This window comes from Pinus tabuliformis, chromosome 1_2 (assembly GCF_031772625.1).
Source record: "Pinus tabuliformis cultivar Carrire ecotype Pingquan chromosome 1_2, CPIR1, whole genome shotgun sequence".
Lineage (NCBI taxonomy): Eukaryota > Viridiplantae > Streptophyta > Pinopsida > Pinales > Pinaceae > Pinus > Pinus tabuliformis.
Window position 1 is genome coordinate 886,211,836 of NC_142298.1, and position 72,089 is coordinate 886,283,924.

A 72,089-nucleotide genomic window follows, 5' to 3' on the forward strand; every position below is an offset into this window, starting at 1 on the left:
AGGTAGATTGTAGAGAGTAGTCATGAGCATAGTTCCTTGTCTTGTGTCAAGCTCAATAAAAAATGAATCAAGGATTTCAGAGCATAGTTCCTTGTCTTGTGTCAAGCTCGTTAAAAAAAGAAACAAGGAGTCATGAGCATAGTTCCTTGTCTTGTGTCAAGCTCAATAAAAAATGAATCAAGGACTTCAGAGCATAGTTCCTTGTCTTGTGTCAAGCTCGTTAAAAAAAAGAAACAAGGAGTCACGAGCATAGTTCCTTGTCTTGTGTCAAGCTCATTAAAAAATGAATCAAGGATTTTAGAGCATAGTTCCTTGTCTTGTGTCAAGCTCGTTAAAAAATGAATCAAGGTTTTTAGAGTAAAGTTTTTGTTACGTAGATTGTAGAGAGTAGTTATGAGCATAGTTCCTTATCTTGTGTCAAGCTCGTTTAAAAAATGAAACAAGGGTTTTGAGGATAGTTCTTTTCCTATGTCAACCTCACTAAAAAATGAAACATCTCCCACAAGTCTTTCCAAGATCTTGAAAGTAAAGCTTCATTCCATCCACCTCATTGAACGCAATGAAGCTTGGGGGGCATGTACCTAGAGGGTGCAACACTTTGCGTCATTATGCTGGGGGCATGTGAACTTATAACAAGCATAGTTTTTCGTTTCAAGCTTGCGTAAACATGAAACCGAATCCGAGCATAGTTCTTTTCCTGTGTCAAGCTCGTTAAAAAATGAAACAAATCCTCCTCTACTTGAATCGAGAGTTTGATTAAATCTCGTAAATATTAAGTTGTATATTTAGGTTAGTTATTTCAGTGTTTTGCATAGTTTTCTTACAGTTTTAGGTCGAGTCTTTCAAACGATCTCGTTCATGAACCTTCATTCCATCCAGCTTGTGCTTAGTTGAGTGAAATGAAGCTAAGGGGGCATGCGCTCTAGCAGTTACGCTTAGGGGGCATCAAGCACAGTTTTATCTCTGTTTCAAGCTTGTGTAAAAATGAAACTACTTTGAAGCATAGTTTTTGTTTGTTTCAAGCTTTTGTAAAAATGAAACCTATCTCGAGTCAATTTCAGTTATTTTCAAGACTCGTTAAACTCATGAAAATACCGAGATTATTTTGCCATCTTTCATTCTCGTAAAACAAATGAAAATGCTGAGTTCTTTCCGTCTTTTCCTGCTCGTAAATTAAATTGAAAGTCGGCCATATGAGTACATTTTTATCATTTTTTCGAACTCGTTAAAACTTACGAAAAAGTGAAACCTCAGAGTCATCTTTTAAGCCCTTTTCTGACTCCTAAAATATGAAAAGATTTCCGAGCGTTTCTTTTACACTCGTTAAAACGGAATTAAAAGACGGTCCCCTTATAGCCCTTTTCTGACCGTAAAAACAGGAAAAGGTTGCCGGGTTTTTGTCGTTTCAAACTCGATACTGGAAATAAAACGATGTGTCCTTGATCGCTTTTTACTTTTCAGGTCAGTGGCACTAATTATGAAAGTACTCCTTGGTTGCAAGATCAAGCGGTTCCCCCAGGTATTATTTTATACTTTTTCGGGCTTGGGAGACACAAATTTACGAAAAAGTTCACCTTGGAGTCTTCTTAAGTTTTTCAGACTCTCTAAAATTGAAAAACACCGAGTTTCTCCTATACTGGGCTCGTTAAACATTTCACAGTAAAGGACCTAATCAATTACAAACAGGAACGAACCACCCCTTCCTAGGGTTCGAATCAAAACTAGGTTGGACTCATCCGAAGGATGAGCTTATAATCAAGCATATGTTATCCTCCTCAAGCTTGTTAAAAATAAAGAGGTACTTGCCAGAAATGGTGGGGGAAAAGAGAGAAGAATGAACCTGTTTGTTACCTTTTGTCTCAAAAGAAACTTTATTACCACTCTTGAACATGACACTTTTTCATTCACCTGGGTTGGGAAATCCTTACCTCACAGTTGATCAAACCACTTTGAAAGTCTTTAACCGGGTTCCGGGGATTAACTTTGAATTATTCATAACCAAGCCATCTGTCGTGTCGTTATGTGTTCAAGAGGTCTGCGAGTAAAACTTTCATCTGCAAAATACTTGTTATCCGTTTGACCATCCCTGAGTCAGTCCTTACAGCAACATTTCTTCAACTTGAACAATGATTTCGTGTTGCGGGCTTGCCTGCAACGGGTCGCTTTCTATCGACATCAGATCATTATCTAGAGAGATGACTTAGAAATCGTTAGTATCTTGAAGTCTGCATGCATCAATGGCAGGTTTCTCGCCTTTGACGTCAGTTTACATCATTGACTTTCGATCGAAGGATTCTGTGAAATGTTCGACATCAACTCATTCATTCACATCTCATGGATTGTACTGGGTACTTTGAGAACCATTGACATTACTGGTGGTCTCTCTCACGCTTGTTAACAGTTTACATCATTGACTGGTAATCAAGTGGTTTCTACCATGTTCGACATCAACTCATTTATTCGCATGGCTAGAATCGTACCAATTCGAGAACTAGAAATGAAGACCCTGGATCTAGTTTCCACCATCCAGGTTGCGAGGAGTTTTGTATCCATTATCTAAGTAGACTAATCATAAACAGATGGCTGCGTCCATACTGTGTCTACAAAAGTCTATGATTGTGATGTACTGCAAAATCATTCCTGTATCAGAGTAGTTAGTCTGTTAGTTAAAGTTTTGATCTGAGTATGGGAATGCCTACCTCAGTGATGATATAATCTTATACATGTATTTTGTGTTGAAAATTGCAGGTTTTGACCAGGCTCTCCACGGGATAATCCTTGAAATGATAAAGCACTTCACCCTTCCTAGATATTACAAACCCTAATCTATTCCAGGCTTCGCACTTTAGGGGGCAATCTGTTACACTAAAAAATGTCACCATGACTATTTACAGTTAGTATGGCTCAATCAACAGTCATGCTACCCTCTTAGGCAAGTCTTATGCCTCTGCTCTCCATGTCAAACTCCAAAAAAGAGAGAAAGTCTTTATAAATGTATTTATCTCTGGGGACGCAGGTTCTCTCAACCTTACCTGCAGGGACGCTCCCAATGTTCACAAAAGCTGCGTCCAAAGACGCTCTGTATGTAAAGGGACAGGTGCGTCCCCCTGTAAAGGTTAGAATGCGCAAGTTTCATCTTTAAAAAGTTACTTGTGGCCATTTCTAGAGCATTCTAGAAGGTTGTTCGACGTGTATTGGGCGCCTCCAGATGGTTCATGCACTCCTATCAAAGAGGAACTTATCCCATCAATAAGGGAGCTATCCCACCCAAAGAGGGGATTATCCCATTGATGGTGGACTTGATTAACCTCCTCTTGAGCACTATAAATACAGGCATTGGGCCAGAAGGAGGAGAGGTTGGAAGCTATACATTTCTAAGGGTAAATGTTGCAGGAATTAGGACTCCCATTTAGAAGCTTGTGAGGAGAGATTGCCATCTTTGCTTGTTCTATTTGGAAGTGGATGATTTCGTGTTGCGGGCTTGCCTGCAACGGGTCGCTTTCTATCGACATCAGATCATTATCTAGAGAGATGACTTAGAAATCGTCAGTACCTTGAAGTCTGCATGCATCAATGGCAGGTTTCTCGCCTTTGACGTCAGTTTACATCATTGACTTTCGATCGAAGGATTCCGTGAAATGTTCGACATCAACTCATTCATTCACATCTCATGGATTGTACTGGGTACTTTGAGAACCATTGACATTACTGGTGGTCTCTCTCACGCTTGTTAACAGTTTACATCATTGACTGGTAATCAAGTGGTTTCTACCATGTTCGACATCAACTCATTTATTCGCATGGCTAGAATCGTACCAATTCGAGAAGTAGAAATGAAGACCCTGGATCTAGTTTCCACCATCCAGGCTGCGAGGAGTTTTGTATCCATTATCTAAGTAGACTAATCATAAACAGATGGCTGCGTCCATACTGTGTCTACAAAAGTCTATGATCGTGATGTACTGCAAAATCATTCCTGTATCAGAGTAGTTAGTCTGTTAGTTAAAGTTTTGATCTGAGTATGGGAATGCCTACCTCAGTGATGATATAATCTTATACATGTATTTTGCAGATGAAAGTTTTACTCGCAGACCTCTTGAACACATAACGACACGACATATGGCTTGGTTATGAATAATTCAAAGTTAATCCCCGGAACCCGGTTAAAGACTTTCAAAGTGGTTTGATCAACTGTGAGGTAAGGATTTCCCAACCCAGGTGAATGAAAAAGTGTCGTGTTCAAGAGTGGTAATAAAGTTTCTTTTGAGACAAAAGGTAACAAACAGGTTCATTCTTCTCTCTTTTCCCCCACCATTTCTGGCAAGTACCTCTTTATTTTTAACAAGCTTGAGGAGGATAACATATGCTTGGTTATAAGCTCATCCTTCGGATGAGTCCAACCTAGTTTTGATTCGAACCCTAGGAAGGGGTGGTTCGTTCCTGTTTGTAATTGATCAGGTCCTTTACTGTGAAATGTTTAATGAGCCCAGTATAGGAGAAACTCGGTGTTTTTCAATTTTAGAGAGTCTAAAAAACTTAAGAAGACTCCAAGGTGAACTTTTTCGTAAATTTGTGTCTCCCAAGCCCGAAAAAGTATAAAATAATACCTGGGGGAACCGCTTGATCTTGCAACCAAGGAGTACTTTCATAATTAGTGCCACTGACCTGAAAAGTAAAAAGTGATCAAGGACACGTCGTTTTATTTCCAGTATCGAGTTTGAAACGACAAAAACCCGGCAACCTTTTCCTGTTTTTACGGTCAGAAAAGGGCTATAAGGGGACCGTCTTTTAATTACGTTTTAACGAGTGTAAAAGAAATGCTCGGCAATCTTTTCATATTTTAGGAGTCAGAAAAGGGCTTAAAAGATGACTCTGAGGTTTCACTTTTTCGTAAGTTTTAACGAGTTCGAAAAAATGATAAAAATGTACTCATATGGCCAACTTTCAATTTAATTTACGAGCAGGAAAAGACGGAAAGAACTCAGCATTTTCATTTGTTTTACGAGAATGAAAGATGGCAATATAATCTCGGTATTTTCATGAGTTTAACGAGTCTTGAAAATAAATGAAATTGACTCGAGATAGGTTTCATTTTTACAAAAGCTTGAAACAAACAAAAACTATGCTTCAAAGTAGTTTCATTTTTACACAAGCTTGAAACAGAGATAAAACTATGCTTGATGCCCCCTAAGCGTAACTGCTAGAGCGCATGCCCCCTCAGCTTCATTTCACTCAACTAAGCACAAGCTGGATGGAATGAAGGTTCATGAACGAGATCGTTTGAAAGACTCGACCTAAAACTGTAAGAAAACTATGCAAAACACTGAAATAACTAACCTAAATATACAACTTAATATTTACGAGATTTAATCAAACTCTCGATTCAAGTAGAGGAGGATTTGTTTCATTTTTTAATGAGCTTGACACAGGAAAAGAACTATGCTCGGATTCGGTTTCATGTTTACGCAAGCTTGAAACGAAAAACTATGCTTGTTATAAGTTCACATGCCCCCAGCATAATGACGCAAAGTGTTGCACCCTCTAGGTACACTTAGTCTCAATTCATGATCCCAAGGAGGGAGAAATGAGATCAAGGACTGCTTGGTAGCCTTTTTCTGGATCTTTTCTGTTACCAAACTGTGAAATCAACCTGAAGCATGAACAACTATCTTAATCATCAAAAACAACCTAAGTAATAAAGCAAGATTTTAACCTAAATAACAGAAATTATTCTATGAATGCAAGAAAAACAAATAAGTACACAAAGAAGGTACTGGGCACTTGGGTTGGGCCCAACCCCAAGAGCTACAGCCTCCTAAGAAAGGTCAGAGCTACTTCAAAGCTGGATTCATCTTCATTGATAAAAAAATAATAGTTACATCACAAAAACTGTCTACAAGAAGAATGTCGAAAATGTGCTGATACAGGGCTCCACTAAAGTGTGAAAATAGACTAACAAATGACTAAAATATAACTAAAATATAACTAACAGAACTGAGGCCCTAAGCCTTCTTATTTATACAAATGGGGACCTCCAACAGTCCTCCTAAAATCAAGGAACTCGGCTTCCTGGAACTGAAGATAACAACAGTCATACTTGACTTGCTTGGCTGCCCCTTGGCTTTGTGCTCCGTGTTTTTGATGGAGAATTCAAGGTAAGGGCTCATAAATGAAGGAGACACCCTCCTACAAATCCTCTTCCTTGTTCTTCCATGAATTTGGCTGCCAAGTGCTCATTAAACCTTCGATTTTGTCTCAAAATTGACCAAAAATCTGCATAAAGCACACATTAGACTTTTTGGCATAATGACTAACCCAATTCACTTTATTAGCATAAATATGATCAAAAACATGCAATAAACTAATGAGAATGGTGGATTAAGTCGAATTGAGAGGTAAGATGAGCCCATATAATTACCCATTTCTAGGGCTCATCATCACACCCCTACTGAAGGTGTTGCTCATCCTCTGAGCAACTAATCTATCTCTTCATCTTTGATGGCCTTGGTGGCCTCCCTATCATCCCAAGCTTCTGATGTGGTCTACTCATGTGTGCCTTAAAATTATGCCTTCCTTTCCACGTCCTTCCACTGTTCCTCCTATTATGCTTGTTTGAATTCTTGTGCTTTTCCTGGCCTTGTTCTTCTCAAGTTCTTTAGTTTGCTCCTCCTCATCACTGCTGGATGGGCTAATGTCCTCAGTCAGAGTTCTGATGTTATTATCCCTGGACATATTTCTGAAGATTTCCCAAGCTATGGGGATAGTATAGGTGTGTAAAGCATCTTCCACCGACAGTTTGATGAGCCCATGGTGGGCCAATTGATCTTGGACCCTTGTAAGACTGAAGGAGGAAATATGGGATGCTCAGTTTTCTAGCTGGAGGTAAGCCCATCCCATACGTCAATTCATGTAACAACCTAAAATGATAACCATAAATGATGCTAAACCTCCCTTCACATGTGATATACTTCATTATTTGGTAACTGAATTCACCCCAGAGAGGAGGCAAGCTTGTCCTTCTAACCCCGTTTTTATCTTCTACAAGATGTTCCTCAGGCAGAAAAAATGTGTTCTTAGCCACTTGTCCCAATGATTTCTCCTCTTTGCTCCAAGGGAGCCCCAATGGGAGATCAGTAATTCTACTGATGGAATCAGGTGTAATTTCTAGGGTAAAACCCCTAAAACTAACTGTGGCATGTGTCTTCGAATGTGGTCTTAGGGCATCAAAAACTCTTTAGTCACCTCCTCATCATAACCCAGAATTCTGTAGAAGAAGGATATCTAATTTTCCCTGTTGAAGAGGTCCACCACCTCAGGGTGCTCATAGAATTTGCTAGAGTTTAAAGGTTCTTTTTTCATGAATCCTCCTGGCATGGTGTTGAGTGCTCTTTTTGCGTTTTAACTAGAAAAGAAAATGCTCAGGTGGAAAAAATAGCCAATCACTGAAACAGAGGGTAGCTGAATTCGATTTTTTCACTAAAACCCAGAAGGAATTTCCCATGTGCCTCTTTACAACATCAAATCGCAATAATTCCCCTATTTTAAACTGCTGTCACCCTAAATTTGACTTTCTGTTTTTGAAAAGAATTTTTTTTTTTACACAGGACAAGGGATAAGGACACAGGTTCTTTTCTCAACAGGAAAATTCATTTTTTCACACACACAGGCTGACCTCTACTACTACATGTATCTTTATTATAGGAGAATTTGAAAAAGGATGAGGAGATTTTGGATGCAGAGGAGAAAAAAAAATTGTGTAGACTCGGGGAAATATGCAGGCAGACTTTCACTTTTTCAATGTGCAGGCAGAATTTCACTCTCTTTTCTCAATCTAATGCCATGTTTAATTCACCACCTTACATTAAAAAAATCATGTGCAAAGAATTTTTGCCGAGCCTACCTCGTTTTGAGCTTGAACTTAGATGAAAATCTAGGGTTTTCTTTCTATAGAGCTGTTCTCTGTCTTTCCTGTAGAAATCTTCCTGTAGATGGTGTTCCTGCTCCTATAGAACTGTTACGGCTTCCTATAGAATGCCAATAAGCAGGAGGGTTTTGAAAATGGTAGAGAATGACCGGTTTGCTGCTATGGAGGTGGTATAGAGCTTGTTGCAGCTGTGATGGCGATGATAAAATGGAAACAACGGTGGTGAGAGTATTTCAAATATGAGTTCTTACGGTTGTTTATGGAGACTTCCGTTGATGGAGGGTGAGCTGGCCAAGTGCACGTTGGCCCCATGCAGACCGTTGGTCCCCACTACAGTGTTATTATGAACTATATGTTCTCCACCTGTTAATCACTTGACATCAGTTGCACTGGAGTTCAAAACATTTGCCACTACTTGTTTTTTAAATTTCTCGTGAGTTGACTATACACGTGTGTTGTGCGATCTCCGGATAAGTGCAATCAACCTAGTTGAGGGTGTTCAGTTAACTGGCCACCTTTCTGGCTTAATCCAACCATTTCATTCATTTATGAAATTTTGAATCATACAGATGCAAATAGAGGAACTGGTTTAGAAACTTGCCTGTAAGTCGGCGTTCTGCTTGGCTCTTTTGCTGTTGCATGCTCATTTCAATGGTTGCATGTCTGTATCCCTTCTGCTATATGCTTTTTTCTATCTGATACATGGCTATTTTTCTTGTGCAAGTATCCTCTGGCTGGATCTAAGCTACATGAGTCTATTTGAACTTTCAGATTTGCACCCTCATGCTGTTGATGCCAGATTTTTACAGGACAACAATTTGTTTTGCCCATAGCTCCCAAACGATAGACGAGATTGACCTGAAATTTTTTGAGCATGTTTCCATTGTCATTATGGATCTCCCATAGCAAAAATGTGGTCAATGGATGCATAGATTTTGAAAAAACTAAAAATGGCTAAAGGTGATAGAGGTCAATTTCTTGGAAACCGTGCACTGGAATTGGCTGAAATTGCTTGGGCAGGTTACTATCACCCATATGCATCTCCCCATGAAACAGGCTTCTAAATGGATGGACGGATATCAAGAAAATCAAAAAATGGCTGAAGGTGATGGAGGCTGATTTCTTGAAAATAATGCATTGGAATTTGCTGAAATCACTTGGGCATGGTTCCATCATCCATATACAACTCCCCATGAAATAGTTTTTTAAATGGATTCACGGTTTTCAAGTTAGGGAAAAAAGAAATTTCTTCTCTATGTGTTTTTGTATCAGAGCATTCTGCAGTTTTTGCACAATAAGAAAAAAATGATCTTGGGCTATAATATAGACTTGGAATTGATGGGAGAGAGGTTTAAAGATTTCAGGGGGATTTATAAACCCTTTATGGAGCTTTCCTGTTCCCCAAACTGCTTTTGAAGTCCATTTCTAGCTTTCTGTAATTTCTAGAAGATCCTCCTGTAGAAAACAGGGTTTTTAGAAAAGAAGCAAGGTGAGGTGGAAAGGATTTCAAGAATGATGGAGAAGGGTGAGGGAAGGTAGGATAGGTACTGTTATTGGTTTCAGAGCTTTCTTGGCACCTGTTGTTGCTTCCTGAATTTCTCATATAGACTTGCAATATAACTGGAAGTTCATTTTTCGTTTTTCTTTTTCTTTTTTCTTCTTTTTTGAAAACAACTAGGGCGCCTCAAGGAGGTTTTCACCCTAATTGCCTGCCCTGGGTGCCTCCAAGGGAGGTTTTCACCCAAGGATCTTATTCTCTTTTCTTTTCTCTTCTTTCCAACCCATTGACTACCTCATGGAGGTTTTCAATCAATTAGCCAATCTGAGGTGCCTCCGACTAGGTTTTCACCCTAGATTTTTATTTTTTCTATTATTTTTCATTTTTTTCTTTTTCTCTATTTTTCTTTTTTTTCTACCCTACCCTACTTGAAAAACAAAATAATTTTCAAGTATAAGAAAACTTCCAATGAAGCCATGTGCACATCAAGATGAGAGACAAAATGATGTGGAGGCTTGGAATGCATGCTTTGACAAGTATCCGGATTTCAGAGACCAAATGGTTTGTCTTTGAAGGGATCAAGCATAATTGAAGAAGAGAGTACTGCTGCAACTTAGTGACTGTTTGGAACCATATCTCAATATAGTTGTGATGTCCTTGGTCCTTTTGCTGATCTGTATCATTCTTCATGTCTTCTTCTATCATGACCTTCACATCTTCCTCTTTTTGCTGATTTTTCTCTTGAATACATGGAGGACTTGATGGTAACCATCTGGGAGCTCTCTCGATCTCTGACTCTGTTGTCTTCTCTTTATCAAGTGCAGCCCATGGTTCTTTGATCTTCTCTTTTGCATCTTGTTTTGCTGGATGTGGTCCTTCAATGATATCAATATAATATCTTTCTTGCAATACTCTTCCTGAGCTATGGTGAATATCATTGAGCTCAAGAGGAGTTGTTTGGACATGTTATGCCTCAATATTGTAATTGGGTTGAGCTACTCCAATGTGTGGGTTTTGAAATGGTGGTACAGGTATTTTAGTGGGGGTGTATATTTGAGATGGATGTGGATGGGGTTGTGGTTGGGCAGGTGGTTTCCCACTATATACTTGCCGAGTTTGTCTATTATTTGGGTTCAGGTTCGGTTGAGTAGGCATTTGGGGCTGCCTCGGTGGAGCAGGAGGCCATCGTTGCGGTTGGGCTGGTGGTGGAGGAAAAGGAGCGGGAGGAGTGTTGTATTGGCGCCTCCACCTCTGATGAGGTGCATTCCACTGAGGTTGTGGTAGAGCATAGGGTTTAAATGGATGTTTATTTAGTTGAGCATGATATTAAGGAGGATATGACCTAGGAGGGGGTGTGGACCAGGAAGGATGAGCAGGGGGACCCCAAGAAGGCATGGAAGTGGCTTGATAGGGGTTGTAATAGGTTTGGGATGTCCCTTGCATTCCCTGCTAGTAAGGTCTGGGTCCATGTGATCTCCTTTGGTTCATGAAATAGAGTTGTTCAATGGCTCTTTTGGCCCTCTGATATGCAGCTTTAATTCTGGGCAAGGAAGGGCACTGATTCATAGAATGGTCTTCTCCACAGACAAAACACACTTCTATGAAGTGTAATGGAAATTCGTTCCTATGATGCTTTGTAGTGCACCTAGGACAAAACATGGCCAAAGCCCTCTCTACATCCTCTCAATATCTTTTGATATGCATGGCAAGAATCTACATCATCTCACTCTTGAAATTTTCCCACATGTTTCCAATTTCACCTTCAATGGATGAGTTGGAAGAAAAGGTACTGCTCCCAACATTTCTGTTTTTAGCCATTTTCTCCAGAGGAATGTTTTCTTCTTCTTCTCCCCTATAGGTTTTTCAAATATTTCGTATTGTCCACCTAAGGGTTCTTCTTAATCATAGCCATTGAAGAAGAGAGAAGGTTCACTGTGTGAAGCAGTGGGGGTGTTGTGCAAACATTCTTTTTGAATTATCTCTACTCATATGAGGCATGAAAGAAAATATTTTTGGTTGATTTTTGTTTTTTTTTTGCTTGTACCTGCAAAACTGAAATTGATTGGACAACAAATTGCAAGTAACTAAAATCTATCTTGCTAAAATGAAAATGCAGAATTGAAATGAAAGCAGGAAAGGACTAATCTATTTTGTTGAAATGAAATTGTAGAATTGAAATGAAAGCAAGAAATAGCTAATCTACATTTGCTGAAATGAAATTGCAGAATTGAAATGAAAGCAGGAAATGTCTAATCTATGCTTGCTGAAATGAAAGAAGGAAGTAGCTAATCTACGCTTGCTAAAATGAAATTGCAGAATTGAAATGAACGCAAGAAATGTATAATCTACGCTTGCTGAAATGAAAATTACAGAATTTGAAATGAAATAAACTACTTAGTAGAATGTTGGAGAAAAAAATAGAAGAAAGCAGTAATCGCAAAGTACTTTGATGCTTCCCCAGTAACGGCGCCAAAAAGATGGTGAGCTCCAGTATTGCAGCAATGATGCTACAACTCATAGGACTCCCTACTTTACTTTTATCAACCCGGTAGTTCGTAACAAACTTAGAAGCGACGGTGCTATATGCATAAGTACTAGCTCTTACTGCAGGCTGTCACTTGATTAGCTGGCACAAGTTCGCAAGGAGCTTAAGCCAACTTCTATGAGTTCTTAGAAGAATATTTTAACTATGATCGATGAAAGCTAACTCAAAAGAGGCTAGTCTACTTGCAGAAATAAGATTAAAGCTGAAAGGAAATGCAAACCCTAGCAAACCCTAGTTTTATTGACTAACCCTACTTGTGTAAGAAAAGAGATGCAAAACTACTGAAATGGATGCCATGGACTATTGTAGAGGTAAAATACATGTGTTTAAGCTACTTCTGAAGGGAAATGTGGAAAAATCATCCTTTTGTATTTTTGAGCAATTTTATGCAGAATTATTATGCATGTGTTTTAACTATTTTTTACTGTGAAGAGGTTTATTGGTGACAAGAATGGAGTGGGTGTTTGCAGGGGGTTAGGAAGGTGTGGAGAGGACCTAAGGGGTCCATAACACCCTTCAGGAGATTTCCATTGCGCTCAAATCTCAAAAAATCGCTCGAGTTATCTTCTACAGGAGGCTATAGGGGATCTATAGGAAATTCTACAGGAACAGGCCGAAAGTGCTTTTTAGAGGATTGATGGTGGAAAAACGGTGGGGAAGTGGAATTTAAGGATGGATAAGGATGTTAAGAGGTGTAGGACCTGGTAAATGAAGCTTAGAAGTGATGAAGATGGTTGGATTTGTTCAAGGATGAAGAAATAAATGTTGCACAAAAATGTAGAAATTAGGGCAAGTTGGGAAAGTGTGGCGAATGAGGGGAAGAAATCTTGAGTGAGGGATTGGAGTAGGTTGTATGATAGAGGAAGGGTAGGTAGGAATTTATTACAGGTGCTCTACACACTTCTTTCCAAAACTGATCCAAACAAAGACTAAAAAAAAGAATCTACCCTAAAAACCAGAAATATGATGAACAAAAGTTTATACACAAAAAAACATGTAAGAGAGCTATGGAAACTAAGAAAGAATAGATCTAAACATGAAAACACAATTGATATCAAATTTTCCAACTCAAAATCTAACACTAGCAATTGCATTGGAAGACAAAAATAGTGTTTTTGTGGTAGCAAGTGTACCTTAGTCTCAATTCATGATCCCAAGGAGGTAGAAATGAGATCAGTTACTGCTTGGTAGCCTTTTTCTGGATCTTTTCTATTACCAAACCATCAAATCAACCTGAAGCATGAACAACTATCTTAATCATCAAAAACAACCTAAGTAATAAAGCAAGATTTTAACCTAAATAACATAAATTATTCTATGAATGCAAGAAGAACACATAAAAGTACACAAAGGAGGTACTGGGCACTTGGGTTTGGCCCAACCCCAAGAGCTACAGTGTCCTAAGAAACATCAAAACTAGTTGAAACCTGGATTCATATTCATTGATCAAAAAATAATAGTTACTTCACAAAAACTGTCTACAAGAAGAAGCTCGAAAATGTGTTGAAATAGGGCTACACTAAAGTGCGAAAATAGACTAACAAATGACTAAAATATAACTAACAAAATTGAGGCCCTAAGCCTTCTTATTTATACAAATGTGGACCTCCAACAGTCCTCCTAAAATCAAGGAACTCAACTTCTTGGAACTGAAGATAACAGCAGTCCTACTTGACTTGCTTGGTTGCCCCTTGGCTTTGTGCTCCGATTTTTTGATGGAGAATTGGAGGTAAGGGCTCATAAATGAAGGAGACACCATACGAAAAATCATCTCCCTTGTTCTTCCATGAATTTGGCTGCCAAGTGCTCATTAAACCTTTGATTTTGTCTCAAAATTGACCAAAAATCTACATAAAGCACACATTAGACTTTTTGGCATAATGACTAACCCAGTTCACTCTATTAGCATAAATATGATAAAAAACATGCAATAAACTAATGAGAATGGTGGATTAAGTCGAATTATGAGGTAAGATGATCCCATATAATTACCCATTTCTGGGGCTCATCACCAACACACTATGTTTTTGGAGTAGATGTGCCAGAATTGAGTTTTGGAGGGCTAGAGTAAGTATTTTTCAGTTTTGGAGGACTCTATGGTGTACTAGATAGACAAAGATTTCCAATGAGCTATCATGAGATAAATTTTGAGCACCGGAACCCCTCCAAAACTCACTTGCAAGCTGCATGCTGTGTTTTCTCCAAGCACGCTCCGTTTTCAGAGATATTTGCGACATTTTTGCTTAGAACTCTTGTTCCTTAGTTCTATCAGCTAGTTTTGAGTTTTCATGTTGTAATTACTTGTTTTTGATGTAATTGTGATGTAGTGCGAGGTAGATAAACTTGTTATAGTAATTTTCATGTAATTTTAGGCCTCATTTATGAGGAGAAGTTTAGTCAAAGTTTAAAATTGGGATTTGTTTTAACCTCCCTAGACATTAGGGTTTTGTTGAGCACTTCATGTAATAAGTTCCTAAGTTGAAGGATTCGACCTTGAGAGAGAGGAAATTGTTTTTTGGTCTATATGTATCTAGTTTTCAATCAGGCACAGGGTTGGACATTAGTGAGTAGAATTCTTGGAGCTTGTACTTCATCACTTTTGCAGAAAATCCAAGGATAGTTGCAGTTATTACTCAGGAATTCTTGTGTTGTGTGTTTGTGATAATGTTTTCTCTCTGTTATAGTTTTATATGAATGATATATTCATATTCTTTCCATGTCTAAGCTTTTCAATGATTTTCCTAAGAGGTTTTAAACAAAATTCTTAGTTTTAAGCTTTGTTTTGTTAGGAACTTCATGTTCATGTCACTTATCTTCTGGTAAATGAATTCATGCTTGTCAGACTCATTCTGAATCTTTCTTTTCCACCCTACACTACATTGACAAACCCCAAAGTATCACAAAGGCATACCTAGTGTGCTCCTTTATATCTCTTGCAGTAGAAACCTTTGATCCTTTGACCTAGTTCCCTGATTTTCACCCCTAATCTAGTAGAACCCTAGAATTTCCAAAACCCTAGAGCTGAACATATCTAGCCTAATATATTTTTCCCACTCCAATCATCATTGGTTGTGAGATCATAATGATATCCCTCTCTTGTTTTGCAGGGATAGCTATTAAGCCCTAAGTGGTTTGAGGTTACCTCCTTCGATCTCCTTTCTCAGACTTGGGATATTGTGGAGGACAACATTTTGGTGCCATTGTCAGGGAATGCAAGATCATATTTTCCCTGGGAAAGAATGACAAGGATCAGATCTGATTTCTCATGGTGAACAGTGATCAAACACAGAAAGTTTGTGAATCTTTCACCTAACAACTCCAATGTCGAAGGATCCAACGGTTTAGAATTTTCATGGCAACTCCATTGTTCGAAAACTAGTAGCTTGAAAAACTTCCTAGTGACTTAACTATTTTCAAGATGGATTCAACTGTTCAAAGGCATGCTACTATGAATCATGTTCATATTCCTAGTTTTTTGAATCGAATTCCTTGCATATACTAGCAAACTAATCTGCCCAATTTATAGATGGAAATGAGGATGAGGCTATTCTGCATCTAATAAAGTTTCATTGGTATATAGATAAGCTTGGAATTAGTCTTTATGAGGATTTTTTGATGAAAATGTTTATGGCTACCTGTTGTAGTTGCTGCAACATCCCTTCCAAAAACCCGAGAGCCTTGAAATTTTTAGAGCCCCTTCACCAGGACAAGCCACCATCCCCGCCTAGTTCTACTCAAAGAGTTCAGTAGTCTCAAGGAGCCTAAGGAGGAATTTAAGTTTTCCACTAAGTAAAAGCAAGTTTCCAATTCCTACCTTAGTAGGTCAGTCGCAGAGTTGGAATGCGACTGAAACTGATCCTTGTGACCATTGTGACTACTGCAACTATTACGACTCACAGGTTGTATAGGTCGCAGAGGTCACAAAATCGCATCTTCCATCCTCATGAACTCTCGCGACCTTGCAAACTTCTAAGTTGTAGAAGTTGCAAAGGTCGCAAGATCTTGACCCTCCCCGTTAAGAATAAACGTGACTATGTGACTATGCGACCTGCCAGGTTTCATGGGTCACAAAGTGATGTAATTGTCCTGTGTGACCTCACACATGCAAACAAATATATATATATGAAGCTTCCCAAGTCACATTTGTAAACCTTCCCTAGGTCGTATGAAGATAGAGGAGCCCTCTGGCTTGAGTTCACACGCGCATCCAGATCCGAGTGATTTCGATCTAGAGTGCATATCCCTTTCTTCTTTTGAGGATGAGATGTCTCCCCCTACTGCTAAATCTACTCGAGGGGCCTTGGGAAGTAGGTCATGAGATGCTGATCTAGAAGAGGAGCCACCTATCTTTGGGGACACTACTTGCAATATAAGCAAAACCAGCAGGCCCTCCTAGTACACCATCTACAAGGAGTTTGCTAATAAAGATATTCTAGAGAACCAGGAGGACTTCCAGGTGTACATAAACATCAAGAGATCGAAGTTACACAAGGTGGAAGCACATCCTGTTGTTTTCTCGTGCTCACAAACCATTGAGTGGATCTTGCAATGCAGAGACACTGAATCTTGGTTGATCGGAGGCCACAATGGGATACCCATAGCCGCTATCTCCCTGCCAAACATCAGTGCTTACTATAGACTCCTCAAGAGATAGGAGGTCTTCAATACCAAGTGGCTCACTCGGTTCGCGACCCCCACAAAAGATATCCTCAGGGAATGGTGGCAAGACCCCGTAAATTTCCGAGTTAAAACAGATCAAGCTTACAAAATAGAGGGATTGTGGAAAGTGTATCAATTGATTGTTGCAAAGATGTGCTAGTTGTATGGCAAGCCAAACTATGACATTTTCTATGGCACCTGGGTTCCCCTCATGTACACCGTTGCCACCCGAGGGACTATTTTTAATTGGGCAAGCATCCTATGCTCATCATTGAAAACAAACATAATGGCTGCCAAGAACCCACAACCAGAACAACCTCCAAAATTCTATATGTTTTCATACCTCCTCTATGTTGTTTTCTCAAGATGCTACATCGAAAACTAGAGATGCAACTGGGACTCATCAGCATCCAACCTTGTGCATAGCCATTATAAATTTTTGTGGGACACAGGTTATAGAGTTATGCTAGATATCATCTCTGAAACTTTCATCAACCCATTGTACCAATTACTTTTTGGTGAGGAACCATCATGCATGTCTAAGAGAGCCATGAAGACACTCATCAAGGTAGCACATTATTTCCCCATTGAAGAGGGGACATTCATTAGGCTGTTCGGTACCCATAAGCCTTTCCATGCCCTACCTAGGTTTTCCACAGATAGGATGCTCCTGCGAAAGGTCTATTACCATATCATGGTAGGGTCTTCAAAGATATTGAACAAATGCAAGAAGAAACCCTAGCCTACCTCCGCCCTCACTATCAGGGCATATGTGGTAGAAAATTTCAAATAGGTAGAGGTGGAGGTCGATGCGCTGAAAGGAAGCTTTTTCATAATGCTCAACCACTAAACTTATCATCCGGAGAAGATAGTAGCTGCCCATTGCAAGAAGGAAAAATTCAGCTGGTCATATTCTTACACCCAAAATGACATTGAAGATAGGGTGAGGAACTGGTATAATGCTACATGAAAATTCAGCCCAAGTGAAGAATAGGATGTAGAAGATAAACCCCAAGACAATTCCTAGGAAGATATAAGCCTTAAAGAAAGATCTTCTACAATAAACAAAGGCAGCTCGGAGCACCAACCGATAGTGGGGAGGCTGAGCAGCGAAAAGGGAAGGAGGTTGAGGACCTCATGAGTGACAACAAGGAGGAGGATATAACATTGGAAAAAAGAAATGCTTGCTTGGCAAGGAAAAAGCGAGAGTTCAAGATGCAAAGACAGTTGGAGGAAAAACAACCTCCAGATTCTAGCAACTAGAACCAAAACAAGAAAATGAGAAGGCATAATGATCAAGAGAAGGAGAAATAGTTGCAAAAAAAACAACGAAAACAAGAAGAGGCGGAGAGGAAAAAGCAAGGGGAAGAAGAGAGTAAAAGGTAGGAAGAGGAGGAGCAGAAAAACTGTGAAGAAGAAGAATTCGAGAAGAGAAGGAAAGAAGAAAACAGGAGGTTGGAACAAGAGATGAAGAACACAGAAGATGAACTAGAGTGGCAACGGGCATTAGTAGAAGAAGAGAGAAGGCAATGGGAAGAAGAGCTTAGGAGGGATAAGGAAAAGGAAGCCGGGGAAAGAAAACAAGGAGAGACCAACAAAACAACTGACTTTGGCACGGGCCAAAATGAGCTTCCTCCATTAGACATACTCCATACTACTCCCCTCACTAGAAGATATCTCCCACTCCAAGAGTTGGGCATCTCAGAGGATGAAGATGAGGAGGTCCTCGATCTCACTCGACTCACTTTCGATGAGATAAACCTCAAGATCGTATAGGAAAGGAATAAGTTTTGCAGCAGGAATACAATCGAGCCTCTATCACTGACCACATCCAAAGATATTGTGCCTAAAATTACAACAAACTCTTAAATGATTTCCTTGGTCAGGACGACTTTCGTGGTCACCACCGAATAGGATTTACACATTCGAACAGAGGGCCACCATGTTAGAATAGGAAAAGAAGAAGATGGAGGAAGAGAATGATGCACTCCGCTTAGTACACTCTGTTATCACTCAGATTTTCCTTAGAATTTATTTGAAAGAAGGAAAGGATCCAAGGTAACTACAACCAATATTTTAAGTACAGATCCTAGCCAATCTATAGTTAGAGAGGGCTCTCTCTTTATGATTTATCGTTGTTTTAATATTATGTTAGGCTAGTTATTAAAGCTCAAGGGATTTGCTGTGATTTTTTTGGTGGAATTAAAAGAAACAGATGGGAAAAGCAGATATCTAGGCCATTGGGCTATGGAGTTAAGTAGGAAAGGTTTATCAGGATTTGATTAATCACTGAGGTAAGAGTTCACAAGGCAAGATAGCACAGCAAGGACAAATTTAAAGGTTTCAATGGATGGAGGACTTAACTAGGGCCAAGGGAAATGAAAAATCCTTAGCAGGGATCAAGCTTAAGAAGGGAAGATTGGAAAATAGCAAGGGAAATTAAGAATCCTATACCAAGGGCCAATAAAAATAATGAATTATAGAAATAAGGGAGAAATTAACAATTCCCAAACTTAAGCAATTTAGTGGAAAACATTAAATGACCAAAAAGTTAAAACAGAGAGCACTTAGCCTAGTTTTGATAATATTCTTCCTTGTTTGCTTTTAAGAATTGTAAGAAACACGTATGATATTTAATAACATGAAAGAAAACAATATTCAAACTCAGAGAAATGATACTTATTTGTTTCCCATGATGCACATGAATCGAGTGAAATGTCCTCAGCTTTATTTAATCTAGTAAACTAGTCTAGCCTTGATTACAGTAGCTCCTTTAGCATCAAAACAAAGTCTACAGAAATGCTTTTTAATCCACCCTAATTACTTCGTTTTGTGAATTATTTATACAAAAAATATTACAAAATATCTCATAACTATATGAGATTTATTATAGGAAACAAAAGTTATCTTCCACAAGAAGATAGAGATAGATGGAAAATAGATTGTTTGTTGTCCCTCTATTTGTGAATGTGTTGGATGCTGGAACTCGAATTTGTCTCATGCAGTTGTCTTGGTAATTCTGTGTTGGAATTCACTCTTATCTTCACCTACTAATACTCTTTACCTGTGCTGATACTCTTTACCTGTATTTACCAAAATTTACCGTAGTAAACATTTTTACTCCATGGATTTATTATAGTAACTTTATAGTATATCGGTCATACTGGTCCACCATTCATCATTCAGTATTTTCATTCCAATCATTTTCATGTACACTTCATCACCTTTTGTGTACTTAACAAAATTGGGCCTATTGGTGAATAGGCATTTCACTTCATGTTCTATGTAAAATACGCTTTCCAAGCCATCATAAAGCACCTTTCTTGTAGGTAGTGCTTTTACTGCTGAAGAGCTGGCTTGGATCTTGGCCTATGTGTTTATTCTCTTGATTTAGTCATCATGTGTCATCAAATTGTCATTTATAACCAATGGGCTTGGAAGACCTTTCTCTCTCAAGATGCCATACTTTAACATGAATTCATCTGTATCTGCTTGAATACTTTGACACCTTTTCTCCAAGTTAAGCATCAAGTTCCTTTTAGTAAGAACTTTCTTAATTTCAATGATGGTGGTTGTTCTATCTTCAATCTCTAATGCATCGAGTTGGTACCTGTTCATGTTGTTTAAGAAATCAATTAACTGATTTGCCTCTTCATGCTTATCTCCTAATTCTTCTTTGGTCTTTTGTATAGCTTCCACAACTATCTTGACTAGTTCAATATGTTAAAAAATTATCTGGATAGAAGGCTAAATATCATTGATGGAATTAATGATATTGGCCCACAATATATTTCTCATATCTCCCAGTGGTTTTTCTAGTGCTAAGTCCTTGTCCAGAATTCTAATTCTCTCCTCCATTCTTTTGTTTTTCATTTCTTCTTCTTTGTTCTCAATTTGTGCTAGTTCATAATTTGTTTCCATGCTTGATATTTGTTCTTTGAGCCTTTTTAATTATGTAGCCTGGATAATATGTTCCATAGCTTTGATCACTTCATCTGTCCTTTCAGCTATAGACTCTACACTGGTTGATGTACCTGTAGTTGGAATAGTCTCTGCTATTGGCAATGCTGTCACTGGTGGAAGTCCTAGTACCAAAGAAGCTTTCAGAGTGGAGGGTACTGCTGTAGAAAAGGTGGCTATGACAACCTGAGGAGCAGTGGCCAGCTCACTCTTCTTAGACTGTATTTCTTTCTCTAATTCCTTTTCAGTTTCTTTTAATTGATTATTTAACTTAAGGACTACGTCCATAAGTTCTTCTTCGTTCTGTTTCTCTATGACTTCTGCAGTTTGAGGATGATGGAGAAGAGGGATCTTAAGATTCTTTTTCAATGCAGCTATATCATCACTTTTCTTCTTAATTAGTTGTTCAACTTCTTTGACATCTTTGGGATCATGTCCCAATTCTATCACCAGATCTTCTAAATTTTTGATTCTGATGTCTTTGGCCTGAGAGGAGGCATTTTCTAGTTGCAGCTATGCTGTGGTGTTGTGCAATGAATTTTGTAACTGATGTGCTGTAATGGCTTTATTAGTCAGTGTGGAGTAAACCATTTCACCAGTCTACTTGTGCAGTTCTATTTGGTCAATCGGATGGATATCCTTGGCTAAAACTTCAAAATTAGTTTTCAAATAGTCAACCATTGACCTCAGCTGTTGTATAGTTGGTTTTAGGAAGCTCATATGTATTTTTCCTTCTTTTATGTCAAAAGCTGACATAAGCCTGGTTTGATTAGTTGTAGCCATTTTGAGGTAATGAGCGTAGGTTTGAGCTTTTAATTTCTCATTCCTTGCCTTGATTTCTTTGTATTTCCTTTTAATGTCTAATCTCTGTTCACGGAAAGCTCTGAAAGAAGACACTTATGTGCTTTGTTGTCTTTCCAATGCTTGTATATGGGAGGTGGATGGTGTACCACCTAATGGGATAGTCTGCATACTATATGTCTTTTCTGCCACTGCATTGCTTGTGGTCTCCTCAGTATATTCTTCCTCTTCATATTGGTTCAACCTTTGCCTTTTAGCAAAAATTTGATCAATAGGCCTACTAAAAGGAGTGGCCTCTTCTCTATCTCTTTTGAGGTTTCTTTCCTCATTGAGAGGGGTCTGCAACACAGGAGGGTTGCTCATGATTTTCTGAGGTTGAGCTAGCTCTTCTGAGATTTCGGGCTGGTCAGATTGTTCTTGTTGTCTTGAATGCTCCTATTGTCTTGATGGCTCATCTTGTTCTGAGGACTTTGGCTGCTTTGAATATTCTACATGTTCTAATGTATCTTGATGTTCTGATGGTTGTGTATTATGTTCCTGGGACTGCCTTTGCGGTGAAGTCTTTCTTGGCACATGTACAAAGGAATCTTCCTCGAACCTTCTTTCTAGATCTCCCCATACACTGTTAACTTCAACTTGTGTGCTATCCTGCTCTATTAAAGTTCCTTCCACCCACTCAGATTGGTTGGCATATTGTTCAATCTCTGGGATCCTATGGTGGATATATGGTGATAGCTTATGTTTCTGCCTTCTGTCACAAATGAAGCTATGAGGTTCATAGGCCTAGATGAAACTCTTTTTTAGTCTCAGATTCTGGAGCAATTCATCTTCCACCTCTCTTGCTTTCCTATTGTTGCAAATGAATGGGCCTAGTTGATCCTTTATCCTCAACTGGGATTTCTTCTCGGTCTTAACAAAGTGAATATCATCAGAATTTATCATTTTCCTGTAGTAATCTAGAGAAAATAATTACACGGGGAGATATCTAGGTAACTTATAAGGAGACAGCTCACACCCATAGATTCTGATTTTGGTATGGTTTTGGTATAAATACCAATCCCCAACTTTGTATTGTTTAGACAACTAGAGAACCCTCTTAATGTCTGCACTAATTCTGGGAGGGGGACTTCCTATCAACATTGTAGTCATTGGATGTGCAAACTGGTCAATAAAATATGTATATGAGTAGGGAGAAGAATGAGACCTATGGAAATTAGAAGTCCAAAAAATGACAGATCTAGGATTCCCTTTAGTATCAAGTTTTTGTACAGAGAAGGGAAACCTATTAGTCTAGTAGTAAAGAATAAGTGATACAGGACTAATGAGTATTTTAAGACTCTTTCATTCTCTAGTCTCATAAACTGATCATGCAATTTATCAGCAATGAACTTGGCATAATCAAATTTGACTGCAGTATGTTGACTAGGGGTAAAAATAGACATGTAGGCAAAGGTCATTTCATCAACATACTCACTGGTGGAGAAATCTAAAATGCATGCTATCATTTTGACAATATCTTTGCCCAAATTAGGAAAGATGATGGACATGTAAGGAGGGGGGTCTTTTGGCATATGCCCTTCTTTAATGAAACTCTGGCAAATTTGGGAACTTTTGGAATTGGACAGCTTTGAGGATCTTTCAAGTAAATTAGAAATGGAAAGGGGAACGAGGTATTTGTAACTGTAACATCTCATTTATGGACTCGCCTATAATGGTGAATAGGATTTTTTGGTTTGGAGACATCACAAATCTCATAATAGGGTCATAGTTGGCATGGCAGTAACGAATAATATTTGGTAAGACGTTGACACTGGGGAATCGATACTTGGGTAAGTTTGATTCCTAGAGACCTATCTTATCTACATGGTTTAAGTAATTATCTCTATATTGGCAATGCAATTTCAAAGGAGTTTCATCAAAGGTGAGGTCCTTTATTTGAAAGTCTCTGTCAGCTAGGGGAAGATGGTCTAAATCTCTGTGGGGTGTAGTAACTGGCCTGACATCCAGAGCAACTGGAGCGTCCATCCTTGGTTCTTGTGGATTCAAGGAAGAGGATAGGGAATTCCAGGGAATTTTTGAAGAATTGGGTCATTTCAGGAAGTCTCTACACTATCGAACAACTTGCTATCACTAAATTACCTGATTTTTACAGCAATTTAGTCCAGGTTGAATATGAAAATAGGGTTTCTCAGTAGAATAGGTAAATACCTAGTTATGATTGCATAAATGACCCTGGTGCACTGTTTGCAAGGAGTTCACAGGTCTATAATGGCAATATGGAGTTCAACATCTTCTAAATGTTGACGGTTGGAAGCAGGGTGGTGGCTCGAAAGTACTCTGAGTGTGCATGGAAAACAGAAGGTTCTTTTCTTGGTAAAACAATATAATGAGTATTTTTGTTTTTATTTTACAAAGTTAATGTTTTGGCGGGTATAATGAAAATAATAGTTGGCACCAGTTAATGGATGGGACACTTTTTCATTTAGCGAAGGTGGTAAGCAGGGGCGGTAAGTAGAATCTATCACATCACTTATGAGGGTGTAGTGGTATTGGGAGAGGTTAACCTGATGTCATTCATTGGATGACATGTAGCAGTAGGGCGAATAGCGAAACCACTCGTATCGGGCAGGTGAAGTTCAGCATTAGATGCTGCCCGATATGAGCATCAACCATTATATCTGAAGCTGTCAGATCATACAGTGGTCAGGGAAGGGACTTGATCGATATTTAATGGAGGGGCCCGATGGGCTAGTAACTGCACATTGGGGAGATTAATGACGTCAGGGGAGATGTGATTGGAGGAAGTTTATTAATTAATCACAGGTTGATTAATTAATTCCTTTTTAATGAAGCATAGGGTTATAGTTCTTGATTGATTGTGGATATATTAATTAATCTATCGATTAATCAATATATCCAATTATTTCATTATTTAAGGCTTATATTTCAAACCAGGGCAGGATATTAGAATAAGGGATTTTAATAATATATAGGGGACAGGGTGTATTTTGCAGGAGCTAACTATAATAAATTATGTTAATATGAAATTGACATGGAAATGAGAATACACTAAGTAAAATGTTTCGAAATATATTACATTTCCACATTTAAACATTTATAACTTAGGCTTAGGTGCATTTTGTGGGTTTTTGTGGGAAAAATGGGGTTTTATATAAGGTTAATTACCTTCCCTAGGAAAATAATGATTTCACCTTAAGAAAAGGGATTTTTTAGATGAAATGGATGAATTATGGAGGGGGTGAATGGTTAAGAAGGGAATTTTAGTACTTATGACCTATAAGTTATTGGGCCGAGGGTCCGGTCCCTCCAGAAGTCAAAGAAATGCTCTGAGCCCCTTTAACTTAAGATTTTAGGTACTTTAAGACTTTCCTTGGAAATTAGTTAAGTGAAAAATGTAATGAATGAGGGAGGTTAATCAATTGACTTTGTGTACTTTTATAAATTCTCAATTGTCATCCATACTTATAAATTTGATGATGAAGGTGAATAATATGATCACATCTAATCAATCATCACAATTCTGCAACCATTCAACTACTTACCCACCTACTCATCCTACCATTTTTACTTCTCTTTATTAGGGTGCACTTAAACTGGCAAACCCTTATCAACACCTTTTCTTTTCTTTTACAATGGTATTCTAACTAAGTCTAACCTTATTACATCCAAGGGCTTAGATTAAACAGTTGGGCCCCTTTTATGCAGTCTACCTAATCTAATTATCTGCCAAGGTTAAAAAATTTGGTCATATTTTCATTCTCTATCTATAAACATGAAATTCAAAACATGGAATAACCAAGATTAAACTATTTGATTATCATGGATTGTGGCATGAATAACAAGTCGCACACAATCATTATTATGGATAAAAAGTAAATAGTAGTGGCATTTTGATTTGCACACTTTCATGGTCTTTTTGTTTTCAGGGTTCATATTTTCATATTTTTTGACCTTTTCTTTATTTATTTTTTGTCCTTTGATCTTTCTTTTAGGACATACCATCTTTACATTTTTTATTTACTATTTTTATTTTTTACAAATATGGAAAACATTTGAAAAAGCAAAGGTATGTACATATTTCAGAGATAACTCAGTCAATCATCAATTATGACACCTATTGGAATAGGAACATAATAGTGGGTCCAGTTGGGGATGGATTTCCCTAGTGGAAAGTGAAGAAATGTAGACAAATGGCCTTCTAAGAGACTCTGATTTCACTCTGCAATTTCCTCTGATTTTGTTTCTTTAATGATATCTATGACAGTGATCATCTTGAAGCTTATGGCCTTCTCTTTGGGCTTTAACTCCAAAACGTAACCATCCAATCAACACTTAAACATTGCGAAGGATATATTATGTACAACTGAAGTGAGTAGAATTAGTAACTTGGATCAATGTAATGTTTCAACATTCGACCATTGACTGGTCCTCCTTCTATCTCTGCACCATTTAACTCTTTGAGAAAATAAGAATTATTCCCTCTAAAGGCATATATAATGTATGGACCTTAAAAGAGGAAGTCAAACTTCCCATGTTTCCCTTTTTCTTCTCTTCTGGAGTCCCACTTTAAAACCTCATCACCAAGATAGAAGTCTTCTGCTTTGGTTCTTTTATCAAAAACATTCTTACGTTTTTCCTGCAGTATTTGGGCTCTGATGTATACTTCCTCTCTGGTTTTCTACAAATGAATGCTCTAATTGATTCTCCTCTGAATATCATTTGGCTCAACATGGGATTCCTGGAGTAGTTTCATTACTAGAATTCCTAATGATGAAGGGAAAGCAACTTCCATCCCATAGATTAACTGATTTCGACTCGTCCCAATAGATTTCTTAGTTGTAAGCCTATCTACCCACAAAGCATTGATCAACTTTTTGTTCCATGTTTTCTTATTGTCTTCCAACAATTTTTTAATTATATTCATTAGGTTTTTATTGGAGGATTTTGCAAGGCAATTTCCTTGGGGATTGTAGGTTGTAGAGTGACCAAGGGTTATATGGTATTTATGGCAAAAATCAATCATCCTTTTTTATTTAAATGCTGCAGCATTGTCTGTGATAATTTTGTCTCGACAGCCAAATCTAGACAGAATATTGGCCTCTAGAAAACCTATGATGAGAGTATAAGTGGCTTGTCTGGGGGGAATGGCTTCTATCCACTTTGTAAAGTAATTTGTGGTAGTCAGTATCCATCTATGCTGAGTAGAAGAGGGGGGGTGAACTTTGCCACGCCATTATTGAAATGGTTTTTCAGTAGAAATGGGTTTCAGAGGCGAAGGCAGAAGCTTTCTTTTTCCTTCAAATATGTGACACTTGTGGCAGGAAGTTACAAACTTTTTGACATGAAAAAACAAGGTTGGTCAGCAAAATCCAGCTCTTAGGATTTTATCAGCTATCATCTTCTAGTAGATGTTCCCTCCACAATCACTTGCATGAAATTCTTGAAGTACTTTGTCAAATTCTTCCATTAATAAACAATTTAACAGAGTGACTTCATGATTTTTCCAAAATAAAGTATTATCCATTATGCAGAATTTCAAATATTTAATTTTCAAGAACCTACTTTTAGTTCTGGACAACCCTAGAGGAACTTGTAAATTTTGTAGAAAGTTTCTTATGTCAGCATACCAGGGTGAGTCTAAAAAGGCTTGACTGATCTGTGGAGTGGCCATCTCCTCTTCATTGTCTAGTTCTGCTATAAAATTTATGCCTAGGGCTTTACAATTGGTTTCAGCCATAAGTTTAGCTAGCCATTGGCCTTTGATTAACTTTGTAGGTTTAATCTCTATGTCATACTCTATTATGGTAGCTATCAACTTTCCCCTTTTGCCATCAACTCCATTATGAGTTAGAATATCTTTGACTACAGCATTAGGAACATAAGCTACAATGTGAGAATACAAGATATAGAATCTGAAATATTTGATGGTTTGTATCAAAGAAAAATCGTGTTTTTTCATTATGTTATACTTTAAGGATGCATCTCTTAGAGCTTTACTGAAGAAGGCTATTGGTTGTTCGAATCCCTGATCGTTCTTCTATAGTAAAACTACAACAATACTATGTTCAGATGCAAAAGAAAAAATGATAAATTCTCTATCAAACATTGGACTTATGAGGACTGGTGTTTGATTCAAGGCTAGTTTTATATCTTCGAATGATTTTTTAGCCTCTACTATCCATTTAATAGCCGAATCTTTCTTCAACGTGTTATTTAATAGTCTAATCAGTTCAACTATATTTGAGATGAATCTTCTTAAGATTTTTTTTTTCCTAAAAATGCCTGAAGTTATTTAATGTTCTTGGGGTGAGGTATTTGCAAACTAGCTTCAATCCTAGTTGGATCAATCTGGATTCCATCTTTGGAGATAATGTGGCCCAATTGTTTTCCTTCTTCCAAACCAAATAAAGACCTTTTAGGATTTAGCGAGATGCCATATTTCCTGCATTTAATAAATACCTGCCTAAGATGATCCAAATGATGTTGATCTGATTTGGAAAACATTATGATATCATCAAGGTATATAACTAGGAAATCTTGGATTTCTTCTGTAAAAGAAATATCCATTGCCCTTTAAAAAGCAGCCCCTGCATTTTTCAATCCAAAAGGCATTTTAATGTACATAAAGGTACCCCATGGGGTTGTGAATGCAGTTTTTGCTTGATCATTAGGATGGACTAGGATTTGGTTGTAACTAGAGAAACCATCTAACAATGAGATCCTTGTCGAACCTTCTACTCTTTGCAATATGTGATCCATTTTAGGTAGGGGATAGTTATCTTTGAGCAAAAATTTGTTTAAATTCCTTAGGTCAACACATAGTCTTATTTCTCCTATTTTCTTTCTTGTGGGGACAGGATTAGATACCCAATCTGAAAACCTAATGGGTGCAATAATTCCTACTTCATACGTTCATTTGATTTCCTTTTCAATATATAGTAGTAGAACAGGGTTAATTCTTATAAGCTTTTGTCTAAAGGGCTTTTGATATTCTTTTAAAGGGATAGTGTGTTGTATAATGCTGGTATCATAAGATTTCAGATCCTCATAACTCCAGGCAAAAACATCCTGGAATTCCTTCATAAGTTCCATATATTTTAGTTTTTCATTAGGAAGCAATGATTTAGAAAATTTTACTAGCTTGGGATTCTCTTCATATCCTATGTTACAGTCCTCAACGTCTGATTTCAAAGGTTCCATTTTAGGCTTTTTAGGAATATCATTTGAGTCGAATAAGTCTTCCAAAGGAGTTAATCCTTTGGGTAAGAAATTCTCTTTAAGGTTTCTGACTTTGGTTATACCATCAATTATTTCATCAATTTCCATTTCTTTTAAATCTCAAATATCTGTTTTTGTGAATTCTATAAGATAAAGTCTGTCTTTTATTTGATCTCCTTCTAGTTCATTTATTTCTACTTCATTAGAGTAATTAAAATCTACTGCTATGTCAGTAGCTATGATGGTATTTACAAATTCGTTATCTAAAGTTAAGAAATTGTTAATCTGTTCATCATTTTCAAAAACTTACCAGTTCTTTAAGTTATTAGGAATCGTTGGTTTGTGCCTAACCTCAGCAGTATAATGATGGTTGGGCTGGAAAGGAAACTTATAGGTACTAGCAAACATAGCCAAACTATGAGCTTGCATGTTATGTTTTCTGGGGATAGTAGCAAGCTTGGTTTCCAAAAAAGTGTTAAGGATTTCTACAATTGTTCCTCTGTAAAATCCTAATCTAGGGTCTCTAGTTAAATAAGCACCATTAATTTGTTTAACTATCAATTCATAATATCCCATAATTGATACCCTTATAGCTCCTAATCCTTTGACCAACTTAAGACTTAACAGGAGTGCTTCATATTCTGCCATATTGTTTGTGCATTTCAAATTTAACCTATAGGCATGACCTTCTGCATGATTATTCTCTAAGTTATAAATCCATACACTTGCTCCTACACCTAGCTTGTTTACTAAACCATCAAATTCCAGATGCCATAAGATTTCATGTTCATAATTTTCATCTGGGGTGGTGGAATCTTTCTTAACTAGGGCATTCAGATTTTCTTTGTCATCTGATATCTCATGAATTTGGACATTTGAATTTTCTTTTACAATTTCTTTTGGTTCTATTGTCATATCACTTGGAGTATCTTCTTGATTAATTTCAACATTATAAAGAATAAAAGAATCCATGTCTGAACGTACTGAATATATGGGGAAGTTCTGATGCCTCTCCTGACTACTCACTACATACTTCATCAAAGTTTCCCTATATAGTTTGTTGGCATGTCCAGAGTGTTATAGCTCCAAATCTCACCCTTGATATTTGTGATGCTGCATTTATGGCATAGGGAAACCCCTCCTTCTAGACTCGGTCCAAATACTTAAAAAATATTGTTTCATTCCCTGTACGCGACATTTCCCTGAGCTAAACGCGTGTGTATGCGTGTTAGTGTATACCCAACCCGCATATATGTCTTAAAAAACTTAAAAAAATTAAACCTCCTTAATTTCGAGCAGAGATCACAAGTTTTACCTATTGATTAGCTATTAGTGCCCATGGACCCAACTATTCCCAATGAATTCCCAACTAAAAAACTACTTTGGGAGAAGTATAAAAAGGCTTCAATGGGAAGCCCTTAAGGAGGAGAGAAGAGAGAGAATTACTCTGATGAGATTATCCCCTCAAGATGATCCTGCAAAGGACAATTGAGAAAAATTGCTCCAATTGGCATCTCATGTTATATCTAGCTCTCTCGACATACCAAACTTCGGTAAAGACTGCTACTGGTTTTACACCTTTTTAGTTAGTTTACGGGTTGGAATCTATCTTTCCTATTGAATGTGAAATTCCATCTCTTAAGCTAGTTTTTGAGCTTCTTCCAGAGACCTCTAGTCTCGAAGAGTGCCTCCTTCATTTGGAACTTCTCGACGAGTAGCGTCGAGATGCTGCCACAATCAATGAGGCTCATAAGAAAAGGGTTAAAACTTAGTACAATAGAGTTGTCCGTCCTCAAGTCTTTTGTTAAGGCAACCTTGTCCTGGTCTATGACCAAGATAAAGATGCCTTGGGGGTAGGAAAATTCAAGACTATGTGGCATGGTCCCTTTATAGTGAAATGAGTTTTAGAAAAAGGGGCTTATGAAATAGTCAATTTTGAAGGGAACAAGTTGGCGGAGCCCCGAAACAGGCTCTACCTTAAGAAGTACTTTGCCTATGTTATGGCCAAGCAATGGCTTCTTTTTATATTTTGTATTTTTGTACATATCTTATCAAGAATTTTCATGATATCGACACTTCTTGATCTGCTTTGGCAGGTGTTGATGGATGACTTGGTCTATTTTGGATTCACCAATGGTGCTAGTTGGCATACTTGGAACCTCGCTTTCGCAGATTGGGTGATCTACTATCCAACTCGTCAATTGATGGTGTCAAGGGGAGTATGCATTGGTCCTACATCAAATAATATGGCTGAGTATACTACCGTTATTAATCTACTATCCGAAGCTATTTCTTATGGAATTGATTTGCTAGTAGTATATCTTTATTCACACCTAATAGTGTCTCAATTAAATAACATTTATCAGGTTAGGGATCCATGTTTATATCGCTAATATTTGAGAGTGAGGGTGTTGCAAAGATCATTTGTTTATATTACTTATTTTCACATTCCACGATCTAATAATTCATTAGAAGATTCTATTGCTAATCAAGCTTTAGATTGGAATATCATTCATTCATCAACATAAAAGTAAAAAAGACATCAAAAAGTTGAAACTGTTTATATATATATATATATATATATATATATATATATATATATATATATATACATATATATATATCATAAAACATCCTGAATGTACATAAGTGTGTCCAAAATAATATAAAAAAATTGGGACTAAAATGCCATAATCATGTCTAAAATATTTGTGACCCGGCTCAGGATGAGCGGCCGAGTATGTCACTACAGTGTTAGCCACACGCCTAAGAGTCCAAACCGAGTCCCGTGGCATTCCAACCACATGACGCTACATGTCCTTAGGGACATCCTCTACTACCACCATCGGTACTCGGTGAGTCAATCTCACCAAGTTTCGCTGAACTGCATATATGGCGCGCTCTGTATTGGCAGCCGCCTCTTCGGTACCTCAGTCATGACGTCCATGCTGTGGGAATCCATCTGGTCGTACTGGCCCAATATCTGGAATATGATCATTAAATTAGTCATTTGAATCCCATCAAAAATATTTTAAGTAAATTTTCATATTTGAAAAACCATAAAAATCTTAAAAATAATGAAATGAATAAAATATTTGTTACCTATATCTCCCCATGCCATGCCTGGTGGTAATGCTAGATTAGGATCTCCCCGGAAGTCCAAGCTGGCATAGGGGTAATCATCCACTGCGATGATTTGCTGCTCCCACCGGGAGAAGAAATCATCGTCAAAAGTTGTCTGCGGTATGTCCCCACCTCTTAGATGTTTCATTAGAGTGGCCTGCCTACCTATTTTTGGATCTCGCAAGCTGCTAATCAGAACTGGTACTCTAGGGTGTAGCACTGAGACCTTCTTGAAAAAGAAGGAGCACAGAATAGTCCCATATCCAAATTTTTTGGTTTGGCCCTTTTTGATAGATGATAAATAGCTCTTGAAGTTGGTGAGGAGAGGTGTACACCAATCAAATATTATGGTGAGACAATCTATAGCCAAGCTCATGGCAAGTCGTGAAGCCTGGTGTAAGGAGGCTGATCCATTCACTATGGCTATAGTGAATAGGATGATCCTCAACGACAAACTCTCTGAGTGCTTGATTGGAATCTGGTTTCCAATTTTTTCTGGATGTCCCGTGCAGTATATATGCACATAGTCCTCTATAGAAAGGCTACCTCATGAACGGCCCATAGAATGTACTACCTCTCCCCTTCGGGAAAGGCCTGTGATAAAATAGATGTCCTCAATCACTATCCCGAGTGGCCTATGATAAATCATGAATGAATCGTCCTCAATACTCCAATAGCGAGTGAGCATTTCAAGCAAGCGGGTATTTGCCTTCATATTTGGCATTTTAAATTTTTTTAACAAACCACATCCCCTCAGTGCATCTAAGGCCTATTGATCATTCATAACCTCATCATCAACAGTGGCATGATCCCTTTCCCTCCAGGTGATTGTCATCCTAAGAAAAAAAAGTTTGGACCGTTAGTTTTTTGTTTTCAAATCAAAACGGCGTATACGTGGGTCTATTTTATACTCAGTCGCGTCTAGGGCCTGCGTATATGCAGGTTTCATATAGCCAACTTACGTATACACTGTGACAATTTTTTTGACATAAATACAACGGTGAAACCTTAATTAAAATTCTTAAAAACAATCACAAATTGATGCAAGCCAAGTTTGGGGGTTACTTTATGATTTTGAGAAGATTTGAATGGTCGAATTCGGAAAAAGGCAAGCTTGATTATTTTTCTCCACTCCTTGTGCTCTCAACTGAAATGGTAATAATGGTGAGTCAAAAAGTCATTTTATAGACTTTCAAAATGTCAAAAAATTTTCAAAATTTGATTTTCTCTATCTCATGTGTCTTTTAACTTGGGAGCTTGAATTGTCGAGAATAGGTTGTTTTATTAGGACTTTTTGGACGCTTCTTTGAAGATTTCAAGATGGTTCCATGACTGATGACCCATCATGGCAGGTATTGCTTACTTACTGGCATATAGGTTAGGGAAGCCATTCTTCTGTTGCATTTTACATAACTAGCCTCCATCTACCGATATACTTACCATAGGGTCGATCCCATTGTGTCATCGTTAGTAAACCAACTTCACTCGCGGACTTTTCAAACCTTGACACAATGGTAGAGCCATCCTTTTCATGGGAATTGTAGTTAGCACCTCACTGACATTTGTTGCCCATGCTGCTTCATTTGAGTAGGCTTGGGAGTCCTCTTTAGTCCCGCCATGACTTATGTGCTGAAAAACTCATTCCTCTTTGCTTCTTCGCTTCATTCTGGCCTTATAACCTGTTATGTTCCTATACCAATAGGTGTCATATATCATGATTGACTTGGTTTAGCTCTAAAATATGTACATACCTTTGCTTGTTGCAAATGTTTTCCATATTTGTAAAATATAAAAAAATTCAAAAATGTAAAGAGGGTATGCCCTAAAAGAAAAATCAAAGGGCAGAAAGAATAAATAAAAGGTCAAAAAAATGAATGAAAATGATCCCAAAGGAAAAATAAAAGGACCATGAAAGTGTGCAAGCCCAAATGCCACTACTATTTCACTTTTTCTATAAATAATTGTGTGCAACTTTTTACTCATGCCACAATCCATGGTAACCAAATAGTTTAATCTTGGTTATTCCATGTTTTCAATTTCATGCTTAGAGATAAAGAATAAAATCTAACCAAACTATTTAATCTTGGCAGATAAGTAGATAGGTAGAGTGAATAAAAGGATGCTCAACAATTTAATCTGAGCCTTTGGATGTAATAAGGTTAGACTTAGTTAGAATACCATTGTAAAAGAAAAGAAAAGGTTTTTATAAGGGTTTGGCAGTTAAAGTGCACCCTAATAAAAGAAAAAATAATGTTAGGATAAGTAGGTAGGGTAAGTAGATGATTGGTTATATAATTATGCATGATGAATGATTATCAAAAGATCAAGTCATATACTTTCATCATCAAATGCACTTAAAGATATGGATGATAATGGAGACATTTGCATCATGGACAAAAGTCAAACTAATTAACTTCCTCACTCATTTTTTCCATAAATTTTACTAATTTCCCATAAGTACTAAAGGCACCAACAACCTAAAAGTTAAAGGGGCTCAGAGCTTTTCTCTGACATCTGGAGGGACCCAATCCTTGGCCGAATCACTTGTAACACCTAAGTGCTAAAACCACTTCATCAAAAGTCACCCCCTTCATAATTCATTTAATTCCTTCAAATCCTTTTCCTAAGGTAAAATCACTCTTGTAATTAGGAAAAATAAATGGTTCTTTATAAACCCCCCCCAAACACATTTTAACCTAAGTCATAATGTTGGATGATGAATGTATTTTTAGAAACATTTACTTAGTGCATTTTATTTTTCCATGGTCATATTAACTTTTTACTCTTATTAATTAAACCCAAAAACACATTACCCTTTCCTGTATTAGTAATAAAAATCCCAAAATAAATAAATATCCTGTCCCTATGGTTTCAAAAATAAACCATAAATAAAGTTAATTAAATTGGATTGGTCAATCAAATCACGATTAATTAAGAGCCAAACCCCAGATGCATTAAAAAGGGGATTAATTAGTCATCTGGATTAATTAATAACCTCTCCGTCAATACCATCATCCCCGATATAATTAATTCATTTTAATTATTTTAATTCTGCAGCGGGCCCCCTCCATTAACTCCCTAACACTTTCCGCCACTGATTGCTATTCGATCTGCCCTCCCTCATCCGACGACTCTCTCTCATATCACGCGGGCCTTTTGGTCGACTGTTAACCACACAATGAAAGTTGTTTTGACTTTTTGCCGATGCTACTGTCATCCCATTTGTGGCATCGCACGACCCTTTTTAAAAACCACCAACATCCAAAAAGTTGTGCAATAAAAACCATTACCGCTCCCGCTTACAGCATTCGCTAAACGACAAAGTGTCCCATCATTTTGTTAACTCCAACTGTCATTTTCTATTCACCCGCCAAATTTTGAAAAGTCATTGACTTTGTACATAAACCAAAAATATCCATGGTTTTCACTTTTTACTGAAAAAAGAACATTCTACTTCCATGCATGCATAGAGTACATCCAGACCAGCAAATTTCTCCCAACTGCCAACCACTATCAGTTGTTGAACTCCAGGTCACTGAAAATTACTGTGTGCACCCTGCAAAACCTTCACCGTAGTCATTTGTCTCGATAGTCAACCATAAACAAGTATTTACCGCGTTTCCTTCTCAGAAACACTGTTTTTGTACTGAACTTCCACTAAATTGATCTAAACTCAAATAATTCAGTACAATTAAGTTGTTCCCTAGTCCCAAGGCTTCCCCAAGTACCTGTTTTATTTGAAATCCTTTAAAACCCCAACTTTCTTCCTTGAATACACAAGAACCAAGGATGGAAGCTCTTGTCACCCTAAATGTCGCACCAATCACTACTCCCCACAGGGATTTGGACTACCTTCCCTTGGTCAATAAAGATTTTCAAATTAAGGACCTTACTTTTGATGAAACCCCCTTGAAGCTGTACTACGGGTATCATGACAATTATCTGAACAACACTGATAAAGTAGGTGTTTGGGAGTCAAATCTCCCTAACTATCAGTTCCCCACTATCCATATTTTCCTAGATATTGTCCACCAATGCCATGCAAATTACAACCCCAATCTGAGTGATGTAATGTCCCCTAACTAGGAAATTCTTTTCACCATTACAACTGAATCTATAAATGAAATGTTGTAATTATAGCCTGGCCAGAACCTCACTCCTCTTTCAATTGCTGATTTACTTGATAAATTTTCAAGGTTATCCAATTTCAAAATTAACCAAGTCTGTTGGACCTTCATGGAAGAAAATACAGGCCAAAAAACCACCTCCTTATATGTCAATCTCCTTTACAAGTGTGGGCCAGGATATGCATTTTGGGTTTTACTACTAGTGAGTATGTAGATGAGTCGACGTTAGCCTACATGTCTATTTTCACCCCTGGTCAACCTCCTGCATCCAAATTTGACTATGTTACATTCATTGCTGATAAGATGCATGACCAATTCATGAGATTAGAGAATGAGAGGGCATTTAAATATTCTTCAGTCACGTATCATCTTTTCCTTTAGTACCAAGCTGATAAATTCCCTTTCTCTGTACAAAAGCTTGGCACCAGAGGGAACCTCGGGTCAGTCATCTTCAAGACTTCCTTTTTTTACAATTCACCTTCTTCTCCCTATCCTTATACACATTATATTGATCAATTTGTGCATCCAATAACTATTATGTTGATAGGAAGTCCCCCTCCTAGAATCAGTGATGATATTAAGATAATTCTTTAGTTATCCAAGCAATACAAGGTTGGGGACTGGTACTTGTACTAGAACCATACCGAGATAAGGATTTATGGGTGTGAGCTGCCTCCCTTTAAACTACCTAAATACCTCACCATGAGATTATTTTCCCTAGAGTACTAGAGGCAAATGATCAATTCTGATGAAATCCACTTTATGGAAGCTAAGAAGAAAGCTCAGTTAAGGATAAAGGATCACCTAGGCCCATTTATTTGCAACAACAGAAGAGAAGGGAATGAGGCAGAGGAAATCCTTGAGAGAATGAGATTGGGAAAGAGTTTCATCTGGCCTTATGATCCTCATAGCTTCATCTGTGACAGAAGGCAGAAGCATAAATTATCCCCCTACATCCATCATATTATTCCAGAGATAGAACAGTATGAAAATCAAAATGAATGGGTGGAGGGAACACTTATAGAACAAGATAGTACACAAGTTGAAATAGAAAATTTTATGAAAGATTTGGAAAGACAACTTGATCTAGATTCCTTTGTACTAGTGCTTGGAGAATCTTCACAGAGACCAACTCCAGAGCATAGTGCACAGACATCGGTACAACCAGAAACTTCGAGACAGAGAAAAGATTCAGGATCACAAAGCATTTATGAGGAGTTGACCCAAACTGATACAAACATGGGCAACCCCCTAGTATTGCAGACCCCTCTTAATGAGGAGTGAATTCAAAAAAGAAGTAGGAATGAGACTAGACCGTCTATAGTGCCATTGGACCAGGTATATGTAAAGAGACAGAGATTGAATCCTTTGTCTGAACAGGAATATGAAGAGACAAGAAGTGACACAGTGCAGACAACACTAGCAGGGGAGACACCAGCAACCTCTCAAAGATAGGCACTAAGCAGGCAGCAAAGTGTATAAGTGTCATCATGAAGGATAGCTTTAGAGTAGAGCTAGGATTTGAAAGAAAAGTACAAGGAGATTAAAGCTAGGAATGAGAGCAGCTCAAAGCTCAAACCTATCCCAAATATCTGAAAATGGTTCCTACAAATTAGACAAGGTTGATGTCAGCCTTTGACATCAAGGAGGGAAAGATGCAGATGAGTTTTTTGAAGCCAACAGTACAACATTCAGAGTCCATGGTGGATTATTTAAAAATAGATTTTGAAGTTCTTGCTAGAGACATCCCCCCAATTGATCAGATTGAGCTCCATAAGAAAATGGATGAGATGGTTTATTCCACATTGACTAGTAAAGCCATCATTGCACACCAATTACAGAATTCTCGAAATAATACTACAGCACAGTTAGAGTTGGAAAAATCCTCTTCTCAGGCTAAGGACACAAGGATAAATTCACTAGAAGATCTGGTGATTGAGTTGGGACATGATCCCAAAGATGTTAAAGCAACTGAAAGTTTGATAAAGAAAAAGAATGATGACATTGCTGCACTCAGGAAATAACTCAAACTCCCTCCCCTCATACATCCACAAACTACGGAAGTAATTGAGAAGCAAAATGAGGAAGAACTTATGTACTTGATCCTTAAGTTGAATGAACAGTTGAAAGAAACAGAGCAGGAACTAGAAAAAGCTTTGCAGTCCAAACAGGGTGAGTCGACCACCATCCCTGACACTATAATATCAATAATTTCTACAGCAGTTCCATCCACTATTGTAGTATCTTTGGCACCCAACATTCCTCCAGCAATAGCTCTGCCAGTAACAACAATAGCAAGTACATTAGAATTAGCAACAACTTCAACAAAGAAAACAGAGGACTTAATAAAGTCGATGGAAGAAATGAAAATCCAAGCAGCTGAAATAAAGAAACTAAAAGAAAAGATTACCAGCTTGGTAAACAATTGTGAGCTATCACAGATCAATTACACTAAAGAAGAGAAAAAGAATAGAAGGATGACTGAAAGAATTAAAATATTAGAGAATGACTTAACATTGGAAAAGCCATTGAAAGATATCAGGGAGATTCTATGGACCAATCTCATTGATTCTATCAATGATATTTGGTCTACTATTCAGATCATTTTTTAACAGACTGAGTTAATTAAACTAGCTATAGGAGCTATACAGAAGATCAGGGAAGAATTGGGGGAGAAACCTGAAGAGGCAACCCAATTAGTCAACTTCTTTAATAGCCAAAACAGGTAACAAATGGAACAATGCGATACCGAAGATTGAACTGGTACTATCTTTGAAATTAAGAAAGTTCTGACCAAAAAGAACGTAATGCTTAACCTGGAAAGAAGATGTCAAAGTATTCAAGAAGACATAAATGAGTTTATGGTAAAATATAACATTCTAAGGGATAAAGTACATCGAAACCTATTGGTCATAAACAACAAGCTGATGACTCATGACGAATATATTGAAATACTGCACAAACAAGCCAAGAGTCAAGCTAGTTCTTCCATAGTGAAAGCACTACCTACAGGAAAAGTGTTATATGATGGTTTGGAAAATCTTTTCTATATTGAGCATGAAGTAAAACACATGTTCATAGTCCAGCCCAATTTTGCAAAGTATACTGAAGTTGACGAAGTGTACAGGAAATTTATCAGGATGAAGATACCAAATGGATAATGGTGGACCAATATGCTCGATATCCTATAATTTACTATGGTAATTTTGAGGTAAATAGAGGATATTTTCTGAGGTAAAGCCTGGTAAAGAGGTGAAGACTGGTAAACAGGTAAAGAGTATCAGGAACAGATAAACAGTATTAGTAGGGAAAAGTAAGCAAGGATCCAGCAAACAATTACTAAAGCAACAACAAGAGGCAAATTTGAGTTTCAACCTCCAGCTCTTCCATAAATAAAGGGGCAGTAGCAATCAGTTTTACATCTATCTCTATATTTTTATAAAAGATATTTTGTATTCCCTAGAATAAATCTCATGTAGTTATGAGATATTTTTGATGTAATTTTTGTATAAATACTTCTCCATTCGAAGTATTGAGGGTGGATTCTATAACATCTCTGTAAATCTATACTATCAAGTTGAGAAAGCTTTTGTACTCACATATGGATTTTTGCTGGAAAAGGAATGAAAGTTGAGGACATTTCATCAGATTCTCGTTCAGTATAATTGCAAATAAGTATTATATCCTTACGATTTTATGTGTTTTCTATATGTTTCAATTTTTAATGCATCTTAAATCTAAATGGTAAAATAGTCAAAGTATATCAGAATTAGCTTTATTGCTCTTTGCTATCAACAGTCTACCATTTATATGTTTTCTTCTAAACTATTTCGATAAAGGAATTCTTAACTGCTCCTCTATCCCTGTAGTTTTTCTATAATAAGTCCCTGGTATAGGATTCTTAATTTCCCTCTACTAGTTAACCTATCTTCCCTTCTTCTTTCTTATCCTAATTTGAGGATTCCTGATTTCCCTCTAGTTTTGAGAAGAACTATCATCCATTCAAGCCCCAAAGTTTCTTTTTACTCTATTATCCTACGTATTGAACTCATACCTCAGCAATTTGACTTAATCTAGTGAATTATCCCTGATTGACTCCATAGCCCAATGGCCTAAAGCCTAGTTTTCCCATTTGTTTCAAAACTCCACCAATCTCAAATAAAAGAACCTCCCTGAACATTAATACTAGCCTAAAATCTTTTCAAACATAGCTAAATCATAAAGAGAGAGCCCTCTCTGGACTAGGTAGGCTAGCAGCTAAGTCTAAAAGTTGGTTTGTAGTTACCTTGGATCCTTTCCCTCTTTTAAATAACTTCTAAGGAAAATCTGAGTGATAACATAGTGGCGACCATACTAGGGAATGAATAGTTCCTCAGTTGAAATAAACCTTTAAGAAACTCGAAAGTTTGATTTAAAGCATCTTAAAGGATTTTAAGAAGTTATTTTGAACATTCATACAAGAAAGCATATAAAAATTTGAAATCTAGCTTTAGAAGGGACTCATTACACTAGGGCTAATCCTGATCCTAATCCACCCCCTGTGTTTGAAAATCCTTACTTGATTCCTAGAATCATTAGAAGGCAAGAGAGTTCATTGAACCCTAGACTTTTGTTCAGATCACATTCATGTCCTATTAAGCAGCTTTTCCTAGAAGATCTTCCTTTTGATGAACACTTTGAACTCTCTCTGTTTAGAACCACATTTGACAGTGAATTATTGGACCTAGTCCAAGATCCAGAATTCCTCAGAGAACTTGAAATCCAACGAGCCAATTTGTCAATTGATCAATATCTGCAAAATTCCACTCAGTCATCTCTTACCACCAATAAAACACTCGAACTTTCTAAAACTACTTCTCTTTCTGCTAGTTCATCACTATTTCCTCACTCTTCTGAAATCCATTCCACCCCTCCCTTCATCCCTTCACTTCCTCTCCCACCTATCATCACTCAACATCCCACCACTACCTCTAGTTCTTCCTCTACAACCCAAACACCTCCTGTTACCCCAACTCCCATTCATACTACTACCCAACCTAGAATCATGGCCAATAGATATGCTCCTCTTGTGCTGCCTGCTAATCTAGGTGCAATGCCTCAAGACTATTAGAGTAAAATTACTACCTTTGATGGCACTGGAACATACACAGCTCAGCAACATACTAGGAAAATGACTAACTACTTTGAGATGTATGAGATAGACACAATTGATGTTCAAATGGGAATTTTTGTTCAGAGTCTGATTGGGGAATTTAGAGCTTGGTTTAGATCTTTAGCCTCCCAAAGTATAGATAGTTTAAGAATTCTCTACCAACAATCCTTAAATAGGTGGGAGAAAAGGAAGGAGCCCCTGAAGATTTTATCTGAATACAAGAACCTTAAAAGGGGACCTCATGAAACTATTCATGACTATTGCACTAGGTTCAATAGTGTTTATAGTGCCATTCCACTCGACATTAGACCCCCACCTGATTTAGCCCTAATCAAATTTCCTGATGGATTTGATGCAGATATGGCTTTCCAGTTAAGAGAAAGGAACCCCCCCCACTCTAGAAGAAATGCAGAGCGTAGCAGTAAGTGTTGAAGCCAACCTGCTCTCCAAAAGATCCAAAGCTAAGAATGAGAGAAGAATACCTTTAAAAGAAGAAAATACACCCTTTGAACAAAAAATGGATGCTATAGTTAAAGGAATGGATAGATTGTTGGATAGAGTTGAAATAATTGAAAGAAAATCTCCTTGGGATGGCCAACAGGCTAATTTAAGGAGAAATCCTAACTTTAGGAAAAATCAGAGCCAAAATGCTGGAAAGAATATTCCTGACCAGAATATCAGACCACCTTTCCAAGAAAACTATGCAGAGGCATCCCACTTAGAGGACCCTGAACAAGACACTCAGATGAATTTAATGGGCCTAGACAATGAGGAAAATGTCTTCCTAACCTAGGATGATCAAGAGTCCCACATACAGCAACAATTCAAAACCCAAATAGGAGAGTCATTTGATTTCAGACAGGGATATGACTCTGGTATTTTTGAGGTACGTAAGCAGTATAATTTAAGAAGTAGAAAAAGTACTGATGCCCCATAAACAAACCAGAAAACATGTCCTAATCAATCTAAAAAGGGTAAAATAGTTCCAATGAAAAAAACACTTCAGATCCTTTCAAGAACAGATCAAAGCCCCTCTGGCCCCACCATAGAAGATGTTTCTGTTAATTAGCCCAATAATGAACAACCTTCCACTTCACTTCCCTCCAAGGAAACAGTGGAAGAGTCTCCGAAGATCATATTAGAGAAATCAACAAAGAATGTCCAAAATCCTGAAAGAGAAGAAAACATAGAAAAAGTTGTTGCCAGAAATCCAAAAGTTCAAACACACAAAGTAATCTTACCCTTTAATCTTGGAGTAGAGGTAGCCAAGCTTAAAATTTCAGTTCCTTTGACAGAACTGGTAAAACTTGATATTTACAGGTCTCAGATAAACAAATCATTAAATATCATTGAAAATGCAAATTCTATAAATCTCTTTGATGACCAGCCCGAGTTAATTTTTGGCCCTGAAGTAAATGGGAAACCACTAGAAGGAGGGATATCACCCTTCTATGTCAGTTTCAATATCCATGATAAGATTTTGCACAATGCCATATTCGACTCTGGTGCCTTGCACAATCTCATGCCCAAGTCTGTTATGGAGAAACTTAACTTAGATGTCACTAGACCCTATAGAGATTTATTTTCCTTTGATTCCAGTCAAGTGAGGTGTTTATGACCTATAAAGGATTTATGTGTTTCATTGGTTCAGTACCCTGCCAAAACTATAGTCATGGACATAGTGGTAGCTGACATTCCACCCAAGTATGGCATGTTGTTGTCCAGATCCTAGGGTGCCAAACCTCAGGTGTCTCTACAATTAGACATGTCATATGCTACCATATCTATTTTTGGACAATCAAAGAAGCTATATAGAGAAAATTTAATGAAGTATGTAGTGAGTAGTTAGGAGAAGCCTCAAAATTTTCCCATTTACTCAGTTCATTCTGATATGGATTCATTTATTCTCTATAATGTAAAAACTAATTTAGATGATATTCCAAATGGTATAGCAGCAGAAAAAAAAAGAAATTGTAAAAGAAAAGTCAACTGTCCAAATTCATGAGATATCAGATGAAAAAGAAAATCAAGATACCTTAGCTAAGAAAGATTTCATTACTTTGGATACAAATTATGAACATGAAATTTTATGGCATTTAGAGTTTGATGGTTTAGTAAGCAAACTAGGTGCAGGTGTAGGGGTATGGATCTATAACTTAGAAAATGATCATGCAGAAGGACACGCCTATAGGTTAAATTTCAAATGTACAAACAATATGGCAGAATATGAAGCACTCCTTCTAGGCCTCAAGCTAGTCAAAGGATTAGGAGCTATAAGGGTATCAATCATGGGAGATTCTGAACTAATAGTTAAATATATTAATAGAGTTTACATAACCAGAGACCCTAGATTAGCACTTTACAGAGGTACAGTTGTAGAAATCCTTAACACTTTTTTAGAGATCAAGCTTGCAACTATTCCTAGAAAACATAACATGCAAGCTCATAGCTTGGCTATGTTTGCCAGCACCTGCAAATTGCCTTTCCAGCCCAATCACCAATATACTGTCGAGGTTAGGCATAGGCCAACTATACTTGATAATCTTAAGAACTGGCAAGTTTTTGAAAACAATAAGAAGATTAATCACTTTCTGACATTAGATGAAGAATTTGCTAGCATTAATATAGATGTAGACATAGTTTCAGATGTTGATCACACTAATGAGTTAGACATTAACAAATTGGAAGAAAACTCAATAAACATTCTTCACCCTACTAAATTCATGAAAACAGATATTCAAGATTTAAAACAAATGGATATTTATGAAGCAATTGATGATGAAACTGAAGTCATAAATCTCAAAGATAACCAATTACCCAAGGGATTAACTCCTTGGGGGGACTATTTGACTCCAATGATATTCCTAAAAAGCCTAAGATGGAGTGCTTGAAAGTAGACATCGAAGAATGCAACATAGGAACTCAAGAGAATCCTAAACTGATAAAATTGTCTAAATCATTACCCCTTGAGGAAAAGATGAAATATTTTGAGCTAATCAAAGAATTCTAGGATGTTTTTGCCTGGAGTTACAAAGACTTAAAATCCTATGATACGAATATTATACAACACACTATCCCTTTGAAAGAAGATCAGAAACCTTTTAGGAAAAAGCTAAGAAGAATCAATCCTATGTTATTACCTTCCATTGGAAAGGAGATCAAACAAATGTATGAAGCATGAATCATTGCCCCCATTAGGTTTTCAGATTGGGTATCTAATCTTGTCCCTACAAGAAAGAAAACAGGAGAAATCAGACTGTGTGTTGACCTTAGAAACTTAGAAAAAGTCTCACTCAAAGATAACTATCCCTTACCAAAAATAGATCACACACTGCAAAGGGTAGTAGGTTCCACAAGAATTTCACTTTTTCATGGATTCTCAGGTTACAACCAAATTTTAGTCCATCCTGATGATCAACCAAAAAATGCATTCATAACACCATGGAGCACCTTCATGTATGTCAAAATGCCCTTTGGATTGAAAAATGCAGGGGCCACCTTTGAAGGGGCAACGAATATTGAATTTGCAATGGAAATCCATTATTTCCAGGTTATATACATTGATCATATAATAGTCTTTTCTAAGTCAGATCAATAACACCTGGATCACCTTAGGCAATCTTTTCTTAAATGTAGAAAATTTGGCATCTCTCTGAACCCAAAGAAATCTTTATTTAGTTTGGAAGAAGGAAAACTGTTATGCCACATTATCTCTAAAGATGGAATCAAGATTGGCCCAACCAAGATTGAAGCTATTTTGCAAATACCTCACCCAAAAGACATTAAAGAACTCTAGGAATTTTTAGGGAAAATAATTTTTTTAAGAAGATTCATCTCTAATTTAGCTGAACTAATTAGATTATTGAATAACATGTTGAGAAAAGATTCGACTATTAAGTGGACAGTAGAGGCTAAATAATCATTCGAAGAAATAAAATTAGCCTTAACTCAAACACCAGTCCTTACAAGCCCAAAATTTGACAAAGACTTCATTATCTTTTCCTTTGCATCCAAACACACCATATATGCAGTTTTACTACAAAAGAATGATCAAGGATGTGAAAAACCAATAGCATTTTTCAGTAAAGCTCTTAGAGATGCCTCATTAAAGTATTAAATAATGGAAAAACAAGCTTTTGCTTTGGTAAAAGCTATTAAATATTTCAGAGTGTATATTTTGTATTCTCATGTAGTAGCTTATGTTCCCAATGCTATAGTCAAAGATATCTTGGCACATGATGGAGTTGATTGCAAGAGGGAAAAACGGATAGCTACTATTTTAGAATATGATATAGAGATAAAACCTATCAAGTTAATTAAAAGTCAGGGGTTGGCCAGACTTATGGCAGAAACAAATTGCCAAGCCCCTAGACATAAATCTTATTGCGGAACTGGATAACGAATAGGAGATGGCGACCCCACGGATCAGCTAGCCCTTTTTAGACTCACCTTGGTATGCTGATATAATATATGTTCTACAAAACCTGCAGGCTCCTCCAGGGTTTTCCAGAACTAAAAGTAGGTTTTTGAAAATGAAAGCTTCAAAATTTTGCATTATGGATAATACTTTATTTTGGAAAAATCATGAAGGCATTTTGTTAAACTGTTTATTAAAAGAAGAATCTGAAAAAGTACTCCAAGAATTTCATGTAGGGGATTGTGGTGGACATCTCTACTAGAAGTCAACTGCTAACAAAATTCTAAGAGCTGGATTTTACTAGTAAACCTTGTTTTCAGATGTTAAAAAATTTGTAACTTCCTACCACAAGTGTCAGATCTTTGAACGAAAAAGAAAACTCTTACCCTTGCCTTTGAAACCTATTTCCATAGAAAAACCTTTTCAACAATGGGGTCTTGACTTCATCAGAGAAATCCATCCACCCTCTTTTGCTCAGCATAAATGGATACTCACTGCAACTGATTACTTTACCAAATGGATAAAAGCCATCCCCTCTAGATAGGCCACTGATACTGTAATAATAGGTTGTCTAGAGGCTAATATTTTGTCTAGGTTTGGTTGTCCTGAAAAAATTATCACAAATAATGCTGCAGCCTTCAAGTCAAAGAAAATGATTGATTTGTGTCACAAGTATCATATAACACTTGGTCATTTCACACCTTACTATCCTCAAGGGAATGGACTTGCAGAATACTCCAATAAAAGTCGAATGAATATTATCAAAGGATTATTGGAAGACAATAAGAAAACTTGGAACAAGAAATTAACCAATGCTTTGTGGGTAGATAGGCTTACAACTAAGAAATCAATTGGAACCAGTCCCTATGATATAGTGTATGGAATGGAGGCAATTTTCCCCTCATCTTTAGGAGTTTCAGTCATGAAATTACTTCAAGAAGCCCAAGTGGAACCAAATGATATACAAAGGAGAATTAAGCAGACTATCCATTTACATCAAAACAGGGAGGAAGTATAAAATAGAGCCCAAGTGCTGCAAGAAAAACCTAAGAAGATTTTTGACAAAAGGACCAAAGCATAAGACTTCTATCTGGGAGACAAAGTGTTAAAGTGGGATTCAAGAAGAGAGAACAAAGGGAAACATGGGAAGTTTGACTTCCTGTGGAAAGAACCGTACATTATATATGCCTTCAGAGGAAATAATTCATATTTTCTCAAAGAATTGAATGGTGTAGAGATTGAAGGAGAACCAGTCAATGGTCAAATGTTAAAGCACTACATTGACCCAATTTACTAATTTTTCCAGTTCAGTTGTATATACTATATCCTTCATAATGTTCAATGTCGATTGTATGGTAAAAGTTTTGAAGTTGAAGCCCAAAGAGAAGGCCATAATCTTTTGAAATATTATTGTCACACATACAAATAAAGCAGCAGGGAAAAAGAGATTTGCAGAGAACATTCAAAGTCTTTCAAAGGTTATTAATCTACAGTTCTTGACTTTCCACCAGGAAAATCCATCCCCCAGTGGAGCCACCATTATGTTCCTATACGAATAGGTGTCATATATCATGATTGACATGGTTTAGCTCTAAAATATGTACATACCTTTGCTTGTTGCAAATGTTTTCCATATTTGTAAAAAGTCAAAAAATTAAAAAGTGTAAAGAGGGTATGCCTTAAAATAAAATCAAAGGGAAGAAAGAAAAAGAAAAAGTCAAGAAAAAAGAAACAAAATGAACACCAAGGGAAAATAAAAAAACCATGAAAGTGTGCAAGCCGAAATGCCACTACTATTTCACTTTTTGTATAAATAATTGTGTGCAACTTGTTATTCATGCCACAATCCATGGTAACCAAATAGTTTAATCTTGGTTATTCCATGTTTTCAATTTCATGCTTAGAGATAGAGAATAAAATCTGATCAAATTGTTTAATCTTGGTAGGTAAGTAGATAGGGAGAGTGAATAAAAGGATGCTCAACAGTCTAATCTGAGCCCTTGGATGCAATAAGGTTAAACTTAGTTAGAATACCATTGTAAAAGAAAAAAGAGGTTTTAATAAGGGTTTGCCAGTTTAAGTGCACCCTAGTAAAAGAAGAAAAAATGGTAGAATAAGTAGGTAGGGTAAGTAGATGATTTGTTGCAGAATTATGCATGTTGAATGACTATCCAAATATCAAGTCATATACTTTCATCATCAAAAGCACTTAAAGATATGGATGAAAATGGAGACATTTGCATCATGGAAAAAAGTCAAACTAATTAACTTCCTCACTCATTTTTTCCATAAATTTTACTAATTTCCAATAAGTACTAAAGGCACCAACAACCTGAAAGTTAAAGGGCTCAGAGCATTTCTCTGACTTCTAGAGGTATCGGACCCTCGACCCAATAACTTGTAAGACCTAAGTGCTAAAACCCCTTCATCAAAAGTCACCCCCTTCATAATTCATTCATTTCCTTCAAATCCTTTTCCTAAGGTAAAATCACTCTTGTACTTAGGAAGAATAAATGGTTCTTTATAAAACCCCCTTAAACACATTTTAGCCTAAGTCATAATCTTGGATGATGAATGTATTTTCAGAAACATTTACTTAGCGCATTTTCATTTTCCATGGGAATATTAGCTTTTAACTCTTATTACTTAAACCGCAAAACACATTACACTTTCCCGTATTAGTAATAAAAATCCCAAAATAAATAAATATCCTCTCCCTATGGTTTGAAAAATAAACCATAAATAAAGTTAATTAAATATGATTAGTCAATCGAATTGCAATTAATTAAGAGCGAAACCCTCGATGCATTAAAAAGGGGATTAATTAGTCATCTGGATTAATTAATAACCTCTCTGCCAATACCATCATCCCTAATATAATTAATTCATTTTAACTATTTTAACTATGTGGAGGCCCCCCTCCATTAAATCCCTAACACTTTCCGCCTCCGACTGCCATTCGATCTGCCCTCCATCATCCGACAACTCTCGCTCATATTGTCTGGGCCTTTTGGTTAAACGTTAATGACGCGATGAAAGTTTTTTTGACTTTTCACCGATGCTATGTGTCATCCTATTTGTGGAATCGCGAGACCCTCCTCTAAAACCACCAACCTCCCAAAAGTTGTGCAATGAAAACCATTACCACTCCCACTTACAGCTTTCACTGAACAAAAAATAGTCACATCAGTCAGTTAACTCCAACTGTCATTTTGCATTCACCCGCCAAATTCCGAAAATTCATTGACTTTCTAAATAAATAAAAAATATTCATGGTTTTCTCTTTTTACTGAAAGAAGAAAGTTCTGCTTCCATGCATGCACAGAGTACGTCCAGAGCAGCAAATTATTCCCAACTGCCAACCACTATTAGTTGTTGAACTCTAGGCCACTACAGATTACTGTGCATACCTTGCAAAACCTTCACCAAAGCCATTTGTCTCGACAGTCAACCATAAACAGGGATTTACCGCATTTCTTTCTTAGAAACCCGGTTTTTTAAATGAACTTCCACTAAATTCCTCTAAACTCAAATAATTCAGTACAATTAAGCTATTTCCTAGTCCCAAGACTTCCCCAAGTGCTTGTTTTATCTAAAATCCTTGAAAACCCCAACTTTCTTCCTTGAATACAGAAGAACCAAGGACAGAAGCTCTTGTCGCCCTAAATGTCGCACCAATCACTACTCCCCACAAGGATTTGGACTATCTTCCCTTGGCCAATAAATATTTTCAACTTAAGGACCTTAATTTTGATGAAATCCCCTTGAAGTTGTACTGCAGGTATCCGAACAATTATCTGAACAACACTTCCAAAATAGGTCTTTGGGAGTCAAATCTCCCTAAATAACAGTTCTCCACTGTTCATAATTTCCCAGATATTTTCCACCAATGCCATGCAAACTACAAATCCTCTTTCATTTGCTAATTTACTTGATAAATCTTGAAGGATGTCCAGTTCCGAAATTAACCAAGTCTGTCAAACATTCATGGAAGAAAAATACAGGCCAAAATAACCCCCTCCTTATATGTCAAGATTCTTTGCAAGTTTGGGCCAGGATATCATCACCATGATTGCTTGCATTTTGGGTTTTACTACTAGTGAGTATGTAGATGAGTTGACCTTACCCTACATGTCTATGTTCACCCCTGGTCAACCTTCTGCAAACAAACTTGACTATGCTACATTCATTGTTGATAAGATGCATGACCAACTCATGAGATTAGAGAATGAGAGGGTATTTAAATATTCTTCAGTCTTGTATCATCTTTTCCTTTACTACCAAGCTAATAAATTCCCTTTCTCTGTACAAAAGCTTGACACTAGAGGGAACCCTAGGTCAGTCATCTTCTGGACTTCCATTTTTCACAATTCACCTTCTTCTCCCTATCCTTATACAAATTTTATTGATCAATTTGTGCATCTAGTAACTACTATGTTGATAGGAAGTCCCCTTCCTAGAATCAATGATGATATAAAGAGAATTCTTTAATTATCCAAGCAATATAAGTTTGGGGACTGGTACTTGTACCGGAACCATACAGAGATTAGGATTTATGGGTGTGAGCTACCTCCCTTTAAACTGCCTAAATACCTCCGCATCAGATTATTTGCCCTACAGTACTACAAGCAAATGATCAATTCCGATGAAATCGACTTTATGAAAGCTAAGAAGAAAGCTTAGTTAAGGATAAAGGATCACTTAGGCCCATTTATTTGCAACAATAGAAGAGCAGGGGAATAGGCAGAGGAAATCCTTGAGAGAATGAGATTTGAAAAGAGTTCACCTGGCCTTATGATCCTCATAGCTTCATCTATAACAGAAGGTAGAAGCATAAACTATCCCCCTACATCCATTATAGTATTCAAGAGATAGAAAAGTGTGCAAATCAAAATAAATGGGTGGAGGGAACACTTATAGAACAAGATAGTACACAAGTTGAAGTAGAAAATGTTATGAAAGATTTGGAAAGACAACTTGATTTGGATTCCTTTGTACAGGTGCCCGGAGAATCTTCATAGAGATAAACATAGGAGCATAGTGCATAGACATTAGTACATCCAAAAACTTTAGGATAGAGAAAAGATTTAGGATCACAGAGCAATTCTGAGGAGTTGAACCAAACTGATACAAACATGGGCAACCCTCCAGTATTTTAGACCCCTCTTAATGAGGAGTGAAATCAAAAAAGAAGTAGGAATGAGACTAGCCCCTTTGCAGTGCCATTGGACTAGGTATATGTAAAGAGACAAAGATTCAATCCTTTTTCTGAACAGGAATATGAAGAGACAAGAAGTGACACAGTGCAGACAACACTAGCAGGGGAGACACCAACTACCTCTCAAACATAGGCACTAAGCAGGAAGAAAAGTGTAGAAGTGTCATCACTAAGGATAGCTTTAGAACAAAGCTAGGATTTGAAAGAAAAGTACAAAGAGATTAAAGCTAGGAATGAGCAGCTTAGAGCTCAAACCTATGCCAAATATCTAAAAATGGCTCCTACAAATCAGACAAGGTTGATGTCAACCTCTGACATCAAAGAGAGAATGATGCAGATGAGCTTTTTGAAGCCAACAGTACAACAACGAAAGTCCATGGCATATTATTTAAAAACAGATTTTGAAGTTCTTGCCAGACACATCCACCCAATTGATCAGATTGAGCTCCATAAGCAAACGGGTGAGATGGTCTATTCCACATTGACCAGTAAAGCCATCATTGCACACCAATTGCAAAATTCTCTGAATAATACTACAACACAGTTACAGTTGAAAAAGGCCACTTCTCAAGCTAAGGACACAAGGATAAAATCACTAGAAGATCTGGTGATTGATTTGAGACATTATCCCAAAGATGTTAATGTAGTTGAAAGTTTAATAAAGAAAAAGAATGATGACATTGCTACAATTAGGAAACAACTCAAACTCTGTCCCCTCATACATCCACAAACTGTGTTAGTAATTGAGAATCAAAATGAGGAAGAACTTATGGACTTGATCCTTAAGTTGAATGAGCAGTTGAAAGAAACATAGCAGTAACTAGAAAATGCTTTGTAGTCTAAACAGGGTGAGTTGACCACCCTGCCTCAGACTGTAATACCCATAATTTCTACAACAGTGCCATCCACTATTGCAGCATCTTTGGCACCCAACATTCCTCCTACAATAGCTCTACTAGTAACAACAACAGCAAGTGCATCAGAAGCAGTAGCAACTTCAACAAACCAAACTGAGGACTTAATAAAGTCCATGGAAGAAATGAAAATCCAAGCAACTAAGATAAAGAAACTAAAAGAAAATATTACCAGTGTGGAAAACAATTGTGAGCTATCATAGATCAATTACACTGAAGAAGAGAGAAAGAATAGAAGGATGGTTGAAAGAATTAAAATATTAGAGAATGACTTAACATTGGAAAAGCCACTGAAAGATGTCAGAGAGATTCTATGGACCAATATCATTGATTTTGTCAATGATATTTGGTCTGCTACTCAGATCATTTTTGAATAGACTGAGTTAATGAAACTAGCTACAAAAGCTATACAGAAGATCACGGAAGAATTCAAGGAGAAACCTAAAGAGGAAACCCAATTAATCAACTTCTTGAATAGCCAAAACAGGCAACAACTGGAATGATGGGATATCGAAGATCGAACTGGTACTATCCTTGAAATTAAGAAAGCTTAGACGAAAAAGAATTTAATGCTTAACCTAGAAAGAAGATGTCAAAGTATTCAAGAAGACATAAATGAGTTTATGGTAAAATATAATATTCTAAAGGATAAAGGACTTCCGAACCTATTGGTCATAAATGACAAGCCGTTGACTCATGATGACTACATTGAAATACTTCACAAACAAGCCAAGAGTCAATCCATTTCTTCCACAGTGAAAGCACTACCTACAGGAAAAGCGTTCTATGATGGTTTGGAAAATATTTTCTATATTGAGCATGAAGTAAAACACATGTTCACAGTCCAGCCCAATTTTTCAAAGTATACTGAGGCTGACGAAGTGTACAGGAAATTGGTCAGGATGAAGATACGAAATGAAGAATAGTGGACCAATATGCTCGATATCCTATAATTTACTACGGTAATTCTGAGGTAAATAGAGGATATTTACTGAGGTAAAGGTTGGTAAAGAGATGAACTCCGGTAAACAGGTAAAGAGTATCAGGAACAGATAAAGAGTATCAGTAGGGAAAAGTAAGCAAGGATCCTGCACAAAATTACTAAAGCAATAGCAAGAGGAAAATTCGAGTTTCAAACTCCAGCTCTTCCATAAATAAAGGGACAACATCAATCAGTTTTACATCTGTTTCTATATTTTTGTAAAAGATATTTTGTATTCCCTAGAATAAATCTCATGTAGTTATGAGATATTTTTGATGTATTTTTTGTATAAATACTTCTCCATTCGAATTATTGAGGGTGTATTCTATAACATCTCTATAAATCTATGTTATCAAGCTGATAAAACTTTTGCACTCAAATCTGGATTTTTGCTGGAAAAGGAATGAAATTTGAGGACATTTCATCAGATACTTGTGCAGTATAATTGCAAATAAGTATTCTATCCTTGTCATTTTATGTGTTTTCTATATGTTTCAATGTTTCATGCATCTTAAATATAAATGGTAAAATAGTCAAAGTATATCAGAATTAGCTTTATTGCTCCCTGCTATCAATAGTCTACCATTTATATGTTTTCTTCTAAACTATTTCGATAAAGGAATTCTTAACAGCTCCTCTATCCCTATAGTTTTTCTATAATAAGCCCCTGGTGTAGGATTCTTAATTTCTCTCTGCTAGTTGACCTATCTTCCCTTCTTCTTTCTTATCCTAATTTGAGGATTCCTGATTGCCCTCTAGTTTTGAGAAGAACTATCATCCATTCAAGCCCCAAAGTTTGTTTTTACTCTATTATCCTGCTTGTTGAACTCATACCTCAACAATTTCACTTAATCCAGAGAATTATCCCTGATTGACTCCATAGCCCAATGGCCTAAATCCTAGTTTTCCCATTTATTTTAGAACTCCACCAATCTCAAACAAAACAACCTCCCTGAACATTAATATTAGCTTAAAATCTTTTCAAACATAGCTAAATCATAAAGAGAGAGCCCTATCTACACTAGGTGGGTTAGCACCTAAGTCTAAAAGTTGGTTTGTAGTTACCTTGGATCCTTTCCTTCTTTTAAATAACTTCTAAGGAAAATCTAAGTGATAACATACCCTAGAGGCTCCTTCGTGTTGAATTGTACTACTAAATTGCATATTGACTATTTGCACCTTTTGGCCTTTAGCCGGCTTCACATGGACTCGTGTTTAAGCCAACTTTTGACCAAGTCATTTGTAAAATCAAATCTGCAATCCATTAACTTCTGCAACTTGACACACTATGACCCGTGGAAGGAACATAGCTTTGAGTGTCTTTGACTAGTTTTCGCCTCCCTGCATTGACCATAGGATTTTCCCAATCCCAGGAACTAGATCATCTGCTTCACCGACACTCGTTCTTTCCACTGTATTATAGCATTATTTTAATTTTATTCTTTTCAAGCTTAATGAAAAAGAAAAAAAAATTATATATTCCAAAAAGAGCGGGAACGGGACAATATTTCCATTTATTGTTGGTAGCTAGAGTCATGTCACCCTTGAACAAAGCACTCAAACAAAGTGTCTCCTCTGTTTTGGTGGGATTTAGCTTGGCTTAGGTATGCTTTAACCTTGTTATTGAGTCAGTCCTCCTCCAATTGGTTATCTCTTCTAATCATATGGAGAATTTGTTCATGCCTCATGCATGACAAGCTTATAAAAAGTTATCTATCATATGCTACCACAAAGTCATCATTTGAGTCATGCTTTTGTTCAATGGAAGTAAGCCTGAGTCAGTCTCTTTGCGGTGTCTCTTGACTCATTTTTTAGTCGGCCATCCCTGATTGTCAGTGTCTTGTCTATCATCACATCAGTTATATTGGTCCTTTACACGTGCCAGTTTGAGAAGGTCTCCATTGACTTCTTGCTGGTGGGTCTTGTCCTTATCAACGATGACATCTTGCTCTGAGGATAGGCCTAGAGCCGCACCTTGGCCCTATGTTCATTATTGATAGGTCACCTTGTGCTCAGCATCGATCAGTATCATGGGTCTTTGACTGCGTGGTTTCCCTTGTGTTCAATGTCAGCTTACATTATCACACATTGGGATTCATGTAGTACCTTTGTTTCCATTTGACCCTATTGGTGGATACCTCGCCTCTGTGTTAGCTTTCATTATTGGTTGGTTCAAAGGGTTTCTATCATGCGCTAGCTACATCTTGTCTATGCCGGAAACATGCTTTGGTTGGGTTACTACATCTTTTTTGTCCAACTCCTTCACATTATTTCACCTACAGGTTACACTCGCACTAGATTGGTGAAGGATGCCTTAATGCCTTCCTTCTAGCAGGATATTTCCCCATCGACTATGACTCATTGCTCTATGGAAAAGGTCTAGAGTCCATTTGGAAGTACCTTGGGGTTTGCCATCATTAGTGGCATATCCTTCGCTATTGATAGTGGGAAACCATCATTGTCTCTTGATCGATAGATTCTTCCAGGTGTTCAACTTCAGATCATCTATTCGCACTTGTTAGATTGTACTAGGTACCTTGACTCTTATTATCATTATCAGTGAGTAGTCTTGTATTTGTTAATGGTATACATCAATGACTAGTAATCAAATGTAGAAATGTACCATGGTAGTCTATGAAGACCTCAGGTCATAACAGCATTCATTGTTTCACTTGACAGTTGCTCCTGTTGCTGCTAGTTGATACCTTTCCACCTTATATGTTGCCTTCATTCATGGTGACATTTTATATGCTGGTACCCAAGTTTGCAGTGTGGTATCATCTTATTCCATCATGTTCATTTGGTACTATTGGGATCAGTGTTTGACATCAGTGATCAACTTCATCTTTTCATTGATCTTCTTATATGTGATATTCAGACATGTACTTGTTTGATCATGATCAGATGATCCATTATGTATTTCCAGTCTCCTATACTTATATACTTAGTGGATCCACTTGTGCTTGATATGCAGACATGCTTTCCTTTCAGTGAGCATGGGTATGCCTGCCTCAAACAATGTTTCTTTCTGGTCTCCTTTTCTAGCTTGGCAGGCTAAAATCTGGTGAAGTCCTTCTCAGTTTTTGACAGGTTTCCTTTCCATGTACTTAATACATTTCAACCATCATGTACCCCTTCTAACCTCATATATTATGGGGCATCTATTATAGCTCCAAATCTCACCCTTGATATTTGTGATGCTGCATTTATGGCCTAGGGCAAACCCTCCTTCTAGACTTGGTCCAAATGCTCAAAAACAGTGTTTTATACCCTGTACGTGACATTGCCCTGAGCTAAACACATGTGTACACGGGTCAGTGTATACCCAACCCCCATATATGTCTTAAAACACTTAGAAAATTTAAATCTCCTTAATTTCGAGTGGAGATCACGGGTTTTACCTGTTGATTACCTATTAGTGCCCATGGCCCCAACTATTCCCAACGAATTCCCAACTAAAAATATACTTTGGGAGAAGTATAAAAAGGCTTCAATGGGAAGGCCTTAAGGATGAGAGAAGAGAGAGAATGACTCTGTTGAGATTATCCCTCATCAAGTCTGAAGATCCCTTTGCTTCCAACACTTCCCCCACTATAGGAAACCCTTGTTTCCTTGAGTTTTGATGTCATCTCACTAGTTGAGATATCATTATGTGAGTCATGGAACGAGCCCTTTGAAGACCTGGGATTGGACGGACCCGAAGGACGGTTCTGCTTGGAGCCACCAAGAGGAAGATTTAGGTGATATCCTTCCTTGCTTTGTTTTAGTTATCTCCAATAAAGAAACATTTGTCTTGTTCTCGAAATCAATCTTCTTTATGCATATGATGTTATTGTTATGGTTTACCTATGAATAATTGTTTCAATTTATAATTAACCATGTTTGAATATGTTGTGAAGTTGATTTCTATATGATACTTTTTCCATATATTTCTATTCTTCTTTGAATTGGCTGTTTTGCAGGTTCAAGGATCAAGAAGAACTACAAAAGTGTTTGGACCCTGGCTGGATCTACTCGAACGAAGGACCCCCAGGTACACATATCTTTGCATAGTTTTCTTATTTAAGTGTCATGTCTATGTATAATTCTTGTCTTTTACTGTAGATAAATCCTCGCTCTGCTAGGGTGTTGACCCAAAGCCCTAGGGGAATCAGTCCCTCAACACAAAGGCTGAAATGGTAGCATAAGACATATCTAATTGCAGAGATCCTTGGAGTTTGGCACCCCAAGATCTAGATAACAACATGCCATATTTGGGTGGTATATCAGCAACAACAATATCCATGAGTATGGTTTTGGTAGGTTACTGAACTAGGGAGACACACAAATCTTTTATAAGCCCCAAGAATTTAACCTAGCTCAAATCAAAGGAGAATGGATCTTTATAAGGTTTGGTGATATCTAGGTTAAGCTTTTCCATTACAAACTTAGGCATAAGATTGTGTGAGGCTCCAGAGTCTAGCATCGCAGTGTAGGATTTTATCGTGGATGTTAAGGCTGATGTAGAAAGGTGGTATCCCTCATTCAATTGGCTTTCCATTGACATCTAGCCAGAAGAGTAACTCAGGTTGGTCATCAAAGAGATTCACAGAATCTTCATTTTCAACATAGTTCAGAGATTTAATAATTTGAGACCTGTAAGTTTCATGTGTTTACCCATTCTATTAAAGGTATTGCAATTTTGAGCTTGGCCACTTCTTCTCCCAAATTGAAAGACAGAGCAGATCTGTCTATTTGAATATTCAGAATTTTAGAGCCAAATCTCTGGGCAGTGTGTTTTTCTTTTTCATTGTTAGGAGTATTTTCAATTGGATCTTCTGGAGGCTATTCCACTTTTCCTTTGAGGGGAATTGCAGTGGAAGGGTGCTCATTAGAAGGCTAGTTATCTATTACATCTTCAATGGTGGGGTTAGAAGGATTTTGATGTGGTCTAGAAAGGATTTTTAAGGTTTTTGTAACTTGAGGATTCTGATTTGAGGCTTTTCCTTCCTTAGGCTGACTAGGAATTGCTTTCTTGTTTTGTTCTGGGTCATCAGTATTCCTTCTGCTTCTTATGTTGTAATATTTATGTACATCAAAAATAGTAGAGTCATACCCCTGTTTGAAATCAAATGATTCCCCTATTTGGGTTTACAACTGTTGGAGCACGTGTGACTCTTAGTCATCCTCAGTTAGGAAAATATCTTCATCATCGTCTAAACCCATCAAATTTATCTGAGTGTCTTGTTTAGGGTCTTCTAAGTGTGAGGTCTCTGCATAATTTTCTTAGAAAGGTGGTCTGATATTCTGGTCAGGAATATTCTTTCCAGTATTCTGGTTCTGGTTTTTCCTAAAATTATGATTTCTCACTTGATTAGCCTGTTGGTTATCCCAATGAGGTTTCCTTTCAATAATTTCAACTCTGTCCAACAGTCTTTCCATCCCTTTAGCTAAAGCATCGATTTTTTGTTCAAAGGGCGTAGTTTCCTCTTTCAAGGGTATCCTTCTCTCACTCCTAGTTCTATCTCTTTCGGCAAGCAGGTTAGCTTCAACACTTACTGCTACGCTCTTCATTTCTTCTAGAGTCGGGGGATTTATTTCTCTTAATTGAAAAGCCATATCTGAGTCAAATCCATCAGCAAATTTGAGTAGGGCTAAACCAGGTGGAGGTCTAAGGTCAAGTGGGATGGCATTATATACAGTATTAAACCTGGTATAACAGTCCTGAACAGTTTCATGGGGATCCCTTTTAAGGTTTTCATATTCAGATAAAATTTGAAGGGGGTCCTTCTTATTTTCCCACCTATTCAAGAATTTTTGGTAAAGGACTCTTAGACTCTATGCTCTGAGGGGTTAAGGATCTAAACCATGTTCTCACTTCCCTAGCTAGACTTTGAACAAAAATTCTGATTTGGACATCAGCCACATCAATCTCATAAATTTCAAAGTGATATGTCATTTTCCTAGTGCGTTGTAGGGTTGTGTATGTTCCAGTACCATCAAAGATAGCAATTTTACTCTGGTAGTCCTGTGGAATTGCACCATGGCGGGCAGGCATCACAAGGGGGGCATATGTATTGGTCATGATTCTAGGTTGGGTAGTAGTGTGAATGGGAGTTGGGGTAACAAGAGGTCTTTGGGTTATGGAGGAAGAAGTAGAGGTAGTGGTCGGATGTTGGGAGATGATTGGCTGGAGAGGAAGTGAAGGGATGAATGGAGGGGTGGAGTGGACTTCAGAAAAGTGAGGGAATAATGATGAATTAGAAGAAAGTGACGACGTTTCAGAAAGTTTAGGGGTTCTACTAGTGGTAAGGGACTGAGTAGAGTTCTGTAGATATCGATCAATTCACAAATTGGCTCATTGGGTTTCAAGTTCTATGAGGAATTTTGGATCTTGGACTAGGTCCAATAGTTCACTATTAGATGTGGTTCTAAATAGAGAAAGTTCAAAATGTTCGTCAAAAGGGAGGTCTTCCAAGAATAGCCACTCAACAGGGCAGGAATGTGATCTGAACAAAGGTCTAGGGCTGACTGAACTCTCTTGTCTTCTAATGATTCTTGGGATTAGGTTGGGATTTTCAAACACAAGGGGAGGATTTGGGTCAGGGTTAGCCCTGGTGTAATGAGTTCTTCCTGAAGCCATATTTCAAGTCTTTTAAATGCTTTTCTTTTATGAATTTTCACAATAACTTCTAACAATCCTTCAAGATGCTTTAAATTAAACTTCTAGGTTTCTCAAAGGTTTATTTTAACTGAGGATTTGTTCGATCCCCAGTATGGTCACCACTATGTTATCACTCAGATTTTCCTTAGAAGTTATTTGAAAGAAGGAAAGGATCCAAGGTAACTACAAACCAATACTTTAAGTACATATCCTAGCCAATATATACTCAAAGAGGGATCTCTCTTTATGATTTATCATTGTTTTAATATGATGTTAGGCTATTTATTAATGCTCAAGGGATTTGTTATGATTTGTTTGGTGGAATTAAAGGAAAAAGATGAGCAGAGCATATATTCGGGTCATTGGGATATGGAGTCAAGTAGGAAGGGTTTATCAAGATTTTATTAATCACTGAGATTAGAGTTCACAAGGCAAGATAGCACAACAAGGACAAATCTAAAGGTTTCAATGGATGGAGGATTTAACTAGGGTCAAGGGAAATGAAGAATCCTTAGTAGGGATCAAGCTGAAGAAGGGGAAGATTGGCAAATAGCAAGGGAAATTAAGAATCCTATACCAAGAGCCAACTAAAGGAGTGAATTATAGAAATAAGGGAGTAATTAAGAATTTCGAAACTTAAGCAATTTAGTGGAAAACATTAATTGAGCAAACAGTTAAACCAGAGAGCACTTAAGCTAATTCTGATAATATTATTCCTCGTTTTCTTTCAAGAATTGTAAGAAACACGTATGATATTTAATAACATGAAGGAAAACAATATTCAAACTCAGAGAAATGATATTTATTTGTTTCCCACGGTGCACATGAATCGAGTGAAATGTCCTCAGCTTTATTTAATCCAGTAAACCAGTCCAACCTTGATTACAATAGCTCCTTTAGGATCAAAACAAAGTCTACAGAAATGCTTTTTAATCCACCCTAATTACTTCATTTTGTGTAGTATTTATACAAAAAATATTACAAAGTATCTCATAACTATAAGAGATTTATTATAGGAAACAAAATTTATCTTCCAAAAGAAGATAGAGACAGATGGAAAACAAATTGTTTGCTATCCCTCTATTTGTGAATGTGTTGGATGCTAGAACTCAAATTTATCTCATGCAGTTGTCTTGGTAACTGTGTTCTGGACTTCACTCTTATCTTCACCTATTGATACTATTTACCTGTATTTACTAGACTTTATTGTAGTAAACATTTTTACTTGATGGATTTAATATAATAACTTTATAGTATATAGGTCATACTGGTCCACCTTTCATCATTTGGTATTTTCATTCTGATCATTTTCCTGTACACTTAATCAACTTCTGTGTACTTAACAAAATTGGGCTTGTTGGTGAACATGTGTTTCACTTCATGTTCTATTTAAAATAGGCTTTCCAAGCCATCATAAAGCACCTTTCTTGTAAGTAGTGCTTTTACTGTTGAAGAGCTGGCTTGGCTCCTGGCCTATTTGTTTAGTCTCTCGATGTAGTCACCATGTGCCATCAACTTTTCATTTATGACCAGTGGGCTTGGAAGACCTTTCTCTCTCAAGATACCATACTTTAACATGAAGTCATTTATATCTACCTGAATACTTTGACACCTTTTCTCCAAGTTAAGCATCAAGTTCCTTTTAGTAAGAACTTTCTTAATTTCAATGATGGTTGTTGTTTTATCTTCAATCTCTAATGCATCCAGTTGGTACATGTTCCTACTCTTCAAGAAATCAATTAACTGATTTGCTTCTTCAGTCTTATCTCCTAATTCCTTTTGGTCATCTGTATAGCTTCCACAGCTATCTTGACTAGTTTAGTATGTTCAAAAATTATTTGGATATAAGGCCAAAATATCATTGATGGAATCAATGATATTGGCCCACAATATATTTCTCATATCTCTCAGTGGTTTTTCTAGTGTTAAGTCCTTCTCCAGAATTCTAATTCTCTCCTCCATTATTTTTTTCTTCCTTTCTTCTTCTTTGTTCTGAATTTGTGCCAGTTCATAATTTGTTTCCATGGTTGATATTTGTTCTCTGAGCCTTTTTAATTCTATAGCCTGGATACTCATCTGTTCCATAGCTTTGATCACTTCATTTGTCCTTTCTGTTGTTGTCTCTACACTGGTTGATGTACCTGTAGTTGGAATAGTCTCTGCTATCGGCAATGTTGTCACTTGTGGAAGTCCTGGTGCCAAAGAAGCGGCCAAAGTGGAGGGTACTACTGTAGAAACTGTGGGTATGACAACCTGAGGAGTGGTGGCCAACTCACTCTGCTTAGACTGTATTGCTTTCTCTAATTCCTTTTTAGTTTCTTTTAATTAATTATTTAACTTAAGGACTAAGTCCAGAAGTTCTTCCTTTTGTTTCTCTATGACATCTGTAGTTTGCGGATGATGGAGAAGAGGGATCTTAAGTTGCTTTTTCAATTCATCTATATCATCATTTTTCTTTTTAATCAGTTGTTCAGCTGCTTTGACATCTTTGGGATCATGTCCCAATTCTATCACCAGATCTTCTAAAGTTTTGATTCTCATGTCTTTGGCCTAAGAGGAGGCCTTTTCCAGTTGCAGCTGTGTTGTGGTTTTGTGCAATGAATTTTGTAACTAATGTGTTGTAATGGCTTTATTAGTCAACATGGAATAGACCATTTCACGAGTTTTCTTGTGCAGTTGTATTTGGTCAATCGGAAGGATATCCTTGGCTAAAACTTCAAAATTAGTTTTCAAACAATGAACCATTGACCTCGACTATTGTACAATTGGTTTTAGGAAGCTCATCTGCATTTTTCCTTCTTTTATGTCAAAAGCTGACATAAGCTTGGTTTGACTAGTTGGAGCCATTTTGAGGTAATGAGCATAGGTTTGAGCTTTTAATTTCTCATTCCTTGCTTTGATTTCTTTGTATTTCCCTTTAATGTCTAAGCTATGTTCAGAGAAAGCTCTGAAAGAAGACACTTATTTGCTTTGTTGTCTTTCCAATGCTTGTATATGGAAGTTGGACGGTGTACCACCTCTTGGGTAGTCTGCATACTATCTGTCTTTTCTACCACTGCATTGGCTATGGTCTCCTCAGTATATTATTCCTCTGCATATGGGTTCAAATTTTTCCTTTTAACAAAAGTTTGATCAATGGGCTTGTTTCAAGGAGTGGCCTCTTCTCTATCTCTTTTGAGATTTCTTTCCTCATTGAGAGGGGTCTGCAACATAGGAGGGTTCTCATGATTTGCTGAGGTTGAGCTAGCTCTTTTGAGATTCGGGCTGCTCAGATTGTTCTTGTTGTCCTAAATGCTCCTACTGTGTTGATGGCTCAGCTTGTTCTGAGGACTTTGGTTTCTCTGAATCTTTTGCCTATTCTGATGTATCTTGATGTTCTGATGGCTATGTACTAGGTTCCTAGGACTGCCTTTGCGATGAAGTCTCTCCTAGCACATGTACAAAGGAATCTTCATCAAACCTTCTTTCTAAATCTCCCCATATATTGTCAACTTAAAATTTTGTGCTATCCTACTCTATTAAAGTTCCTTCCACCCACTTAGATTGGTTGGCATATTGTTCAATCTCTGGGATCCTATGGTGGATATATGGTGATAACTTATGTTCCTGCCTTCTGTCACAAATGAAGCTATGAGGGTCGTAGGCCCAGATGAAACTCTCTTTTAGTCTTAGATTCTTGAGCATTTCATTTGCCACCTTTCCTGCTTTCCTGTTGTTGCAAATGAAGGGGCCTAGTTGATCCTTTATTCCCAACTGGGCTTTCTTCTTAGTCTTTACAAAGTGAATATTGTCAGAATTTATCATTTTCCTTTAATACTCCAGAGCAAATAATTGCATGGGGAGATATCTAGGTAACTTATAATGAGGCAGCTCACATCCATAGATTCTCATTTTGGTATGGTTTTGGTATAAATACCAATCCCCAACTTTCTATTGTTTAGACAACTGGAGAACCCTCTTAATGTCTGCACTAATTCTGGGAGGGGGACTTCCTATCAACATTGTAATCATTGGATGTACAAACTGGTCAATAAAAGCTATATATGAGTAGGGAGAAGAATGAGACCTGTGGAAAAAATAAGTCTAGAAAATGACAGATCTAGAATTCCCTCTGGTATCAAGTTTTTGTACAGAGAAGGGAAACCTATCATTCTGGTAGTAAAGAAATAAGTGATACAAGATTGATGACTATTTGAAGACTCTTTAACTCTCTAGTCTCATAATATGATCATGCATTTTATCAACAATGAACTTGGCATAATCAAATTTGACTGCAGGAGGTTGACCAGGGGTAAAAAAAGACATGTAGGCAATAGTCATTTCATCAACATACTCATTGGTGGAGAAACCTAAAATGCATGCTATAATTGTGACAATATCTTTGCCCAAATCCAAAAATATGATGGACATGTAAGGAGGGGGGTCTTTTGGCTATGCCCTACTTTAATGAAAGTCCAGCGAATTTGGGCACTTCTGGAATTAGACAGCTTTGAGGATCTTTCATGTAAATCAAAAATGGAAAGGGGAACGAGGTCTTGACCCAGCTATAACTGTAACATCTCATTTATGGACTCAGATGTAATGGTGAATAGGATTTTTTGTTCTGGAGACATCATAGCTCTCGTAATAGGGTCATAGTTGGCGTGGCAGTAATGAATAATATCTGGGAAGATGTGGACACTGGGGAATTGATACTTGGGCAGGTTTGATTCCCATAGAACTATCTTATCTGCATGGTTTAAGTAATTATCTCTGTATCTGCAATGCAATTTCAAAGGGGTTTCATCAAAGGTGAGGTCCTTTATTTGAAAGTCTTTGTCAGCTAGGGGAAGATGGTCTAAATCTCTATGGGGTGTAGTAACTGGCCTGATATCCAGGGCAACTGGAGTGTCCATCCTTAGTTCTTGTGGATTCAAGGAAGAGGATAGGGAATTTCAGGGAATTTGTGAAGAATTGGGTCATTTCAAGGAGTCTCTAGACTGTCGAACAACTTGCTATCACTAAATTACTTGATTTCTATAGCAATTTAGTCCAGGTTGAATATGAAAATAGGGTTTCTCAGTAAAATGGCTAAATACCTGGTTATGATTTCATAAAGGGACAATTGACCCTAGTGCACTGTTTGCAAGGAGCACACGGGTCTGAAATGGCAATCTGGAGTTCAGTAGCTTCTGAAGGTTGACGGTTGGAAGTAGGGTGGCGGCTCAAACGTACTCTAAGTGTGCATGAAGAACAGAAGATTCTTTTCTTGGTAAAACAAAATAATGAGTATTTTTGTTTTTATTTGGAAAAGTCAATGTTTTGGTGGGTATAATGAAAACGACAGTTGGCACCAGTTAATGGATGGGACATTTTGTCATTTAGCAAAGGTGGTAAGTGGGGGTGGTAAGCGGAATCTATCGCACTGCTTATGAGGGTGTAGTGGTATTGGGAGAGGTCCACCCGATGTCATTCATCGGGTGACATGTAGCGGCATGGTGAATAGTGAAACTGCTCATATCGGGCAAGTAAAGTTCACCATTGGAGGCCACTCGATATGAGCGTCAGCCGTTAGATCTAAAGGTGTCAGATCATACGGTGGTCGAGGAAGGGACTTGATCAAGATTTAATGGAGGGGCCTGACGGGCTAGTAACTGCGGATTGGGGAGATTAATGACATCAGGGGAGATGTGATTGGAGGAAGGTTCTTAATTAATCATAGGTTGATTAATTAATTATTTTTTAATGCAGCAGAGGGTTATAGGTCTTGATTGAATGCAGATAGATTAATTAATCTATCGACTAATCAATCTATTTAATTATTTCATCATTTAGGGTTTATATTTCAAACTAGGGTGGGATATTAGAATAAAGGATTTTAATAATATAGAGGGGACAGGGTGTATTTTGTGGGAGCTAACTATAATAAATTATGTTAATATGAAATAGACATGGCAAATGAGAATACTCTAAGTAAAATGTTTCGAAATATATTACATTTCTGCATTTAAACATTTATAACTTAGGCTTAGGTGCATTTTGTGGGTTTTTGTGCGAAAAAGGGGGTTTTATATAAGGTTAGTTACTTTCCCTAGGCAAATAATGATTTCACCTTAGGAAAAGGGATTTTTTAGATGAAATGGATGAATTTTGGAGGGGGTGAATGCTTATGAGGAGACTTTTAGTACATAGGACCTATAAGTTATTGGGCCGAGGGTCTAGTCCCTCCAGAAGTCAAAGAAATGCTTTGAGCCCCTTTGACTTAAGATTTTAGGCACTTTAATACTTTCCTTGGAAATTAGTTAAGTGAAAAATGTAATGAATGAGGGAGGTTAATCAATTGACTTTGTGTACTTTGATAAATGCTCAATTGTCATCCATACTTAGAAATTTGATGATGAAGGTGAATAATATGATCTTATCTAATCAATCATCACAATTTTGCAACCATTCAACTACTTACCCACCTACTCGTCCTACCATTTTTACTTCTCTTTATTAGGGTGCACTTAAACTGGCAAACCCTTATCAACACCTTTTTCTTTTCTTTTACAATGGTATTCTAACTAAGTATAACCTTATTACATCCAAGGGCTCAGATTAAATAGTTGAGCTCCTTTTATTCACTCTACCTAATCTAATTATCTACCAAGGTTAAACAGTTTGGTCAGATTTTCATTCTTTATCTATAAACATGAAATTCAAAACATGGAATAACCAAGATTAAACTGTTTGATTACCATGGATTGTCGCATGAATAACAAGTTGCACACAATCATTATTATGCATAAAAAGTAAGTAGTAGTGGCATTTTGACTTGCACACTTTCATGGTATTTTTGTTTTTGTGGTTCATATTTCATCTTTTTTGACCTTTTCTTTATTTATTTTTTGTCCTTTGATCTTTCTTTTAGGACATACCCTCTTCAAATTTTTTAGTTTTTATTTTTTATTCTTTACCAATATGGAAAACATTTGCAGAAGTAAAGGTATATACATATTTCATAGATAACTAATTCAATCATAATTTATGACACCTATTGGTATAGGAACATAACAGACTCAAGCATTGCAAAGTTCTAAGCAACCATTGAGGCAAAAATAGAGACTTTGGGGGAAGCCATGATAGTAGTTTATGAGGAAATGTCTAAACTCACCACACAGTAGCCCACATCATGGCCATCTAGGCTCACAAAAAAGAAAGGGTATCCATGCCCAAGCAAGCTATGACTGCTTTGGATAGGATACACGAATGGTCTGTTAAGTATTTGGGGGCCTCGGCGATGGTCCCAAAGAAAGACTGGATCACCATGAAAAACACTAAAGTCTAGATCCACATCAAAATTTAGTCTAAAGACAAACTAGCCAAAGGTGTGGAAAGAGTACTGGCAGCCTACAAGCATATTTTCAGCGGCTTGGAATCAGTAATCCAATTACATTGAGTGTCTGCGATAGGGGAGGTCTCAGAGGTCAGGAAGTATGAATAAATCACCTCTAAAGTATAGGTATTCATAGAGACATTTAAACAAGCATCCTGCACAAAGGACATGCCGGTTACCAAAGAAAACATAACACATTATGTGCTAGAACCAGTGAGGATCTACACCAAGCTAGTAACCTTGAATAATTAGGTGCACGCCAAATGGATCACTCTCATTCCAGATGCCCTCGAGTGCCTACACCGAAATGATGCAAATCAGCCAAATATCATGCCCATTGCAGCAGAATATAACCTGTGGTGCATATATTTGACAAAATAACTCAAGCTTGATATTCTAGAACTTTCCATTATTAAATTATTGAATTACATTGATAGTGATTTCATGACATTTTTTTCTATAGTAGCACAAAACACCTTGTGAGTATGAAAGGTCATGTAGAATACCACATGTCATGTTGAGAGTAAAAAAGGTAATGAGGTAGTCCAAGAGTCAAGGGTAAACCAAAAGTTGGTCATACCCCATAAATGTACCCTCAGGCCTCATTTGTAAGGGACATTTTGCCGAGGAATTTTTGGAGCCATACATTGCTAGAGAGAATTTATGTCCCGTTAATATATGCAAGGAATGATTGTAAGCTTCTACTATTGGATTCTTCAAATGTTTAATGTGCTAACGCCATGAGTATCTTCCTTCAATCGATGGATCAATTGTTCCGAAAAGCTATTTAATTTGTCGTCTGCTCACATGTTGTATCATACTCCACACTTTATGTTGCTTCGTATGAAGGGTATTTTTTTGACTAACTCTATACTTGCTCGAGTGAACTATTTCTTTGGTAAGGAGTTTAGACTTCTGTGATCCATAACATTGTTTAGATAATCTTCGGCAAAATCACATAACCAATCTTTTGTCGACGCGTTTCGAACCAACCAGTGTGGTTCATCGTCAGGACAAGTTGAAGAACCAATCCGGCTTAGCTTGATTAAATAGAGTGTGCAGAGACTCCAACAGCTATAATGCTAACGGCTAATTTCTTTGGTGTTGGTATAATCTGTTTCTGACTGCACAAGTTATGAATGTTTGTAAATGTTTGATCATTGTGAACTGATTTACAATTGCTAAACATTTTATCTTAGAATACATGAGTATTATTTAGAGTCTACTAACAGAAACTTTACATAAGATTTATCTTGTTTATGGTTCAGCTATTCATGGTATATGTGACATAGGATATTTGTCAATTATTTCCTTGTATTTATTTAAGGTTCATGCTTTCAATTGGGTCTACATTTCACCTTCGTCCAAAGCAAACTATAAAAAAATGAATGGTAGCTGGGCCTACATACCAGAAGGGATCCCTACCACAAACGGTGCAAGTTCTAGTTGGGAGCTTACACCAGGGAGATCCCCTTGACTCTTGGCAGAATATTCCATCTTATCAATAGATTTGGCGCTAGAAGGAGAGCCATGGCAAGTACTAATCCATTGCCTCAGACTGAAATTTCCCATCAAGGTACTAGCTAGCCTCGACCTCCAATGTCCCCTAAGATACCATAGATTCCCCCTTATAGGCCAGTATTCACAAAGACACTTCAGGAGGAATCCCAAATCCCCCACCTTGAAGATGCTACCCAAGGGGAGGAACTTCCCTTTTTTGAGGTCACTAACGAACAACTCAAGGCTCTACGCCCTATTACTCGACAATTCACCAGGGGTCTAAAATTCATTGCCTCCACTAACTCCCTATCCAACACGCGCACCTCCAACCTGCATCATACACGTCAAGGTGTCCTTGTTAACTCCATATCGCAGTGAATTGGCCTAATACTAGATGACTACGCGAACGTTGTTGAGAGACTATCTATTGGGGGATTAGAAAGCCAGCCTGGAGATGAGAGAGGTGACCTTAGGAATACCATTACTAGTGAAAATAACTGGTCTGAAGGGGAGGAGGTTCATGGGAATGATTGACGTATCACTCAAGAGATCCCTGTTAACAATTAGCCCCTCACCGGGGGCACTCACGGGATCTTGGGACTAGGAACTGGGGACTATCGTAGAGACCATATCAACTTCTGCAACAATCAATGTCTCCTGAGAAATCTAAGGAATACCAGGAATGTGAGAAACACTAGAGATCGAGGACACCTCAGAGTACCCTGAGGAGAAGGTAGGTACCCCACCCCCGAAATAGTGTAGGGTCAGGCACTGATAGTGACTTAGAAGGTAATGATTGATGCCTCCTATTCAACCCTAGAGAAAATTGTCATCTGTCATCGCTTGCCTGGATGGCTCAATCCCCTTTGAACCTTAGAGGCCTACTGCATGATATGCCTTGCCATTCTGAGAAGCGCCTTCTGAAATTCAACCCAGAGAAAGGGACCTTAGTCGATGACCACATAAGAAACTTCTACTTAGCCTTGCGGATGATGAACGTCCAGTATGATGATGTAATATGCCATCTATTCCCACACACCCTCCTTGTCGCCTCTATCCAAAATTGGGATGAGTTCTAGAAAACCTTCCTGGACAAATTCTCAGAAGACAAGACTCCTTCTATGCTCCTCACTGAGCTCAGCACATTGAAATGCCATAAGAAGGAGAAGGTGAAATATTTCAATCAACGTTTCACCACCATCCTGAATAAGTTCCCCATGGATGTATCCCTTGATGATTCCATCACTATTGATTATTACACCAGGCCGTTGCCGCAAGATATCACCATGTTTGTTAAATGAGAAGCCAAACTCACCCTGGTTGAAAATTTTGTTGTTGTGCTCGAGGTCAAAAAGAACCTTCTTTCAATCGGTGCCTTAGAACATGAATCTCGCAAGGATGCAAAGCCTGATGGCAAGAAAAATCAAGCATCCTCACGTAAAATCTCGGATAAGGATAAAGATTCCTTCAATTTTGAGGGACTGCCCAAATCCCTTAAAGAATTGACTAACGAAGTGGCTAAGCTAAAGTGAAGAACCAATGATTCTTTAGGAGGAGCCAAGCCTGCTAAGCCCTTTTTCTGGAAAACCAACAACCTCCCCCCTAAAGTGTCACAAACTTCCAGCTCAACTTTCAACGTGGAAGAGTTAGGATAGGATAACTTCTGCACTTTCCATCAAGCTTCCCACTCTACGAAGACCCGCCCATAGTGGCTTCATAACATGACTTCCGTAGTCACCCAACTATTAGAAGATCAAGCTGTTGAGGAAGGGGAAGAGAATACTAACTGTTTTGAAGAGGATGCCTCCCCTCTCGTTGATGATACCTCATCTATTGTGCTAGCTTTTGATGTTATCCATTGCGGAAAGGTGTGCACTACTCAAGAGGCCTTCGTTGGAGATGCCCCCCCAAAACCCTCCAAGAATTACAATCTTAGGAGTAAAGGCATTGTGTCGGACTCTACTCTGGAAGACAAGAAATGAGCGTTGTTACAACGGATCCTTTCCCCCACAAATGCCAGCTAGCCATCCACTTCTTCTCCCAGAGGGATGGATCAAATGATTCTGAACAAGTCGCCAACCACTATCCAAGGAGACTCACCTACACCTAAAAATTCAGCTAAAGGGGTTACAAACAAAACCACCTCAACATTGCAACACTTAACACAAGAAGTCTCATCCGTGGTTTTAGATTACAATATCATATAAGACTTGAAGAAAACTAGAGCAAACATCTCTCTATATGAGGTATGCAAGTTGGCCAGTCAGCGTGAGTTAATGGCCAAGTCCTTTGCTTTCCATGCTACACCTTCAAAATCCTCCACATCAAGAAAATGTAATAGTGTAGGCCAAGCCTCAGCTGTGGTCAACCTTGAAGCTATAATAAATGCTGTAAATACCAACTTGAGAGGTTCGACCCCTCCTTTCCTTTTAACCTTTGAGATGTCTAATTTTAATGTACACAACTGCCTCCTCGACTTTTGACCATCGACCAATGTCATGCCCTGGTTAGTATGCAAGAAGCTAAACATCCAACCAGAAAAGACGGATGCCAAAATTATCCAACTCGAGAGGTCTCAAGTCCCGGCTATAGGAGAATTGAATAATTTCATCATTTAGTTATCTTATGATTCCAGAGTCCCCCATTGCATTGACATAATAGCTGTAGACATCCTAGAGGCCTGCGGTCTTCTTCTCAGTAGAGATTGGTCTTGTAAATTGCAAGGCTACTTCGCCATAGGCTGGTCGCACTTGTGACTACCGTACAAGGCAAGGAATAACTAGATTAGGGTCAATAGTGAACCTTGTATGAAACACACTGTAACTGACCTCAAGGGCTCCAACGAGCCAATCAAATATGCCCAATAATGGTTGCGAGTATGTGTTATATGGAATTTTGCATCTACGGATAAACACAATTTCCCTAGGTGGGTAGTTACACCAAGAACAACATATTTAAAGTGCTTAACATTTTTCTATAGAAGATAAATAAGACAAGGGAACTACTTGTTATCTTTTGCTTTCCCTTTGTCTCCTTTGAATGGCTCTTATCGCTCCTTCTCAAACTTAATCTGCTCGACAAGTACCTGCAATCATAAATAGATGACAAAAACCAATCAAAGCAAGATATCTATCCATTATAAGCAAATGGAATCGAAATAATTTACACATATAATCATCATACATAAAGACAAGAATATGGGAAAATGTGTAAAAAACTTTATTAAGTAGAAGGAAGAATTACAACCATGAAGTCTGATCCATTGCCACTCTTCCATCTTGGGTTCCAACCAACATCACATCAATATCACAACACTTTAGTAGCATAAAAATACTTGCTTATAATCTCAAACATCACACCAAAATTATCTCCTTAGAAATTCTCAAAGTCCAACCCTTGATCACTTAGATGAGTACTCAATTTATAGGAAAATTATGGTGGTTAGGTCATAAATGAGGGTATTGAATGGCCTTCCAAACTTAGAGTCAGTTTCCATGGAGGAAGGGATGAGAGGATAGGAGGTTATTTAACTTATTCCCTATCCAATTTCGAGCTCATAGGAGATGATAAGTGTGGGAATCTTCTAGATCGCTCCAGAAGATAAGGATATTCCCAGAACCCTATAATGATTTCGCTCAATCTTGCCCAACGCAAGTCAAAGTGGTCCTAATTCCTTTGGAAAGCACCCTAACATGGGCCTACCTACGTTGAGGTGCACTTACCACTAACCAAGGCTGCGCTGATCCCTCAAGGAGGCATTTCTAGAGGGCTTCAGGCCAAGAAACTCTCAGGCAAGGAGGCATTCAAAGTCTTGACTTGTCTAGGGAATGTAGCAATTGAATTAGGGTTTGATGAGCCCTAAAAGTACTAATCTAAATGATGGGAGTGATGTGCTGAAATGGATCTATAACAACTTCCCCCTAAAGCATGAAGTTGAAAATGTCAATGTAAAGTGATATGCTTTACGAAGTGATGAGGAGATTCGGAAGTGGATGGTGACCTGCATCGATTAAAATACATAATATCATGA